Source organism: Heptranchias perlo, chromosome 9 (assembly GCF_035084215.1).
Source record: "Heptranchias perlo isolate sHepPer1 chromosome 9, sHepPer1.hap1, whole genome shotgun sequence".
NCBI classification, from domain to species: domain Eukaryota; kingdom Metazoa; phylum Chordata; class Chondrichthyes; order Hexanchiformes; family Hexanchidae; genus Heptranchias; species Heptranchias perlo.
Genome location: NC_090333.1, coordinates 11,031,163 through 11,103,251, shown reverse-complemented (window position 1 = coordinate 11,103,251; position 72,089 = coordinate 11,031,163).

The window sequence follows — 72,089 nt, the reverse complement described above, 5'->3', positions numbered from 1 at the left end:
AATTGAGTCTCAGACCTGTCACAAACATTTTTCAAAGTTGAAGAATTGTAAGAGTTAAAAAAAAAAGCTCAATTCAGAAAACTGCCGCATGTAAAAACCTTAATGGTTTTACCTGGCTGGCCTCACATCTTCCACCCTCCATTAACTTAAACGCATCCAAAACTCAGCTGCCCAAATCCTAACTCGCACCAAGTCCTGTTCACCCATCACCCCTGTGCTTGCCGATCTACGTTGGCTCCCGGTCCAGCAACACATTGATTTTAAAAATCTAATTCTCGTGTTCAACTCCCTCTGTGCCCTCATTCCTCCCTACCTCTGTCGCCCCCTCCAGCCCTACATCGCTCCGAGAATCCGGCGTTCCTTCAACTCTGGCCTCCTGCGCATCACTCACTTCCTTTGCTCCACCAGTGAAACTTCTTGGGACGTTTTACTACGTTAAAGGCGTTATATAAATCCCAAGTTGTTGTACGGTTTAAATGAGAGCAGCTCCTTGAACTGCCCGTAGTAGTCGGCACGTTTAAAAAGGATTAAGCGGCATCTTATTAATTGACGCCTATGGCAATGGCAAATGGTCAGTGATATTAGCCTGATATTCTCATCCTTGTGTTCAAATCCTGCATGCCCCTCGCCCCTCCCTCCCTTTGAAGCTTGTGTGGAGTACCAACACCAACATAGACCAGTTGGGCAAATGGCCTGTTTCTGTGCTGTAGATTCTATGTAATTCATGTCTTAAGTGCTTTGAGATATTTCTCAGAGACACTATATAAACACAAGTCTTTCTTTTCTGTCTTGTATGTCTTGGTATTTGACCCTTTGGCCACAGTTCCACAATGGTTAACAAGCTGGGTATAACAAGTTCTATCTGTTGAACCTAAAAGCATTGCTCCTGCTTGAAGTTTAAATTATTGGTTGCTAATCTGCTGCTCATAATGTCAGATAAAACCCCCAAACTGATATTAATTTGGACAGTCATTAATGTCCTTCCTTAATGTGCCACATGAACCTCTGAGTTTTATACTAAATGCAATGTAATTATTAATTATAATTATTAATTATATGCATTTTCCATCATAGTAATACAGCACATGGTAAATATGAATTTGTTGCTGATTGAAACTACTGCATTTCTAAGCAGCAATGACATTTCTTTGCTGTCAGGTTGATGATTTATTGGAAATCTATGCAAGGAACTTTCAAATCATCTAACTGCTGTGAATCGCTGCTCAAGAACGTTCCATTAAGGCCCAGAGCTGCCAACACTGGGGAAATATTAGGAAAGACATTTCCGATTATGAAGAGTAGCACAGATTATAAAGCCGATCTAACACATGGAGCTGTGGTTGCCCTTCAGAGTGATATATATCAAAATAGGTCCCTTTTTCAAATCAAAATGCACCACCATCATTCCGAATGGGTTTAATTTCCTCTGGTCATTGGTTTTAATGCCCTGGACTAGCATGTTGATGTTAAATTCCTATCTGCGCTATTGTGCCACAAGTGTTAACTTGTTCATTTTAAAATAGCCCACACAGCAATTTAGCACAAATGCATTTATCGATGCACTAAAAATAGACGAAGGAGATAATCTCCGAAAGCTTGTGATTTTAAAATAAATTTGTTGGACTATAACTTGGTGTTGTAAGATTCCTAAAAATAGAAAGCAGAGGAAATCAAAACCATTAAAGGTCTCAGGGATAATTCTGTGATTTGGTGCTCCCAGAGGGGAGTGGCGCCCAGAGAGAGAGCGCATCTCGAGAAACCATGGGCTCGATTTTAGCGTCGGGTTTCCTGCGGGTTTCCAGCGGGGGGGCCCCGAAAATCCCGATATCCAGTCACGTGACTGGATCGCGCCGAGATCCCGGCCACTTCCGGGTGCCGCGCTGACGTGCGGGGCTGCGTGCGCAGGCCCCTGCTGATGGGAATCCCGCAGGCAATTAAAGCCAGCGGGGTTCCACTCGAGTGTACTTACCTTGCTTGTTGAGGTCATTAAATGAGCTGAAGCAGCTGTCAAAACAGGAAGTGTGGGATTTTAGGTTCAATGCAGTGAGTTTCACGCACTGGGGGAAACAGTCTCCCTCCAACTGGTCGTGTTCCAGCCAGCAGCCTGTGGCAGCTGCCAAGGTGCACTCCACAGCGGGTGGGAGAGCCCTCACCCACGCAGGAGGCCACCGCGTCACGTAGGGCAACCCCTGCCCTCCACCACCCCCCGCCAAGCCAGAGGACAGACCGACGTGAAACCGCAGCCCCAGTGCGAGGAACCACCTACCTACCCTGCACAACCCCTCAGACCAACACCTGCCAGATGGGTGGTGCGTTGACATCCTCGGAGGACGAACAGCATGACCAGCCCCAGCAGCCTCGCAGTCCACGCCGTCCACCTCTGACACGTGGAGCTCCACAACAGAGTGCTGTGACACATCCACCTGTACAGCAGGAGGGAGGGCTACCGCAGAGAGAGACGCGTCGCAGAGGGCACTACCCTCGCCACAGGGTCCACAGACCGAGGCTCAGCTCCCCAGACCTCTCCGAGCAGCAGTGCACACGGAGGCGCAGATTCACTCGACATGTAGTCGTGGAGATCTGCAGGCTCTTTCATGCCGAGCTGCTCCTGGCTGGCCCCAGCACCATCTGCTTACCTGTCGCTGCCAAAGTCACCACTGCCCTCCACAACTTCTCCTCCGCATCCTTCCAGGGTGCAGCCGGGTACACCGCCGATGTCTCTCAGTCGTCTGCGCGGACGAGCCCTGCAAATACACCTGCACCTACTCTGCAGTGACACAATGGGTGGCATCAGTGGTGGGTCCTCATAGTGATACCCAGGAGCGGGCATTATTGGACACAACAGACAGGATTCGCGGAGACATGGCAGTGGTGGTGCCAATATAATGTGTGATGTTTGTTGCTCTGAAATTCAATATAGGTAACACCCATGGCAAACCCTCAGACACCCTTGTGCATCCCCTTCATGCTCCCGACACGTTTGCCTTACGCTGCCTACTGCACATATGCAATGCATGCCCTGTGGCTGCAGCACAGGTGGTGGCAGGTTGAGTGAGGCTGGCCGTGAGAGAGATGCACGAGAGGGTGAGTATGGGATAGAGCCATGAGATTGTATGAGGATTGGGTTGCGTGTTAGTGGCGGGTGAGTACTGGCGAGGTGAGTAGGTGCAGGTAAGATGAGGATGGGGTTTGAGTGGGTATGAGGGGTGATGTGACAGAGTAGTGTTGGCGGTGCCGAAGGAGATGTGGGGTGGGGGCGGTGATGTGGCAGACGCAGTGTAGCGGAAAGAGTAAGTGTTCTCACTGTGGCTGACCTACTGCTGTCATTGGAGCGCCTCCTGCACTGTATGCAGGTGGGCGATATGTTGGTGGTACAGGTGACCCCCTCTGCCACCTCGAGCCAGGCCTTCTTGGTGGCAGAGGCAGGCCGCTTCCTCCCGCCCGCCGGGTGGAAGATCTCTGTCCTCCCCCTCCTCCTCACCCCATCTGATGATACCTGGGGTGAGGCATCATTAAACTGGGAGCAGCCTTCCCCCTGGGCTGCTCCATGCTGTAATTTGTTCCATTGGTTGCAGCATCTGTCAGTGGAGGACTGCCCCTTTAAGTAGAGAGCCTCCAGCTGACAGATCGTACTGCGCATGCGCAGCCCACCCGACGCGCAGACCAGCAGCGCGGAGCCCGGAGGAGCAGGTAAGTGATTCCAATTATTGGATTGCCTGCTACGATCGCGCGGGCAACCCACTAATTTCACCGGGTGCGGAGGCCACGCACCCGAAACCCGCAGGCCTGCTAAAATCAGGCCCCATGAGTGCGCACCTTGTGATTTTCCATCCGTTATGCGTGCCCATGATTCCGTTAGGATGTACTCCCTGCGAGAGCCACTCTCTGCTGGGATGGAAAGAGATGGAGATTTTACCACCTAGTTTATTACTTCAGTGCAGCGAGAGCTGCCTGTCTCTGTGGACCTGCTGTTGAGCAACATGGTCCATGTTCGGGGGACCTCAACCTTGAAGGATGAGCACAAAATTGATGGCGTCTTTGAGGAGTGGACATTCTCACATTGGCTAGATATCGAGTTCCACGTTCCATTATCCAAGACCGTCAGCGCTCTTGGAGAGAGAATACAGGTAAACCAGGAGTGAGACATTCACAGGCTATGTTAAAAACACATCAATCTATGCTCGCACAAGCGAGTGGGCAAATCGGAGACTTGAGCACCATCAGCAGCATCGTACATAAAACAAGATATTTAGTGTAGTGGTTATAGTGCTAAGCTAGTAAGCTGTATATGAATAATTTGAGACATACATAGAATTGCATAGAATTTACAGCACAGAAACAGGCCATTCGGCCTAACGGGTCCACACGAACCTCCTCCCACCAATCTAACCCTATCAGCATAACCTTCTATTCCTTTCTCCCTCATGTGCTTATCTGATGCCCAGCAATAAAAGATATGTGTCAGCCGTGACATGACATGTGGTAAGTTTAGAATGCTTAGAAGGAACGGATTTGTTGGATCTATGGTTCCCAAAGCTCTAGTGGCGGTTTTCCTCACGCCATGCCTGAGTCTGTTGTAGACTAACTGATAGAGATTGTTCGCTCTGATTATTCAACAACTCCATTATAGCATCTGCCTTCCATCTCTCTATCTCCATAGAACTTTCTGGATTTTTCTTAATATACCCAACTTCCCCCTCCTAGCCACCAAGGGTGGGAGTGGGCACCACCTTCTCACAACCTAGTCCATCAGGATCTTTACATTGCTTGGTTCCCTACTCTAACTTTCCCGGGGCCTCTAAACTGTGGAACTCCAGACCTCCATCAGTCTTACCTCCTACAATCTACAAGTCTTCAAAGCAGGCTTGCACCGCTCCACGACTATTTCTTCTCCCCTTCTCTTTCCAGCTTTAGTGGTGACCCGTGCTATAGGCCTCGCCCCTTCACTTCAGTTTCTCAAAGAAAAAGAGATCAAACCAGCAATACAATCTGATCTTTCTGATGACTGCCTATAACACGCTTTGTTCTCATGTTTCATGTTGTCTGAACCCCTTGTGGTGCATCCTTGTGACTTATTCACATCTAATATTCTCTTTATATTCATTTCAATAAAGGGTTGTTTGCAGGTAAAGGTTACTGAAGGGTTTTAATTATTCCATCAGTATGTATTTCGGTGACTATTTGCCTGAATTCTTTTTCAGAGTGTTTTTCGTGGCATTTCTATTTCCTTAAAATTTTCTTCTTGCCATCTCTAGCTGCGGTTCCATACAGCAACTGTTAGAAGGCAGTGACGATCATTATATAATATTAATAAGGGATCTATTACACTGAGCACAATTACTGGGGCCAATACCATCACATAGATAGCTTCAAAATTTGACAATGATGGTATAGGTCAATGAGATGGTCCATGAGGGAATCAAAGTTTAGCACGGAGACCAGGGTGTCAAACCACGCCAGTCCCAATTTTCCAGTCGCTACATGAAATTTAGATTTTAATGAAGTTTCAAGTGGCTATGAAGTATGAAAGAAAAAAAGAGAAAGAACTCGCATTTATATTGCACCTTTCATGGCCTCAGGACGTCCCTATGGATTACTTCTGAATTGGAAATACTCTTGTTATGTAGGCCAATGCATCAGCCCATGTGTGCACAGCAAGATTCCACAAACAGCAAATGAATGAATGACCAATTAATTTGTTTTTGGTGGTGTTGATGTTGTCCGGGTCACTGGGAGAACTCCCTGTTCTTCTTTAAGTCGTGACAAGGGATCTTTTGTATCCCTCTGAGTACACATCTCATCTCACCTCCAACAATGCAGCACTCCCTCATTATTGCACTCAATGGTCAACCTAGATTATGGGCTCACGTGGTGGGGCTTGGACTCGCAACCTTATGACTCAGAGAGTGCTACCAAGTAGACAAGCTACAAAGTAACCTTCAGAATTGTCTTTTATTGTGAATAAAGTGACTCTATACCATAAATTCCCGGGCTTGGGAGGGGGTTTTCTGTAGGGTAAGTCACAGAGTGACCAATTGCCATTGAGAAAGCAGCAACCATTGGACGGATAGTTTTTCTGAGGCCTTTGAGCCTTAAAGGCTTCCACATTTAATATTCTCTCTGCCGTAGGTAGTGCAAAAATTTTGTCCGCTGCTCTGAAATGGAGCTTCCTTTTACTCCTGACATATCTACCTTGCACCTTTTAAGGTCCCTGGTCCAGCAATGCCTCAATTTTAAAATTCTCATCCTTGTTTTCAAATCCCTCCATGACCTCATCCCTCCCTATCTCTGTAGTTCTTCCAGCCCTACAACCTTTCCTCCAATTCTGGCCTCTTGCGCATCCCCAATTTCCTTCGCTCCACAATTAGTGGCCGTGCCTTCAGCTGCCAAGGCCCTAAGCCTTAAGCTCTGGAATTCCCTCCATAGACCTCTCTGCCTCTCCACCTCTCTCTCCTCCTTTAAGATGCTCCTTAAAACCAATCTCTTTGACCAAGCTTTTGACCACCTGTTCTAATACCCCCTTATGTGGCCCACTGTCAATTTTTGTCTGGTTACCCCCCTGTGAAGCGCCTTGGGACGTTTTTACTACGTTAAAGGTGATAAATAAATGCAAATTGTTGTTATTATTGCAGGCCCTTCTAATTGGGTAGTCCCAGCCCCCCATTCCCAGCCTTCAGAGCAGCAAGCTTCCTATTGGGAGTGGGTTTCACACTAGCAACTCGATTAAACTGGACCCGACTATGAAAGTGACGCAGGCCGCTCGCTGCCTTCTTCAGTCGGACCCACTGCCTGCCCATGTGCTCTCCACAGGAAAATTGCGCCCATCGTCTCGATGCACATGGATATGGAAAAGACGGCATGAATGTCATTTTATTTCTGAACTAACACCGGTGCGATTCATAAAACATAATAGAAGAGCAGAAAACTGCTTGTATTGAAGCATTTTTATTTCCACTGTACTCAGGTGCTGTACAGTATTTATAACTAGAATGCATTAATATTAAATGTTGCATCGCAATAAATGGACAAATAGGCCTGAATTTCCTGCTACCACACTCCTGGTGCAAGCTGGGTGCACATATAACAAAATTCCACAATCCCCCAGCCCTTGACTTTCCAACCATTTTGTTTTAATGGTCGGAATAGTAAATCAGGGGTGTGAATTTTCCTGATTTCCACTTCCAGCCTGTGCCAGGAACGCTGAGTTGGAAATCCCCATGCATGTGCCCATTTATTGCGGTGCAATATTTAACATTAATGCATTCTAGTTAAAAAAAACACTGGAGCTTGTATTCCCGTCTCTCATGGAAGGGCCCCTTCGACGCATAATGAATATTAACAGATAATGGACGGCAGTCTTACACTTGGTCTGATATGGTGCCCGTGAAATTACACTGTGGGTTACCAAATATGTGAATGCTTAACATATGTGACATTTCATCCTTTATCTACTATCGCCTCTGTTTAAATAGTGACAAACAAATTTCTGCTGAATGCATTAAATAATCACACATGATAGAATCATAGAATCATAGAATAGTTGCAGCACAGAAGAAGGCCATTTGGCCCATCTTACCCATGCCCGCTCTTTGTAAGAGCAATTCAGTTAGTCCCATTCGGCCGCTCTTTCCCTGTAGCCCTTCGAAATTTTTTCCCTTCAAGTATTTATCCAATTCCTTTTTGAAAGCCGCAATTGAATCTGCTTCCACCACCCTTTCAGGCAGCGCATTCCAGATCATAACTACTCGCTGCGTAAACATTTTTTGCCTCATGTCGCCTTTGGTTCTTTTGCCAATCACCTTAAACCTCTGTCATTTCGTTCTTGACCCTTCCGCCAATGGGAACAGTTTCTCTTTATTTACTTTATCTAAACTGTTCACGATTTTGAACACCTCTATTAAATCTCCTCTTAACCTTCCCTGTTCTAAGGAGAACAACCCCAGCTTCTCCAGTCTATCCATGTAACTGAAGTCCCTCATCCCTGGAACCATTTTAGTAAATCTTTTCTGCACCCTCTCTAAGGCCTTCACATCCTTCTTAAAGTGCGGTGCCCAGAATTGGACACAATAATCCAGTCGTGACCGAACCAGTGTTTTATAAATGTTCGACATAACTTCCTTGCCTTTGTACTCTATGCCTCTATTTATAAAGCCCAGGATCCTGTATGCTTTTTTAACTGCTTTCTCAACCTGTCCTGCCACCTTCAAATATTTGTGCACATATACCCCAAGGTCTCTCTGTTCCTGCACTCCCGTCATTATCCCACCATGTGATTTCAAGACTAGGGAGAATTTAGTTTCTGTTTCTTCTACTCAGATGACCTTTTTATCAATTCATTCTCGGGACGTGGGCATTGCTGGTAATGCCAACATTTATTGTTCATGTCTAGTTGCCCTGGGAAGCTGGCAAAGGGAAGGTGGTACCTTCATGAACCACTGCATTCCATTCTTCATAGCAGTTTGATACAACTGAGTGGCTTGCTAGGCCACTTCCAAGAGCAGTTAAGAGCCAACCACGTTGGTGTGTGACTAAAGTCATGTATAGGCCAGACCGGGCATGGAGGGCAGGCTTCCTTCCCTGAAGTACATTAGTGAACCAATTGGGTTTTTAAAATAATCTGATAGTTTCATGGTCACTTTTACTGATACCTGCTTTTTATTTGCATATTTTTAAACTGAAATTCAAATTCTCAAACTACCATGGTGGAGATTTGAACTCGCATTCTACTGGGATATTATTAGTCCAGGCTTCTAGATTACTAGTATGAGTAACATAACCACTACACTACCTCATCAAATTCCTACACCGCTACTAAATCCCTCTGTGCACTTTCTTAATAATGCAGGCAAAAGGACTGCAGAATTTCAAGCAAAAAGCCCAGCAGCACCTTCTCAGGGCAACTGGGGATGGGCAATAAATGCTGGCCTTGCCAGCATCATCGAGAACAAATTTTAAAAAGTGCATGGAGTGATTTAGTATTGTCACGTTTTAGAATCTCTTGACCATTTTTCCACAGAAAGGATTTGGAAAAAGAGTTACTTTTAGTGTTGTTTTTTTAAAGCATAAAATATTCATGCAAGTTAAAAAGAGAGGTCTGAGATGATAGTTGGCTGAGATGCTAATGAGCTAGCATTGACATTTCTGTCAATAAAAGGCAATTTGTTAGTTTGTCTTGGTGATTGATAAACACCTCACATCCATTGGCCCCGAAATTCTGGCCTGGATCCAAATCGCAGAGGGAGGGATCAACCATTGACTCCAAAATTTAGGGCAGAACCTGGTTCCAACTGGAATTCTGTTCCATTTTTTTCGCTGCTTCATTTTTCCAGTGTGGGGGGCGGTGAGCGGATCTTCGGCCTGCCCCCTCCCCCCCAATCCCATGATGTAAAGTGGGTGTATCAGGGGGAGTTCCAAGGCTACCCTCAGGAATTCTGCACTTTGTCACCTTACGAGACCTCAGAGGAATTCATGCCAACAAAGAGCTATTTGATACCTTCTGAAAGGCTGCAATCAACCAAAAGGCAATCACGTACCTTGTCCGGAAGCAGAATGGCTCCTTTTCGAGCCAAAGCCTCCAAAACGATAAATTGTGCACTTGGTCTTGATGGGCCTCGCGGGATCTCAGGTCGATTGACCGTGAGCCACTCGTCCTTATAATGATGGATCAGGATGAGTGCCACTGATGTGCCCCTGAAGGGCTAGGCATGTTGGGGGTTCCGTTCTGTCACAGTTGTTCAGGTGCAATGGGATGGGCCATTGGGGAGTTGCTGGTCTCAGGCCTTCTTTTTGTTGGCTTTGAGCAGCAAACTCACAGACAAAAAAACAGACGCAGGAATTTTTGAAGCAAGTTACTGTGCAGATAGACAAATCTTTGAAACAGAAAGCTAGTTGACACTCAGACCCAGCAGAGAATGCATTAAGGTTAGAATGAAGGGGAGATATTTTGTTTAGGTCAAACAGAATGATACACCAATTTGGGGAAGTGTGGCGTATTCTTTATTTTGTATTATTACACAAATATAAATTGGACTAATTGAATTAAGTGAGTCCGATCAGAAATGTCTTTTTGCATGTTAACCTTACTGTGAAATAAAAAAGCTTATCGATCCACATAAGGCCTCCTCTCACTGCATGGTTGTTAGGTCGATCTGCAGAGAGATTGAAGAGGTACACATGCAAAAGGCACAAATGTCCAGTCCAGATCACAGTGGGGAACTATGTTATGTCCCTGGGTCACGCTATCATATAAGTAGATATATGACGGTGTGACTCAAGATGTATTTTTCCACAGAAAGGATTTGGAAAAAGAGTTACTTTTAGTGTTGTTTTTTTAAAGCATAATATATTCATGCAAGTGACATCTGTAAGATGTCACTTGCATGAATATATTAGATAAGTGACATCTTATAGATGTCACTTATCTTGAGAGAGTATCTACAACAGACCCAAATTTGTCACAGTTGTTCAGGTGCAATGGGATGGGCCATTGGGGAGTTGCTGGTCTCAGGCCTTCATTTAACGTTCATATGAGATTTGTGCTGATCAGAAAATATTCCCCCCCCCAATATTATTGAAAATTTCCTGCTATGTCCTGACCCCAAAGCCCTGAAGCTAAATATTGGCCGTAAAGCACTTTGCAATGTCCTAAGGCCGTGAAAGGTGCTATATGAATGCAAGTCTTTCTTTTCTTTCTATTAGAACTGCGGCATGGATGCTAAATTCTATCAAGTACTGGACATTTGGAGTACAATTACTTATCCTGCGAGATCAAGAGCCCATGGTCTGTGGACAATCAATTAAAAACATTCACTTGCATTTTCAGCTATGTTGTGCAAAGATTCTTGCGGATAATGAGAGTTCGGATAATTACGGTTCTGTTATATTTCCTTTTCTGTCGAAGATGTATTTGTGAGGTTGCTTTCAAGCTGAGTGAATCAAGAGAAAAAAATGTAACTTCAAACTATCTTTGAAGCTGTGAAGAAATTAAATGGGCATTAATATGGCAAGATTCAATGGTGAGTCATGACACATTGAGCCCAAGATAATGAAGTGTCACACATGCAGCAGATGCAAGCACAAAGTACCAGTCTGCAAATTAACATTCTCACCCTATCTTCTTCTGAACCAAATTTGTCTCCCATAAACACCTATCCGAACTCAGAGCAGCGATGGATGAACAATAACTCCACTGTGTAGATGCGACCGAGAGCCCCCCCCAACCCCCGAAATCAGTCGGGTAGATTTTATGAGTTAGCGTTCCCCTAATGCTGAGCTTTGTGAAGTGCGAGCACATACCGGGGGGGACTGCGACCTAGCGTTCTGGACTGTCTGGGAGATGCAGCAGGAAGGCCCGGCCGACTTTAACGGCAGGGCCTCATTAGCAGGCCGACCGCAATGGCCAGGAAGCGGCTGTCCGGTCATTGAAATCGGGCGGCTCGGAGAAAGCAGCCTCCTGCTCCTCCTAGTCCGCAAGGAAATTTCAAATCAATTCGAAAACTTTACCTTACAAGGCCTCTTAGGCCATGCTTAGGCCTCAAGTAAAAATGGCAGTCAGGCCTCGATGACATCATCAGTGCCCGATATGCAAATTTAAAGAAGGACCCTGCTGGCAGGTGTCCTTGCCGCCGGTCTCCCGCCCTTACCACAGCAGGAGATCGGTGGATACCCGAAACAGAATTAATGGTACCGGTTCTCCGGGGGTTTCCATCAATCTTTGGCCAAAGTTACGGCAGGGGATCGGGTAACCCCCTGAAAGAAAGAAAGATTTGCATCTAAACAGTGCCTTTCACGACCTGAAGCCACCCCAAATTGGTTTACAGCCAATTAAATAACAGCTAATATTTATAAAGGGGGATAGAGCAAGTCCAGGGAACTATAGACCAGTCAGCTTAATGTCAGTGGCAGGAAAGACAATAGAATCTTTACTCAATGATGTAACAGAAAAACATCTAGAGAATGAAAATACAACAAAGAATAGTCAGCACAGATTTCAGAAGGGAAAATCATGCTTGACCAACCTCACTGAATTCGTTGAAGAAGAAAGAGTAGACAAGGGTAATGTAGTAAATGTAATATATTTGGATTTTCAAAAGGCCTTCCTTAACGTACCACACTACCACTACCATGGCTAAGATCAGAGCATGTGGAGTCAGGAGACAAGCAGCAGAATGGATAGCAAGTTGGCTACGCAACAGAAAACAGAGTTAGGGTTAAGGGTAGCTACTCAGACTGGCAAAAGATGGGAAGTGTTGCACCACAAGAATAGGTGCTGGGACCACTGTTGTTCACCATTTACATTAACGATTTGGATTTGGGAATTGGAAGTACAATCTCAAAATTTACAGGTGATACCAAATTGGGGGTTGTAGTTAATACGTAGGAATAATGCAAAAGGAATAATTCAATTAATTAAATAAAATCTGGAATTAAAATAATAGTATCAGTAATGGTGGCCATGAAACTACCATCTGATTCACTAATGTCCTTGAGGGAAGGAAACCTGCCGTCCTTACCCGGTCTCGCCGATATGTGACTCCAGACCCACAGCAATGTGGTTGATTCTTAATAGCCCCATGAAATGGCCTAGCAAGCCACTCAGTTGTAAAATCTCGCTCAAAAAAGTCACAATAAGAATAAAACCGGACGGATCACCGGCATCGGACCACTAGGCACCGGACACGACAAAGGCAAACCAAGCCCAGTCGACCCTGCAAAGTCCTCCTCACTAACATCTGGGGACTTGTGCCAAAATTGGGAGAGCTGTCCCACAGACGAGTCAAGCAACAGCCTGACATAGCCATACTCACAGAATCATGCCTTTCAACCAATGTCCCAGACTCTTCCATCACCATCCCTGGGTATGTCCTGTCCCACCGGCAGGACAGACCGACCAGAGGTGGCGGTACAGTGATATACAGTCAGGAGGGAGTGGCCCTGGGAGTCCTCAACATTGACTCTGGACCCCATGAAATCTCATGGCATCAGGTCAAACTTGGGCAAGGAAACCTCCTGCTGGTTATCAAATATCGGCCTCCCTCAGCTGATGAATCAGTCCTCCTCCATGTTGAACACCACTTGGAGGAAGCACTGAGGGTAGCAAGGGCACAGAATGTACTCCGGGTGGGGGACTTCAATGTCCATCACCAAGAGTGGCTCAGTAGCACCACTACTGACCGAGCTGGTCACGTCCTAAAGGACATAGCTGCTAGAATGGGCCTGCGGCAGGTGGTGAGCGGATCAACACGAGGGAAAAACTTCATTGACCTCGTCCTCACCAATCTACATATCGCAAATGCATCAGCCCATGACAGTATTGGTAGGAATGACCACCGCAAAGTCCTTGTGGAGATGAAGTCCCGTCTTCGCACTGAGGACGCCATCCAACGTGTTGTGTGGCACTACCACCGTGTTAAATGGGACAGATTCAGAACAGATCTCGCAGCTCAAAACTGGGCATCCATGAGGCGCTGTGGGCCATCAGCAGCAGCAGAATTGTATTCCAGCACAATCTGTAACCTCATGGCCCAGCATATTCCTCACTCTACCATTACCAACAAGCCAGGGGATCAACCCTGGTTCAATGAGGAGTGTAGAAGAGCATGCCAGGAGCAGCACCAGGCGTACCTAAAAATGAGGTGCCAACTTGGTGAAGCTACAACTCAGGACTACATGCATGCTAAACAGCAGAAGCAACATGCTATAGACAGGGCTAAACGATTCCACAACCAACGGATCAGATCAAAGCTCTGCAGTCCTGCCACATCCAGTCGTGAATGGTGGTGGACAATTAAACAACTTACGGCAGGAGGAGGCTCTGTAAACATCCCCATCCTCAATGATGGCAGAGTCCAGCACATGAGTGCAAAAGACAAGGCTGAAGCGTTTGCAACCATCTTCAGCCAGAAGTGCCGAGTGGATGATCCATCTCGGCCTCCTCCCGATATCCCCAACATCACAGAAGCCAGTCTTCAGCCAATTCAATTCACTCCACGTGATATCAAGAAACGGCTGAGGCTATGGGCCCCGACAACATCCCGGCTGTTGTGCTGAAGTCTTGTGCTCCAGAACTAGCTGCGCCTCTAGCCAAGCTGTTCCAGTACAGCTACAACACTGGCGTCTACCCGACAATGTGGAAAATTGCCCAGGTATGTCCTGTCCACAAAAAGCAGAACAAATCCAATCCGGCCAATTACCGCTCCATCAGTCTACTCTCAATCATCAGCAAAGCGATGGAAGGTGTTGTCGACAGTGCTATCAAGCGGCACTTACTCACCAATAACCTGCTCACCAATGCTCAGTTTGGGTTCCGTCAGGACCACTCGGCTCCAGACCTCATTACAGACTTGGTCCAAACATGGACAAAAGAGCTGAATTCCAGAGGTGTGATGAGAGTGACTGCCCTTGACATCAAGGCAGCATTTGACCGAGTGTGGCACCAAGGAGTCCTAGTAAAATTGAAATCAATGGGAATCAGGGGGAAAACTGTCCAGTGGCTGGAGTCATACCTAGCACAAACGAAGATGGTAGTGGTTGTTGGAGGCCAATCATCTCAGCCCCAGGACATTGCTGCAGGAGTTCCTCAAGGCAGTGTCCTCAGCCCAACCATCTTCAGCTGCTTCATCAATGACTTTCCCTCCATCATAAGGTCAGAAATGGGGATGTTCGCTGATGATTGCACAGTGCTCAGTTCCATTCGCAACTCCTCAAATAATGAAGCAGTCCGAGCCCGCGTGCAGCAAGACCTGGACAACATCCAGGCATGGGCTGATAAGTGGCAAGTAACATTCGCGCCAGACAAGTGCCAGGCAATAACCATCTCCAACAAGAGAGAGTCTAACCACCTCCCATTGACATTCAACGGCATTACTGTCGCTGAATCCCCCACCATCAACATTCTGGGGGTCACCATTGACCAGAAACTTAACTGGACCAGCCATATAAATACTGTGGCTACAAGAGCAGGTCAGAGGCTGGGTATTCTGTGGTGAGTGACTCACCTCCTGACTCCCCAAAGCCTTTCCACCATCTACAAGGCACAAGTCAGGAGTGTGATGGAATACTCTCCACTTGCCTGGATGAGTGCAGCTCCAACAACACTCAAGAAGCTCAACACCATCCAGGACAAAGCAGCCCGCTTGATTGGCACCCCATCCACCAGCCTAAACATTCACTCTCTTCATCACCGGCGCACAGTGGCTGCAGTGTGTACCATCCACAGGATACACTGCAGCAACTCGCCAAGGCTTCTTCGACAGCACCTCCCAAACCCGCGACTTCTACCACCTAGAAGGACAAGAGCAGCAGACACATGGGAACAACACCACCTGCACGTTCCCCTCCAAGTCACACACCATCCCGACTTGGAAATATATCGTCATTCCTTCATCGTCGCTGAGTCAAAATCCTGGAACTCCCTTCCTAACAGCACTGTGGGAGAACCTTCACCACACGGACTGCAGCGGTTCAAGAAGGCGGCTCACCACCACCTTCTCAAGGGCAATGGAGCGGTAATTGGCCGGATTGGATTTGTTCTGCTTTTTGTGGACAGGACATACCTGGGCAATTTTCCACATTGTCGGGTAGACGCCAGTGTTGTAGCTGTACTGGAACAGCTTGGCTAGAGGTGCAGCTAGTTCTGGAGCACAAGACTTCAGCACAACAGCCGGGATGTTGTCGGGGCCCATAGCCTCAGCCGTTTCTTGATATCTTGATGGGCAATAAATGCCGGCCTCGCCAGCGACGCCCACATCCCATGAACGAATTTAAAAAATGCGTCAAAATGCAAGAAGACATTAATAAACTTGCAGAATTGGCGTGTAATTGGCAAATTAATTTCTATGGAGATAAATGTGAGGTGGTGCATTTTAGTAGGAAGAATAAGAAGGCCACATAGTGCTTGGATACTAAGAGTCTAAATGGTGTAAAGGAGCAAAGGGAGCTGGGGGTACAAATACACAAATCACTAAAAGTAGCGACACTGGTTAATAAGGCCATTAAAAAAGGCAAATCATGCACTAGGGTTCATTTCTGGAGGGATAGAATTGAAAAGCAAAGAAGTTACGTTAAATTTGTATGGAACCTTGGTTACACCACACTTGGAGTATTGTGCACTGTTCTGGTCTCCATATTATAGAAAGGATATCGAGGCATTGGAGAGGGTGCAAAAAGATTCACAGGAATGATACCAGAACTGAGAGGGTATCCTTATCAGAAACGACTAGGACTCTTTTCTCTAGAAAAGAGAAGTCTGAGGGGTGACCTGATAGAGGTCTTTAAGATAATGAAAGGGTTTGATAGGGTAGATGTAGAGAAAATGTTTCCACTTGTGGGGGAGGCCAAAACTAGAGGTCATAAATATAAAATAGTCACTAATAAATCCAATAGGGAATTCAGGAGAAACTACTTTACCCAAAGAGTGGTAAGAATGTGGAACGTGCTACCATAAGGAGTGGTTGAGGCAAATAACACAGATGCATTTAAGGGGAAGCTAGATAAGCACATGAAGGAAAAAGGAATATAAGGGCACCTGATAGAGTTAGATGAAGTAGGGAGTGAGGAAGCTCATATGGAGCATAAATGCCGGCATAGGCCTGTTGGGCCGAATGGCCTGTTTCTATACTGTACTTTCCATGTAACTCGATGTAAATGCTTTCGCAGTGTCATCACTGTTGTAATGTTGGAAACATAGCAACCAATTTACACACAGCAAGGTCCCACAAACAGCAAGATAATTTTTATTTGTGATGTTGGTTGAAGGATAAATGTTGGCCAGAACACTTTTGCTCTTCTTCAAATTAATGCCATGTGATCTTTCACATACACCTGACAAGGCCTCGGTTAAATATCCGATCTGAAGGACAGCACCTCCGTCAACCGAGCACTCCCTCAGTACTGCACTGAAGTGTCAGCCTAGATTTTGTGTTGAAGTCTCTAGAATGGGGCTTGAGCCCACAGCCTTCTGACTCAAAGGCAAGAGTGTTTACCAACTCTTGAGCCACGGCTAACCCTGCTGAAATTAATGGCAATGGTATCCATGGGAATTCCTAATCAGTTATTCCTGCAGCAAACCTTTCAAAAACGCTACTGATAAACGGCAGGGGTAATTATCAAACCCTGATGTTAAGTGAGGTGCAGTGTGTGGCGTTGATGAAAAGCATAATGTTCTAGAATGCTTAAAGTCTAATTGATCGTGAAATACATCTTTCGGGATTTAGAATCATTATTCAGTAGGAGCGGCAGGTCAGTTTAAAAGAAATCGAAGGCTTGTTCTTAATCAAAAGAAAAAATTCATCCGAATTGACTTTTTTAAAGCACGTTACAGTACAAATGTTAGGTGTTTATCTTGTGCTTTACAGTTAATTGCTACGTTGCAGGTACGGAATTCAGCACTAATCATGCATTCAGCACTAATCCACGGTTCCAAATGGAAAATGCCCCATGAGGCAGGCACACTTGAGTGCTTTCCGCCACATGTGTTTGTACAGACACAAAGAAAGGTCGTTATTAAATCAAGTAGCGAGGTGGCACGAAATCGCACAGGCGAATCTCAAGTGTTTGCAGATTGGCATTAAGTGCTGTCAGTAAAAGTAGACACTATTATTCTAAACGGCGGGACTAATAAATGCTTCTTGTAAACACATCAGTCCCATTGTGCGGCTTGTTTACTTTTAATGAGGTGTTGTTTTAAGTCCTACACCTAAAACATGACAATATTAATGAGAGTGAAGAGGACTTTGCTTCATCATTCGTTACGATTTTTTTCGACTGTTGGGTAACGGTTACAGTCTTGGTTAAACCAATTTAGTATAAATATTTCCTCTCATTTTCCTGCTTTATCTGTGATTATTTTAATATGCATGGGTATAAGATTGAACCCACAGCTGTTATGGTTTCAGAAAATAGGCTAGTCATGAATAATGAAATGACTGATGGGACACAGAATGAAAGGGGTGAGAAACAGGCAGAAAAATCAATTGGGTTCGTTCAACTTAGGGGTGCCAGTCAAAGTACAAACAAAACACACAGCACAGGTTTGTAAGATACGGAACTAGGAGTGAGAACAATCTCCGGTCGCTGAGGGAAACGACATCGTAAAACGTGTCCTGTGACGATTTATTCTTTCTGGTGTCTCTTGGGAAAGGAAAGGCCTGGGATTTCCTGAAAACCTACACCCACTTGCATTTATGTAGCACCTTTAACATCATAAAATGTTCCAAGGCACTTCACAGGAGCGTTACCAGACTAAAACTAACACCGAGCCACAAAAGGAGATATTAGGACAGGTGGCCAAAAGCTTGGTCAAAGAGGTAGGTTTTAAGGAGCGTCTTAAAGGAAGAGAGAGAGGTAGAGAGGCGGAGAGGTTTAGGGAGGGAATTGCAGAGCTTCGGGCCCAGGCCGCTGAAAGCATGGCCTACCAATGGTGGGGCGAAGGAAGTGGGGGATGCGCAAGAGATGGAGGAAAGGAGAGATCTCGGAGGGCTGGAGGAGATTATAGAGATAGGGAGGAGCAAGGCCATGAAGGGATTTGAACACAAGAATGAGAATTTTAAAAATCGAGGCATTGCTGGACTGGGAGCTAATGTCGGTCAGCGAGCACAGGGGTGATGGGTGGGCAGAACTTGGTGCAAATCAGGATATGGGCAGTAGAGTTTTGGGTGAACTCAGGTAGTAATGACGCATCCGTGGCGAACGCCGATACTACAGCACGGATTTTCCTGGAGATTATAGTGTGCTTGACTCAAGCTGTTGCTGGTGCAGTTTCCTGGGACCCTTTGGGCCACTCCGTCATGACCCTTGCTGGAATCAGTGAGAGTTTCATTATCCTAGCTCTGCTACACTAGAAATTGCTGTAAGTGCGCTCTCGTGCGCAGAATCGACACCGTGCTCAGATCGCACACGCCCGATCACGGAGTCCAAACAAGGCCCCAAATTCGTGCCCCTCGTTCATTTAAATAAAATGTGGCGGGCTGCCAGCACTACTCGCACTCTTCATTGGCAGCTCGCCTAATCGGGGGCGTCAATTTTACGCATTGCTGACGCCATTTAAAGGGAGCCTGCACCTCTTAAAGGGGAGGTGTATTTTGGCTGCAGGCAACTGTCAGTGAAGATTCTGTACAAAGGCAGGTAAAGGCCGTCCCCCCACACCCCCCGGTTTTCGGATGTTGTTTTGGAGGTTTTGGTGGAGGAAGTCGTCAGGAGGAGGGAGATGTTCTACTCACCAGCCAGTAGGACAGTATCCAGGAAAGCTACGCTGCATGGGTGGGCAGAGGTAGCAGAGCGTGTGAGTGACAGAAGCGTCGCCCCCCCAGGACAAGGCTGCAATGCTGAAAAAAGTTTAATGACCTGACCAGGGTTGATAAGGTAAGCCTCCTAACTCACATAGAATTGTCAAACCATAGAACCATAAAGCACAGAAGGGGGCCATTTGGCCCATCGTGCCTGTGCCGGCTCTTTGAAAGAGCTATCCAACTAGTCCCATTCCCCCTGCTCTTTCCCCATCGTCCAGCAAGTATTTACCCAATTCCCTTTTGAAAGTTACCATTGAATCTGCTTCCACCACCCTTTCAGGCAATACATTCCAGGTCATAACAAAAAAAATTCTCCTCATCTCTCCTCTGGTTCTTTTGCCTGATCTCTCTTTACTGTCTGGTTAATCTTGCACTACTTGTTTCCCCTGCACTCACAACCCTTCCCAGCCCTGATTACCAGCACTCTCCTCCAATCACTGAAGCACACTTCACTCTACCTCCTTCTTGTCCTGCTGCAATACTCTGTACCTGCTAATCTCCTCACTGTCACTTCCTTCACCTCCTCATCTCACCTACCACCATTCATACAACGCTAATCTACCTTCACATGCACGCATGCACGCCCTCAATATTACTCACTGTCAGACTTCCTCCTTTCCTGCAGGCCGAACTTGTGGGCAATAACGGGGAGCAGGCAGCCACAGGAGGAGGGCCACGATTCACACAAGTGCCGCCCCCCCCCCCCACACTGGAAGAGCGGGCGATGGACGTCACGGGTAGGGGGCGCATCAGCACCGTGGCGTCTGGCGAGGCCAGTGGGGGGTGGGGGGTGGGGGGGGGATCTCCCGCAGGGTTCGAAACCATCTCTCCCTCCTTCCTTTCTCACTTAAATGTCAGCCTTACGCACGGTGCATGACAAATTGCTGCTGCTTTCAGATGCCAACCATCTGTCTCTGCTTACCCACGCCACCAAATGCTAACTCTTGTCCCCTTTTTTTTCCATTTCAGTTCGAGAAACTTCACTCAGTCCTCAGGATGAAAAAGAGGAAGAAGCCACTGCAGAGGGCAGCACTGCACAACAGGAGCTGTCGCTCGACCTTACACTTGCAGACTCCAACTCAGAGACTGGCCCCGCGCGTAATTCTCAGGGTAGGCTGGGGGAGGGGGGAGGAGCATGTGGTGGCTCACCCAGCACGCGTGCACAGGAGCGAGGGCAGAGGGATGGGACTGCCCAGGAAGCAGCTCGCCGGAGGGAGAGCTCTCCTCCTAGCCTTGATGCGCAGGCTACAGCGAGGTGGAAGTTATGTTACGGATGTACAGAGCTCTAGATTGGAAAATTGCACATGTCACTCCGCTTTTTAAGAAAGGAGAGAGAGGGAAACCGAGGAATTATAGACCAGTTAGCCTAACATCTGTTGTGGGGAAATTGCTGGAGTCTATAATTAAGGATAGGGTGACTGAACACCTCGAGAATTTTCAGTTAATCAGGGAGAGCCAGCATGGATTTGTGAAAGGTAGATCGTGCCTGACAAACCTGACTGAATTTTTTGAAGAGGTGACTAAAGTAGTGGACAGGGGAATGTCAATGGATGTTATTTATATGAACTTCCAGAAGGCATTTGATAAGGTCCCACATAAGAGACTGTTAGCTAAGATAGAAGCCCATGGAATCGAGGGAAAAGTACGGACTTGGTTAGGAAGTTGGCTGAGCGAAAGGCGACAGACAGTAGGGATAATGGGTAAGTATTCACATTGGCAGGATATGGCAAGTGGAGTCCCGCAGGGATCTGTCTTGGGGCCTCAATTATTCACAATATTTATTAACGACTTAGATGAAGGCATAGAAAGTCTCATATCTAAGTTTGCCGATGACACAAAGATTGGTGGCATTGTAAGCAGTGTAGATGAAAACATAAAATTACAAAGTGATATTGATAGATTAGGTGAATGGGCAAAATTGTGGCAAATGGAATTCAATGTAGACAAATGTGAGGTCATCCACTTTGTATCAAAAAAGGATAGAACAGAGTATTTTCTAAATGGTAAAAAGTTAAAAACTGTGGATGTCCAAAGGGACTTAGGGGTTCATTGAGAAACTATTTCCTCTGATGGGAGAATCCAGAACAACGGGATAACCTTAAAATTAGAGCTAGGCCGTTCAGGGGTGATGTCAGGAAGCACTTCTTCATTGAAGTGTCATGAACAGGTGCAGAAAATAATCAAGAAGGCTAATGGAATGCTGGCCTTTATATCTAGAGGACTAGAGTACAAGGGGGCAGAGGTTATGCTGCAGCTATACAAAACCCTGGTTAGACCGCACTTGCAGTACTGTGAGCAGTTCTGGGCACCGCACTTTCGGAAGGACATATTGGCCTTGGAGGGAGTGCAGCGTAGATTTACTAAAATGATACTTGGACTTCAAGGGTTAAGTTACGAGGAGAGATTACACAAATTGGGGTTGTATTCTCTAGAGTTTAGAAGGTTATGGGGTGATCTGATCGAAGTTTATAAGATATTAAGGGGAACGGATAGGGTGGATAGAGAGAAACTATTTCCACTGGTTGGAGATTCTAGGAGTAGGGGGCACAGTCTAAAAATTAGAGCCAGACCTTTCAGGAGCGAGATTAGAAAACATTTCTACACACAAAGGGTGGTAGAAGTTTGGAACTCTCTTCCGCAAACGGCAATTGATACTAGCTCAAATGCTAAATTTAAATGTGAGATAGATAGCATTTTGGCAATCAAAGGTATTAAGGGATATGGGCCAAAGGCAGGTCTATGGAGCTAGATCACAGATCAGCCATGATCTTAACAAATGGCGCAGCAAGCACGAGGGGCTGAATGGCCTACTCCTGTTCCTATGTTCCTATGGTTAGATCCCATCTGGAGTATGGCATTCAGTTCTGGACATTGCACCCCAGGAAGGATATATTGGCCTTGGAGGGGGTGCAGTGCAGATTCACCAGAATGATACTGGGGCTAAAAGAGTTCAATTATGGAGACAGGTTACAGAAACTAGACTTGTATTCCCTTGAGTATAGAAGGTTAAGGGTTGTTGCAATTGAGGTATTTAAGATGATTAAAGGATTTGATAGGATAGATAGAGAGAAACTATTTCCTCTGATGGGAGAATCCAGAACAACGGGATAACCTTAAAATTAGAGCTAGGCCGTTCAGGGGTGATGTCAGGAAGCAATTCTTCATCCAAAGGGTAGTGGAAATCTGGAACTCTCTCCCTCAAAAAGCTGTTGAGGCTGGGGGTCAATTGAAAGTTTCAAAACTGAGATTGATAGATTTTTTAAAAAAATTGGGTGAGGGTATTAATGGATATGGAACCAAATGGAGTTAAGATACAGATCAACCATGATCTAATTGAATGGTGGAACAGGCTCAAAGGGCTGAATGGCCTACTCTTGTTCTTATGTTCCTAACTCACTCCAAGAGAATTCCAGAACCACAGAGGCAGTGAAAATGCTGTTGCTAAACGGTAACAAGTTACATGTTGTAACAAATCATCGATTTCTGGATTCCTGGACTCTTCTCCTCGGGGATAAACTTCAGATTCCCAAAGGATTCATACCCCCACTTCTGGGATGTAGTATCCATTTTAACGTACAAAGAACGGTAAGGGCTGCAAATCAGGTACATTAATATCCAAACCCGAGTTCCTGAAATGCACTGCCTGTTACTTTTTTGGAGGGATTTGACTTCAGTTATTTCTCTTGGGTTTAGCATCTCAGACCATCCCTGAAGATGAGCCCTCGTTTCCTATGTCTGGAGTGTGCCCAATATCAAGGTTATTGGCAGCAAGCCTCAGGGATCAAACAGACAACTCCAATTAACTGTATTTTGGCCGCAGTTTATACCATGTGATCTTCCACCATTTTAAAAGGCCGTACAGTAAACAGTTCACTGGGATATGGGTCAGGTTAGAAACTGCCAAATGGATTAATTAACCAGTAAATGGACAAGTGAACAGAAGCAATGACAGACTGCAGATATACAATGGTTGCAAGCTTAACTATCTCATTCACTTTAAATTCAACAGAAAAGTGACAAACACTTGCATGTGAGGCACTAAACTTCAATGTAAATCAGACCGAATTCAAGGTCCCTGAATATTAACCATATGTGATGGTTTGTTGCTGGCCATCCATCACCTGTCTTTACTTTCCGATCTCTTTCAGATGGTTTCAGACGGCCTATTCAATCTTTGCAAGACAGGCTGAAAAGTACTTTTCAAAAGAAATGAACAAGGCAAAGGAAAATTAAATATGTGTCTCCGAAGCTCAAAAAAACAGACTTGCCAATCAAACATATATAAGTAACAAAACTCGCCATATTGTATCTGGACGTGGACTGGTTTGGCCCTTCCCTCAGACACTTGACCGGACAAAACAGCTGCATTTTCCAGCATCTCTATCAAATCAATGTAGGCCACTTTCTAGTGAGCGTACATGATTTTTAACCCTCTACGCACTGTGACGGAAAAAAGAAAGAAGCCAATATCCTGGTACATCACAGACGAAAATGCTTCATTTTCTGTCATGTCCGTTGCGGCAAAGAGGTCTAAATTGTAAAACTTACCCCACAGTCACATCTCCAATTGTGCTGACAGCTTTGTACCTTGGGGAAGTATCTCATTGAATGCAGAGGGGATGAAACATAGCCAGGAAGGAAAGGGTTTCATTCTCACTACTGCACGGATCCCCTGGAGAACAACAAGGTTTCCAACCCATTCTAGACCTCAGAAACCTGAACAAATTACTAAAATAAGAAAAGTTAATGATGGATTGCCTGCCACAGTTATTCGAGCAGTATGCTCGGAGGGTTAGTTAGCAACAGTGAGTCTTTTCATAAACCCATCTGGGAAGTCAGACAAAGTTTTCATAAGAACATAAGCCTTGGTTAAGCCTTCTGCTTTTTCAGTACTGGTGAGATAGGATAATAAGAAAGAAAGATCTTGCATTTATATAGCGCCTTTCACGACCTCAGGAATTCCCAAAGCTCAATACAGCCAATGAAGTTCTTTTGAAGTTCAGTCACTGTTGTAATGTAGGAAACACGGCAGCCAATTTGCGCACAGCAAGGTCCCACAAACAGCAATGTGATAATGATCAGATAATCTGTTTTTTAGTGATGTTGGTTGAGGGATAAATATTGACCAGGACACCGGGGAGAACTCCTCTGCTCTTCTTTGAAATAGTGCCAAGGGATCTTTTATATCCATCTGAGAGAGCAGACGGGACCTCGATTTAACGTGTCACCCAAAAGACAGCACCTCTGACAGTGAAGCACTGGAGTGTAAGCCTAGATTTTGTGCTCACGTCTCTGGAGTGGAGCGATGAACCCATAACCTTCTGACTCTGAGACAAGAGCACTGCCAACTGAGCCACAGCTGCCACCTGGGATATTGTTTTTATTGGAAATAATATCTTATTTGAAATAAGAATGTCAAAGAAGAGGAACAGGCCATTAGGGCCAACTTGCACCACATTTTATACACAATGCATAACAAAATCAAGAACCCATTCATGCGGAACAGGTTTACTATTTTGTTACACATACAAGGGATCTAGAGGATTGGCAAACGGAGAGGAAAATTGGACAGGGTGTGTAATGGGTGGCAATTCCCCTACCATCTGTTTTTCTGATGTGGAGATGCCGGTGATGGACTGGGGTGGACAAATGTAAGGAATCTTACAACACCAGGTTATAGTCCAACAGTTTTATTTGAAAATCACAAGCTTTCGGAGCTTACCTCCTTCGTCAGGTGTGTGTGGGATTCCTTGAAATTTATCGCATATATAGACAGAGAACAATGCCTGGTGATTACAGATAATCTTTCCAACTGCCCGTTATCAAGGCAATCAAAGGAATTGAATAGTGTTCAGACAGAGAGACATTAGATACAAGACTACTGAATATACAAACGGCCAGAACCAAAGACAGAGAGAGGGAGAGAGAGAGAAATATCCGAAAGGAAGAGAAAGAGAGAGAATGCAGAAGTCGTCGAGCAGAAAGTGATAGCCAAGTTCCGCACCCATGAGGACGGCCTCAACCGGGATCTTGGGTTCATGTCACGCTACACGTAACCCCACCAGCAAAAAAAAGTTATCTGTTTTAATACAACTGGTCATTCTCTCTCTTTCTCTTCCTTTCGGATATTTCTCTCTCTCTCCCTCTCTCTGACTTTGGTTCTGGCCGTTTGTATATTCAGTAGTCTTGTATCTAATGTCTCTCTGTCTGAACACTATTCAATTCCTTTGATTGCCTTGATAAGAACATAAGAAATAGGAGCAGGAGTAGGCCAATCGGCCCCTCGAGCCTGCTCCGCCATTCAATAAGATCATGGCTGATCTGATCCCAACCACAAATCTAAAGAACACAAGAAGTAGGAGCAGGACCCGGCCACTCAGCCCCTGGGCCCGCTCCGCCACCCACAGGGCATTGACCGATCCGAACTCAGCTTCATGTCCAATTTCCTGCCCGCTCCCCATAACCCCTAATTCCCTTTACTTCTAGAAAACTGTCTATTTCTGTTTTAAATTTATTTAATGATGTAGCTTCCACAGCTTCCTGGGGCAGCAAATTCCACAGACCTACTACCCTCTGAGTGAAGAAGTTTCTCCTCATCTCAGTTTTGAAAGAGCAGCCCCTTATTCTAAGATTATGCCCCCTAGTTCTAGTTTCACCCATCCTTGGGAACATCCTTACCGCATCCACCCGATCAAGCCCCTTCACAATCTTATATGTTTCAATAAGATCGCCTCTCATTCTTCTGAACTCCAATGAGTAGAGTCCCAATCTACTCAACCTCTGCTCATATGTCCACCCCCTCATCCCCGGGATTAACCGAGTGAACCTTCTTTGTACTGCCTCGAGAGCAAGTATGTCTTTTCTTAAGTGTGGACACCAAAACTGTATGCAGTATTCCAGGTGCGGTCTCACCAATACCTTATATAACTGCAGCAATACCTCCCTGTTTTTATATTCTATCCCCCTAGCAATAAAAGCCAACATTCCGTTGGTTTTCTTGATCACCTGCTGCACCTGCATACCAACTTTGTGATTTTCTTGCACTAGGACCCCCAGATCCCTTTGTACTGCAGTACTTTCCAGTCTCTCGCCATTAAGAAAATAACTTGCTCTCTGATTTTTCCTGCCAAAATGCATAACCTCACATTTTCCTATATTATATTGCATCTGCCAAATCTCCGCCCACTCACCCAGCCTGTCTATATCCCCTTGCAGGTTTTTTATGTCCTCCTCACTCTCTACTTTCCCTCCCATCTTTGTATCATCTGCAAATTTTGATACGTTACACTCGGTCCCCTCCTCCAAATCGTTAATATAGATTGTAAAGAGTTGGGGACCCAGCACCGACCCCTGTGGAACACCACTGGTTACTGGTTGCCAGTCCGAGAATGAACCATTTATCCCAACTCTCTGCATCCTGTTCGATAACCAATCCTCCACCCATGCCAGAATATTACCCCCAATCCCGTGATTTTTTTATCTTAAGTAATAATCTTTTATGTGGCACCTTGTCGAATGCCTTCTGGAAGTCGAAATACACTACATCCACTGGTTCCCCTTTATCCACTCTGTACGTTATATCCTCAAAGAACTCAAGCAAATTTGTCAGACATGACTTCCCCTTCATAAAGCCATGCTGACTTTGTCCTATTAAATTATGCTTATCTAAATGTTCCGTTACTGTCTCCTTAATAATAGACTCCAAAATTTTACCCACCACAGATGTTAGGCTAACTGGCCTATAATTTCCAGCCTTCTGCCTACTACCCTTTTTAAATAACGGTGTTACATTAGCAGTTTTCCAATCTGCCGGGACCTCTCCTGAGTCCAGGGAATTTTGGAAAACTATCACCAAAGCATCCACAATCCCTACTGCCACTTCCCTCAAGACCCTAGGATGTAAGCCATCAGGTCCAGGGGATTTATCCGCTTTGAGTCCCATTATATTACTGAGTACCATCTCCTGAGTGATTTTAATCGTATTTAGCTCCTCTCCCCGTAGAGCCCCCTGTTTGTCCAGTGTTGGGATATTCTTAGTGTCCTCTACCGTAAAGACTGAAACAAAATATTTGTTCAGCATTTTTGCCATCTCCATGTTTCCCACCATTAATTTCCCGGTCTCATCCTCTAAGGGACCTACGTTTGGAAAGATTATCTGTAATCACCAGGCATTGTCCTCTGTCTATATATGCGATAAATTTCAAGGAACCCCACACATACCTGACGAAGGAGGTAAGCTCCGAAAGCTTGTGATTTTCAAATAAAACTGTTGGACTATAACCTGGTGTTGTAAGGTTCCTTACATCTGTTTTTCTGCCACTGACGAAAGTTAAAGTTAGCTCTATAGGGTAAATTCAGAGACTGCACTTGGCCCAGTGCCAAGTTAACGGAGCACGGGAGAGTTGGCGCTGGCACTTGTTTGATCCCTCTTTTTCACAATCTGTACTTGAGTCTGACATGGCCCTGCATTGGGAGTGCAGCCTTGCTGAATGTACTGTATAGTACACAGAGGAGATCTTTGCTGCACATCCCCCTGATTCGATGTTAAGCTGTGGCTCAGGGGTAGCCTTCTCACCTCTGAATCAGAAGGTTGTGGGTTCAAACCCCACCCCACGAGACTTAAAACACAGTACTGAGGGAATGCTGCACTCAGAGGTGCTGTCTTATGGATGTGATGTTAAACTGAGGCCCCATCTACCTTCTCAGGTGGGTTTAAAAGATCCTATGTCACTCATTGAAAGAAGAGCAGGGGAGTTCTCCCTGGTGTCCTGGCCAATATTTATCCCTCAACCAACACTTAAAACAGATGATCTGGCCATTTATTTCATTGCTGTTTTTGGGACCTTGCTGTGTGCAAATTGGCTGCTGCGTTTCCTACATCACAACAGTGACTACACTTCAAAAGTACTTCATTGGCTGTAAAGTGTTTTGGGACATACTGAAGTCGTGAAAGGCGCTTTTTAAATACAAGTCTTTCTTTTCTATCCTTTTTTGATCAATTCTCTCTCTGGAAACATATACAATTGTCCCAAAATGGACAGAAAATTGTAGGAAGTGCATCCACGATTTAATGATGTGCAGCCCAAGTGAATATGGATCGGTGCGGGAACTGTACAATCGGTAACTTAATTGACCTCGTCCTCACCAGACTACCTGTCGCAGATGCATCTTTCCATGACAGTATTGGTAGGAGTGACCACCGCACAGTCCTTCTGGAGACGAAGTCCCGTCTTCACACTGAAGACACCATCCAACGTGTTGTGTGGCACTACCGCCGTGCTAAATGGGATAGATTCAGAACAGATCTAGCAGCTCAAAACTGGGCATCCATGAGGCATTGTGGGCCATCAGCAGCAGCAGAATTGTATTCCAGCACAATCTGTAACCTCATGGCCCGGCATATTCCTCACTCTACCATTACCAACAAGCCAGGGGATCAACCCTGGCTCAATGAGGAGTTAGAAGATCATGCGAGGAGCATCACCAGGTGTACCGAAAAATGAGGTGCCAACCTGGTGAAGCGACAATTCAGGACTACGTGCATGCTAAACAGCAGAAACAACATGCTGTAGACAGAGCTAAGCGATTCCACAACCAACGGATCAGATCAAAGCTCTGCAGTCCTGCCACATCCAGTCGTGAATGGTGGTGGACAATTAAACAACTAACGCGAGGAGGAGGCTCTTTAAACATCCCCATCCTCAATGATGGCAGAGACTAGCACATGAGTGCAAAAGACAAGGCTGAAGCGTTTGCAACCATCTTCAGCCAGAAGTGCCGAGTGGATGATCCATCTCGGCCTCCTCCCGATATCCCCACCATCACAGAAGCCAGTCTTCAGCCAATTCGATTCACTCCACGTGGTATCAAGAAACGGCTGAGTGCACTGGATACAGCAAAGGCTATGGGCCCCGACAACATCCCGGCTGTAGTGCTGAAGACTTGTGCTCCAGGACTAGCCGCGTCTCTAGCCAAGCTGTTCCAGTACAGCTACAACACTGGCATCTACCCGACAATGTGGAAAATTGCCCAGGTATGTCCTGTCCACAAAAAGCAGGACAAATCCAATCCAGCCAATTACCGCCCCATCAGTCTACTCTCAATCATCAGCAAAGTGATGGAAGGTGTCGTCTCAGTAAGCGGCACTTACTCACCAATAACCTGCTCACCGATGCTCAGTTTGGGTTGCGCCAGGACCACTCGGCTCCAGACCTCATTACAGCCTCGGTCCAAACATGGACAAAAGAGCTGAATTCCAGAGGTGAGGTGAGAGTGACTGTCCTTGACATCAAGGCAGCATTTGACCGAGTGTGGCACCAAGGAGGGTTAGTAAAATTGGAGTCAATGGGAATCAGGGGGAAAACTCTCCAGTGGCTGGAGTCATACCTAGTACAAAGGAAGATGGTAGTGGTTGTTGGAGGCCAATCATCTCAGTCCCAGGACATTGCTGCAGGAGTTCCTCAAGGCAGTGTCCTAGGCCCAACCATCTTCAGCTGCTTCATCAATGACCTTCCCTCCATCATCATAAGGTCAGAAATGTGGATGTTCGCTGATAATCATACAGTGTTAAGTTCCATTCACAACCCCTCAGATAATGAAGCAGTCCGAGCCCGCATGCAGCAAGACCTGGACAACATCCAGGCTTGGGCTGATAAGTGGCAAGTAACATTCGCGCCAGTCAAGTGCCAGGCAATGACCATCTCCAACAAGAGAGAGTCTAACCACCTCCCCTTGACATTTAACGGCATTACCATCGCCGAATCCCCCACCACCAACATCCTGGGGGTCACCATTGACCAGAAACTTAACTGGACTAGCCACATAAATACTATGGCTACAAGAGCAGGTCAGAGGCTGGGTATTCTGTGGCGAGTGACTCACCTCCTGGCTCCCCAAAGCCTTTTCACCATCTACAAGGCACAAGCCAGGAGTGTGATGAAATACTCTCCACTTGCCTGGATGAGTGCAGCTCCAACAACACTCAAGAAGCTCGACACCATCCAGGACAAAGCAGCCCGCTTGATTGGCACTCCATCCACCCCCCCCCCCCCTAAACATTCACTCCCTTCACCACCGGCGCACAGTGGCTGCAGTGTGTCCCATCCACAGGATACACTGCAGCAACTTGCCAAGGCTTCTTTGACAGCACCTCCTAAACCCGCAGCATGCACATGGGAACAATACCACCTGCACGTTCCCCTCCAAGTCACACACCATCCCGACTTGGAAATATATCACTGTTCCTTCATCGTCGCTGGGTCAAAATCCTGGAACTCCCTTCCTAACAGCACTGTGGGAGAACCTTCACCACACGGACTGCAGCGGTTCAAGAAGGCAGCTCACCACCACCTTCTCAAGGGCAATTAGGGATGGGCAATAAATGCTGGCCTTGCCAGCGACGCCCACATTCCATGAACGAATAAAAAAAATATAACTTTACCCTTACATGTGTGACTAATATTCACCAATTGGTTAATGTAAGAATTCTTTCTAAGAGTAGCATACAACCCATCAGTCACATCACACAGCCCTCTACATAACGAGGTGACCTTGACTTCATAGGGATCAGATTTCAGACTTTATCAGTCAAGATTCTCCTATCAGAGAGACATTTTGCTCAGCACTCAATCTCACCAGAAAAGATTCATGTCAGCTAAAAGCATTGCATCGGACAGCAGAAATCATCTGTGTAGTGCTGACTCAATGGCCTCTGATGCTCAAGGTAATTACACAGTGGTTGTCAGTGTGGTCTCTCTTGACCTAGTTAAAAGTTCTGCAGAAACATGATAGTTAGCTCAGGCCAAGGTCCTAGCTGGAGGGCAGCTGAAACTTCTATTGCCTTCCGTTTCCACCCACAGCTGAGGCAGTCTTCACAAGCTGATCAACCCCTTCCAAATATTGACCCAAGACTCTTGAGCCTGGATTTTACGTTCCCGGTTGTCGATTCTACTGGCTTAAATCCAGTCACATGGTGTTGTTTCTGGAGGGATGGGGAACCCACGTAGAGGCACAAGATAGTTTTCGAGGGGGGCGAGCAGCAGTCCGAGTTGGACACACCCACCTCAAGCAGGCAAGAGCTTTATTTAAGAATTCATTTGGAGATGGGCCCATAATGCACATTATTTCTCAATGTTCTGGTGTGCAGGATATCAGATGTAAATCGTGCTCCTGTGAAATGGACATCCAAGGTTGCCAGGTGATGGTAAGTATACAGAAAACCATTGAACGGGCACTGGCATATCAAGGTGTGTATAATTTTAGCCATTTGTTAACCATTTTCCTTCATTTTACTTTTCTTGTTGGCACTTCGGTTCTCCTGAGGCTTTGCGAGAATAATACTTTCTTTCCCCCCTAGTGCTATTACTGGGAACAATGAGATTCCCAATGGGAATTCTCCCCTCCCCCCAATCTGAGGTGTTTGGAAGAAGAGAATAATCAACAATGGGATGTCAGGCTCATCTGATTACACAAAAGGCGCCCTGTGCTCACCTACCAATACCTGCACACCCACTCCTGCAAACAAGCTTGACCGTACCGTTCTTTGTCTGTGGAGGCTCTTCTTCTCAAAAGAAGTTGAGACAGCAGACTTGAAGGCACCACTGAATGCATGACTGACCGTACTTTTGGATGCTTCCTTCAAAGCACCCCAATCGAAGCATGTTGTGCTTTCAATGGTACTGCCTGAAAGAAGGCATGGCAGAGTGATTAACTGCCTGCATATCCTGACTGGCCGCCACCGTGTGTGGGATCTTGCTGTGTGGATCTTGCGCTGTGTGTGTGGGATCTTGCTGTGTGGATCTTGCTGTGTGGATCTTGCTGTGTGTGGATCTTGCTGTGTGGATCTTGCTTTGTGAATCTTGCTGTGTGGATCTTGCTTTGTGAATCTTGCTGTGTGGATCTTGTCGTGTGTGGATCTTGCCGTGTGAATCTTGCTGTGTGGATCTTGCTGTGTGGATCTTGCTGTGTGTGAATCTTGCTGTGTGGATCTTGCTTTGTGAATCTTGCTGTGTGGATCTTGCTTTGTGAATCTTGCTGTGTGGATCTTGCTGTGTGGGATCTTGCTGTGTGGATCTTGCTGTGTGGATCTTGCTGTGTGGATCTTGTCGTGTGGATCTTGTCGTGTGTGGATCTTGCTGTGTGGATCTTGCTGTGTGGGATCTTGCTGTGTGGATCTTGCTTTGTGAATCTTGCTGTGTGGATCTTGCTGTGTGAATCTTGCTGTGTGGATCTTGCTGTGTGAATCTTGCTGTGTGGATCTTGTCGTGTGTGGATCTTGCTGTGTGGATCTTGTCGTGTGGATCTTGTCGTGTGTGGATCTTGCTGTGTGGATCTTGCTGTGTGGATCTTGTCGTGTGTGGATCTTGCTTTGTGAATCTTGCTGTGTGGATCTTGCTGTGTGGATCTTGTCGTGTGTGAATCTTGTCGTGTGTGGATCTTGCTTTGTGAATCTTGCTGTGTGGATCTAGCTGTGTGGATCTTGTCGTGTGTGAATCTTGTCGTGTGTGGATCTTGCTGTGTGGATCTTGCTGTGTGGGATCTTGCTGTGTGGATCTTGCTTTGTGAATCTTGTCGTGTGCGGATCTTGCTGTGTGGATCTTGCTTTGTGGATCAAGCTGTGTGGATCTTGTCGTGTGTGAATCTTGTCGTGTGTGGGATCTTGCTGTGTGGATCTTGCTGTGTGTGGATCTTGCTGTGTGGGATCTTGCTGTGTGTGGATCTTGCTGTGTAGATCTTGCTGTGTGTGGATCTTGCTGTGTAGATCTTGCTGTGTGTGGATCTTGCTGTGTAGATCTTGCTGTGTGTGGATCTTGCTGTGTGGGATCTTGCTGTGTGTGGATCTTGCTGTGTAGATCTTGCTGTGTGTGGATCTTGCTGTGTAGATCTTGCTGTGTGTGGATCTTGCTGTGTAGATCTTGCTGTGTGTGGATCTTGCTGTGTGGGATCTTGCTGTGTGTGGATCTTGCTGTGTAGATCTTGCTGTGTGTGGATCTTGCTGTGTAGATCTTGCTGTGTGTGGATCTTGCTGTGTAGATCTTGCTGTGTGTGGATCTTGCTGTGTGTGGATCTTGCTGTGTAGATCTTGCTGTGTGTGGATCTTGCTGTGTAGATCTTGCTGTGTGTGCATCTTGCTGTATGTGGATCTTGCTGTGTGGGATCTTGCTGTGTGTGGATCTTGCTGTGTAGATCTTGCTGTGTGTGGATCTTGCTGTGTGGGATCTTGCTGTGTGGATCTTGCTGTGTGGATCTTGCTGTGTGGGATCTTGCTGTGTGGATCTTGCTGTGTGGGATCTTGCTGTGTGTGGATCTTGCTGTGTAGATCTTGCTGTGTGTGGATCTTGCTGTGTAGATCTTGCTGTGTGTGGATCTTGCTGTGTGTGAATCTTGCTGTGTGGATCTTGCTGTGTGGGATCTTGCTGTGTGAATCTTGCTGTGTGGATCTTGCTATGTGGGATCTTGCTGTGTGTGGATCTTGCTGTGTAGATCTTGCTGTGTGGATCTTGCTGTGTGAATCTTGTCATGTGTGGATCTTGCTGTGTGAATCTTGCTGTGTGCAATTGGCTGCTGCATTTCCTACATTACAACACTTCAGAAAGTACTACATTGGCTGTAAAGTGCTATGGGACGTCCCATGGTCGTGCAAGGTGCTATATAAATTCAAGTTCTTTCTTTAACTGAAGGCAGACAGCTGCAGATACCATTTAGGAAGAGAGTTTTTAAATCTAGGTGCAATCCAACTATGAACTATTGTTGCCAAAACTTTCTATGTGAAAATTAGAAGCTTTGTAGTCTGCTATTGGTATGCTGCTTATGTAACATACATAAAGGACTTTTCGAGGTGCTTTTACGATCCAAGGGAGTTACTTGGAAAGAGCAACAGTAATTTAAACCTGGGACAGACACCTGGGATTTCAGAATATGCCAATTATCTTCGAAAATGATTTTGACAATTTTTGCAATCTAGTCTTTGGCCCAAGTTAAACTTGCTTTGTTGGCAGAGTGCCTCACTGATTTATTTTTGACGTTGGGGGCTGTAGAAAGAAAGAACAAACGAAAGACTTGCATTTATAAAGAGCCTTTCACGACCTCAGGACATCCCAAAGTGCTTTCCAGCCAATGAAGTACTTTTGAAGCACAGTCACTATTGTAATGTAGGGAAATGAGGCACAGCAAGATCCCACAAACAGCAATGTGATAATGACCAGATAATCTTTTCTAGTGAAGTTGGTTGAGGGATAAATATCGGCCAGGACACTGGGGAGAACTCTCCTGCTGTTCTTCAAAATAACGTCTTGTGATCTTTTACACCCACCTGCGATGGTAGACGGGGTCTTGGTTTAACATCTTGTCCAAAAGATGTCCCTCAGTACTTGTCCCTCAGTACTGCACTGAAGTGTCAGCTGAGATTATGTGCTCAGGTCTCTGTAATGGGACTTGAACCCACAACTTTCTAACTCTGTCAATCTTACCCTTGAAAATTTCAATTGAACCAGCATCCATAGCCTTTTGGGGAAAGAGAGTTCCATATTTCCACTACTCTGTGAAAAAGTGCTTCCTGATTTCACTCCTTAATAACCTGGCTCTAATTTTAAGATTATGCCCCCTAATTCCAGATTCCCCCACCAGAGGAAATAGTTTCTCTGTATCTACCCAATCGAATCTATTTAGCATTTTAAAGACCTCAATTAGATCATCCCTTGACCTTCCAAACTCAAGGGAACACATTCCAAGTTTATACAATCTATCCTCATAATTTAACCCTTTAAGACCTGGTATCATTCTGGTGAATCGGCGCTGTAACCCTTCCAAGGATAATATATTTTTCCTGAGATGCACTGCCCAGAAATGAATACAATGCACCAGATGGGGTCCGACCAAAGCTTTATATGACTGAAGCATAAACCTCCTCCCCTTTGTATTCCAGCTCCCTTGAGACAAAGACCAAGGGCAGCATTTTAGCACCCGCTATCGGGTGCGTTCCTGGCAGGGGGGCCCCGAAAATCGTGAAATCCCGGAGCGGGAACGGAGCCCGCATCGAACCCGCGCACTTCCGGGTTCCCCGCTGACGCGTCGGCGTGCGCGCGCAGCCCCCGCTGGTGGGAATCCCGCAGGCAATTAAAGCCAGCGGGATGCCAATTGAAAGTATTTATTTAGGAATTTCAGGTCATTAACTGACCTGATTAAGGGATTATGTGAGGAGGGGTGGGATTTTAGAGCAAACTGGGACTGTTTCCCACACTGGGGGAAACACTCCCAGTTCAAATGGACGTGTTGCAGCTGTCAGCCTGTGGCAGCTGCAAAGTTCCATTTGACAGGTGGGGGGGTAGACCCTCACTCATTGCAGGAGGGCACTCTGTCACTTGGGACAAAGTTTGGCCTCCACCACCCTCCTCCTGACAATCAAAGTCACCAACTTGCACACTTACCCCGGTGTCCAGACACATGTACCTACCTTGTGGACCCCCTCAGATGTACATCTTCCGGATGGGGGCCGCCGTAGCTGCAGTCATGACCTCCTCAGAGGGCGAACAGCATCACCAGCCTCGCCATCCACAGCATCCACCTCTGACACGTGGAGCTCCACAACACAGTGCTGTGACACATCCACCTGCACAGCAGGAGGGAGGGCAACCGCAGAGAGAGATGCGTCGCAGAGGGCACTACCCTCACCACAGGGGCCACAGACCGAGGCTCAGCTTCCTGGACCTCTCTGAGCAGCAGTGCACACGGAGGCTCAGAGTCACTCGACATGTAGTCGTGGACATCTGCAGCCTCCTTAATGCCAAGCTGCTCCCGGCTGGCCCGAGCACCATCTTCTTACCTGTCGCTGTCAAAGTCACCACTGCCCTCAACAACCTCTCCTCCGCATCCTTCCAGGGTGCAACCGGGGACATCGCCGATGTCTCTCAGCCGTCTGCACAAAAGAGCCCTGCAAATACACCTACACCCACTCTGCAATGACACAATGGGTGGCATCAGGTGTGGGTCTTCATAGTGATGCTCAGGAAAGGGCATTATTGCACAGACCAGACAAGATTCGCGAAGACATGGCAGTAGTGGTGCCAATATAATATGTGATGTGAGTTGCTCGGAAATTCAATATAAGTAACAACCATGACAAACCCTCAAGCACCCTTGTGCATCCCCTTCATGCTCACGACACGTTTGCCTTACGCTGCCAACTGCACATATGTGATGCATGCCCTGTGGCTGCAGCACAGGTAGTGGCAGGTTGAGTGAGGCTGACCGAGAAAGAGATGCATGAGAGGGTGAGTACGAGATAGAGCCATGAGATTGTATGAGGATTGGGTTGAGTGGTAGTGGCGGGATGAGTACTGGCGAGGTGAGTAAGTGCAGGTAAGATGAGGATGAGCTTTGAGTGGGTATGAGGGGTGATGTGACAGAGTAGTGTTCGCAGTGCAGAAGGAGATGTGGGTTGGGGGCGGTGATGTAGCAGACGGAGTGTAGGGGACAGAGTAAGTATGCTCACTTTGGCTGACCTACTGAGGTCATTGCAGCGCCTCCTGCATTGTATGCAGGTGGGCGATATGTTGGTGGTGCTGGTGACCTCCTCTGCCACCTCGAGCCAGGCCTTCTTGGTGGCAGAGGCAGGCCGCTTCCTCCCGCCCGCCTGGGAGGAAGATCTCTGTCCTCCCCATCCTCCTCACCCCATGTATTGGTACCTGGAGTGAGGCAACATTAAACTGGGAGCAGCCTTCCCCCTGGGCTGCTCCATGCTGTAATTTTTTCTGTTTGTTGCAGCATCTGTCAGTGGAGGACTGCCCCTTTAAATAGAGCTCCTCCAGCTGACAGATCTTACTGCGCATGCTCAGTCCGCCTGACGCGCAGATCAGCAGTGGGGAACCCAGAGGACCAGGTGAGTGGATCCAATTAGTGGATTGTTTGCTACAATCGCGCGGGGAGCTGACTAATTTCACCGGGCGCGTGGTCCCTCCCGCCGAGAACCCGCAGCCCTGCTAACATCGGGCCCCAAAATTCCATTAGCCTCTTTGATCACTTTTAGTACCTGTGCACATCTCTCAGCTTTGCCCCCCGTGCCTCCTCGGGGACTTACCTGCGGGCCAGGCTTGGCGTTGGAGTGGGCCGGATTTTGTTAGGCTCCGACCGGCCTCCATTTTTTTTTTATTCGTTCATGGAAAGTGGGCGTCGCTGGCAAGGCCAGCATTTATTGCCCATCCCTAATTGCCCTTGAGAAGGTGGTGGTGAGTTGCCTTCTTGAACCACTGCAGTCCGTGTGGTGAAGGTTCTCCCACAGTGCTGTTAGGAAGGGAGTTCCAGGATTTTGACCCAGCGACGATGAAGGAACGGCGATATATTTCCAAGTCAGGATGGTGTGTGACTTGGAGGGGAACGTGCAGGTGGTGTTGTTCCCATGTGCCTGCTGCTCTTGTCCTTCCAGGTGGTAGAGGTCGCGGGTTTAGGAGGTGCTGTCGAAGAAGCCTTGGCAAGTTGCTGCAGTGCATCCTGTGGATGGTAACACACTGCAGCCACTGTGCGCCGGTGGTGAAGGGAGTGAATGTTTAGGGTGGTGGATGGGGTGCCAATCAAGCGGGCTGCTTTGTCCTGAATGTTGTCAAGCTTCTTGAGTGTTGTTGGAGCTGCACTCATCCAGGCAAGTGGAGAGTATTCCATCACACTCCTGACTTGTGCCTTGTAGATGGTGGAAACGCTTTGGGGAGTCTGGAGCTGAGTCACTCACTGCAGAATACCCAGCCTCTGACCTGCTTTTGAAGCCACAGTATTTATATGGCTGGTCCAGTTAAGTTTCTGGTCAATGGTGACCTCCAGGATGTTGATGGTGGGGGATTCGGCGATGGTAATGCCGTTGAATATCAAAGGGAAATTAGACTCTCTCTTGTTGGAGATGGTCATTGCCTGGCACTTGTCTGGCGCGAATGTTACTTGCCACTTATGAGCCATAGCCTGGATGTTGTCCAGGTCTTGCTGCATGCGGGCACGGACTGCTTTATTATCTGAGGGGTTGCGAATGGAACTGAACACAGTGCAATCATCAGCGAACATCCCCATTTCTGACCTTATGATGGAGGGAAGGTCATTTGATACCTGCAGCTTCCATCTGACCAAATCAGGCCCAATGTCAAGTCAAGCTGGCACGGAACAGCAATCGGGGCAATCACTCTGCCCACTTGCCACCCGTTTTGGGCGCAATTCGAATTTCTCTCCCCCCTCCCACACCAGGTTACCTTGTCAAAGGGACAGCCATTATGATCCACACACCCATGAAGAAATGCATGGGGATTCTTTGCAAATTATTTCTATTAGCTGATCCCTGCCAAATCCACCAGCTCTGTGAACACAAACATGCACAGGGATCCTGGGCAATTTTTCCTCAGCATCACACTCACAATTGGCCCTTGTATTGTATTGTGACTTGTTTTCATTCCTGTGCCAAGGGTATTGTGGTCCCATATTTGCAGAAACAAAGGACTATTTTTCGTTAGAAGGTTGTGAGTTCAGGACTTGAGCACATAATCCAGGCTGACACTCAGTGCGGTACTGAGGGAGTGCTGCAGTGTCGGAGGTGCCATCCTTCGGATGAGATGTTAAACTTATCAGGTGGATGCAAAAGATCCCATGGCACTATTTTGAAGAAGAGCAGCGGAGTTCTCCCGTGTCCTGGCCAATATTTATATCTCAATCAACATATGAAAACTGATGATCCAGTCATTATCATATTGCTGTTTTGTGGGACCTTAATGTGTACAAATTGGCTGCCATGTTTCCTACATTGCAACAGTGACTACACTTCAAAAGTACTTCATTGGCTGTGAAACACCTCAGGACATCCTGAGGTCATGAAAGGCACTATATAAATGCAAATCTTTCTTGATTATCCACCAGTTCCCATTATTCATCGAAAAGGCCCTTGCCTTATGGTGGATATTGGTTGCTTTGCTGTACAGTCATATCTCTGCACTGAGGATTATTCCACTTTCTATCCTGAACCCTGAGCAATACATCAAATATCCATGAAATTGTGCAGATAAAATTACAAACTAAGCCTCTATGGATTTCTTCACGGATCTTTAGGCTAAGATGACTCCTCTGGTCAAAAGATATGAATAAAACTCAGCAAGGAAAGTGATCTTCCAACACAGAAAATATCATGTGGCTGACGCCTGAAAAACTTAAAAGAGCAGGAACCCTTCTGACTTCCTTCAGTTCCAATGGCATTTGGAATCTAACATTTGACCAAGAAATGATCGTGGTAAAGCATGCAAATTATTTCACATTGTCAACTGCTCATTGATTAATGACATTACCTTTCATGCTTGCATGATCGTTGTTGATTAATAATCCAATTTGAAACATTCATCAGAGGGGAAAACTTGTCACTGCTACACTTAAAATGGCCGGTCCTTTAATCAAAATGGCCGTCAAATTGCTGTGAAGCATTCCCACCAGACCAATCATATTTTCCGGGTGTACTTGATGACACTCTCGTGCTTACCAGTGAAAACTTTATCTATAGCCAGCCAAGTCAATTCAGGCTAAGCCGAGTGCAAAAAGCACTCACTGGCCCAGGTTTCAGGCCTGGGGGATTTTAACTCTACGAAACATGGGAACAGGAGAAGGCCATTCAGCCTCTCGAGCCTGTTCCACTGCCATTCAATTAGATCATGGCTGATCTGTAACTTAACTCCATCTACCTGCCTTGGTTCCATATCCATTAATACCCTCACCCAATTAAAAAAAAAATCTATCAATCTCAGTTTTGAAATTTTCAATTGACCCCCAGCCTCAACAGCTTTTTGGGGAGAGAGTTACAGATTTCCATGACCCTTTGTGTGAAGAAGTGTTTCCTGACATCACCCCTGAATGGCCTAGCTCTAATTTTAAGGTTCTCCCCTCTTTTTCTGGACTCCCAACAGAAGAAATAGTTTCTCTCCATCCACCCTTTCAACTCCTTTAATCATCTTAAACATCTCAATTGGATCACCACTTAATCCTCGATACTCAAGGGAATACAACCTGTTCGATGCAACCTGGCCTCATAATTTAACCCTTTTAGTCCTGGTATCATTCTGGTGAATCTGCACTGCACCCCCTCCAAGGCCAATATATCCTTCCTGAGGTGCAGTGCATAAAACTGAATGCAACACTCCAAATGCGGGCGCCTCAGACATCTAAATGCAGTGAGCAGTTAAAATGGTGGCAAGTGATTTTTTTTTTTGTTCATTCATGGGATGTAGGTGTCGCTGGCGAGGCCGGAATTTATTGCCCATCCCTAATTGCCCTTGAGAAGGTGGTGGTCAGCTGCCGTCTGGAACTGCTGCAGTCCTTGTGGTGACAGTTCTCCCACAGTGCTGTTAGGAAGAGAGTTCAAGGATTTTGACCCAGCGACGTTGAAGGAACGGCGATATATTTCAAAGTCGGGATGGTGTGTGACTTGGAAGGGAACGTGCAGGGGTTGGTGTTCCCATGTGCCTGCAGCTCTTGTCCTTCTCGGTGGTAGAGGTCACGGGTTTGGGAGGTGCTGTCGAAGAAGCCTTGGCGAGTTGCTGCAGTGCATCCTGTGGATGGTACACACAGCAGCCACTGTGCGCCAGTGGTGAAGGGAGTGAATGTTTAAGGTGGTGGATGGGGTGCCAATCAAGCAGGCTGCTCTGTCCTGGATGGTGTCGAGCTTCTTGACTGTTGTTGGAGCTGCACTCGTCCGGGCAAGTGGAGAGTATTCCATCACACTCCTGACTTGTGCCTTGTAGATGGTGGAAAGGCTTTGGGGAGTCAGGAGGTGAGTCACTTGCCGCACAATACCCAGCCTCTGAACTGCTCTTGTAGCCATAGTATTTATATGGCTGGTCCAGTTAAGTTTCTGGTCAATGGTGATCCCCAGAAGGTTGATGGTGGGGGATTCGGTGATGGTAATGCCGTTGAATGTCAAGGGGAGGTGATTAGACTCTCTCTTGTTGGAGATGGTCATTGCCTGGCACTTGTCTGGTGCGAATGTTACTTGCCACTTGTGAGCCCAAGCCTGGATGTTGTCCAGGTCTTTCTGCATGCGGGCTCGGACTGCTTCATTATTTGAGGAGTTGCGAATGGAACTGAACACTGTGCAATCATCAGCGAACATCCCCATTTCTGACCTTATGATGGAGGGAAAGTCATTGATGAAGCAGCTGAAGATGGTTGGGCTTAGGACACTGCCCTGAGCAACTCCCGCAGCAATGCCCTGGGTCTGAGATGATTGGCCTCCAACAACCACTACCATCTTCCTTTGTGCAAGGTATGACTCCAGCCACTGGAGAGTTTTCCCCGATTCCCACTGACTTCAATTTTACTAAGGCTCCTTGGTGCCACACTCGGTCAAATGCTGCCTTGATGTCAAGGGCAGTCACTCTCACCTCACCTCTGGAATTCAGCTCTTTTGTCCATGTTTGGACCAAGGCTGTAATGAGGTCTGGAGCCGAGTGGTCCTGGCAGAACCCAAACTGAGCATCGGTGAGCAGGTTATTGGTGAGTAAGTGCCGCTCATCAGCACTGTCGACGACACCTTCCATCACTTTGCTGATGATTGAGAGTAGACTGATGGGGTGGTAATTGGCCGGATTGGATTTGTCCTGCTTTTTGTGGACAGGACATACCTGGGCAATTTTCCACATTGTCGGGTAGATGCCAATGTTGTAGCTGTACTGGAACAGTTTGGCTAGAGGCGCAGCTAGTTCTGGAGCACAAGTCTTCAGCACGACAGCTGGGATGTCTCGGGGCCCATAGCCTTTGCTGTATCCAGTGCACTCAGCCGTTTCTTGATATCACGTGGAGTGAATCGAATTGGCTGAAGACTGGCTTCTGTGATGGTGGGGATATCAGGAGGAGGACGAGATGGATCATCCACTCGGCACTTCTGGCTGAAGATGGTTGCAAACGCTTCAGCCTTGTCTATTGCACTCACGTGCTGGACTCCACCATCATTGAGGATTAGAACGGGAACGAGGCAGTAAGTCGAAACATTGCATTATAAACCCCCCCCCCCAGCCCCCTTTTAGTTGGGTGGGTAGGTTTAAAATTGACCCCATGGTCTTTAATCATTAGAATAATGCAGATTATGTTGTGGTAGAAGCGTTTAAAACAATGAAAGAGTGGGACAGGGTAGATAGAAGCAGACTATTCATAATAGTTGAAGGGTCAATAATGAGGGGCCATAAATACAAGATTAAATGTAAGAGATTTAGAACAGAGGTAAGAGAAATGCAGAGAATTGTGAGGCTGTGGAATTCACTTCTTGGGTTAGCGATTGAGGCAGAAACAATGGGCTCGACTTTAGCACCCGCGATCGGGTGCGTTCGTGGCCGGGGGGCTACGAAAATCGGGGATTCCCGGGGCGGGTCGGGAGCCCGGCTCCAACCCGCCCCATTTCCGGGTTCCCCACTGACTCGCTGACATGCGCGTGCATTCCCCGCATGTGGGACTCCCGCCGGCAATTAAAGCCCACGGGGTGCCACTTAACCTATTTATTTTGGTATTTCAGGTCATTTACAGACCTGTTTAACGTGATATTTTAGGAGGGTTGGGATTTTGCAAACAACTGGGACTGTTTCCCGTACTGGGGAAAACACTCCCAGTTCAAATGAACGTGTTGCAGCCATCAGCCTGTGGCAGCTGCAAAGGTCCATTTGACAGGAGGGTGGGGGAGACCCTCACTCATTGCAGGAGTCCTCTCTGTCACTTGGGACAAAATTTGGCCTCCACCACCCTCCTCCTAACAACAAAATTCACCAACTTGCACACTTACCCCGGTGTCCAGACACATGTTCCTACCTTGCGGACCCCCTCAGATGTACATCTTCCGGATGGGGGCCGCCATAGCTGCAGTCATTACCTCCTCGGAGGGCGAACAGCCTCACCAGCCTCGCCGGCCATGCCGTCTACCTCTGACACGTGGAGCTCCACAACACAGTGCTGTGACACATCCACCTGCGCAGCAGGAGAGAGGGCAACCGCAGAGAGAGATGCGTCGCAGAGGGCACTACCCTCGCCATAGGGTCCACAGACCGAGGCTCAGCTTCCTGGACCTCTCTGAGCAGCAGTGCACACAGAGGCTCAGAGTCACTCGACATGTAGTCGTGGACATCTGCAGCCTCCTTAATGCCAAGCTGCTCCCGGCTGGCCCGAGCACCATCTTCTTACCTGTCGCTGTCAAAGTCACCACTGCCCTCAACAACTTCTCCTCCACATCCTTCCAGGGTGCCACTGTCTCTCAGTCGTCTGCACAAAAGAGCCCTGCAAATGGGTGGCATCAGTTGTGGGTCATCATTGTGATCCTCAGGAAAGGGCATTATTGCACAAACCAGACAAGATTCGCAAAGACGTGGCAGTAGTGGTGCCAATATAATATGTAATGTGAGTTGGTCAGAAATTAAATATAAGTAACAACCATGACAAACCCTCAAACACCCTTGTGCATCCCCTTCATGCTCACGACACGTTTGCCTTATGCTGCCTACTGCACATATGTGATGCATGCCCTGTGGCTGCAGCACAGGTAGTGGCAGGTTGAGTGAGGCTGACCGTGAAAGAGATGCACGAGAGGGTGAGTATGAGATAGAGCCATGAGATTGTATGAGGATTGGGTTGAGTGGTAGTGGCGGGATGAGTACTGGCGAGGTGAGTAGGTGCAGGTAAGATGAGGATGAGGTTTGAGTGGATGTGAGGGGTGATGTGACAGAGTAGTGTTCGCAGCGCAGAAGGAGATGTGGGGTGGGGGCGGTGATGTGGCAGACGGAGTGTAGGAGAATGAGTAAGTGTACTCACTTTGGCTGACCTACTTAGGTCATTGCAGCACCTCCAGCACTGTATGCAGGTGGGCGATATGTTGGTGGTGCAGGTGACCTCCTCTGCCACCTCGAGCCAGGCCTTCTTGGTGGCAGAGTCAGGCCGCTTCCTCCCACCCGCCGGGGGGGAGGTCTCTGTCCTCCTCCTCCTCCTCCTCACCCCATCCAATGATACCTGGAGTGAGGCATCATTAAACCTGGGAGCAGCCTTCCCCCTGGGCTGCTCCATGCTGTAATTTATCCTATTTCTTGCAGCATCAGTCAGTGGAGGACTGCCCCTTTAAATAGAGCTCCTCCAGCTGACAGACCTTACTGCGCATGCGCAGTCTGCCCGCCATGCAGCTCAGCAGCAGGGAACCCGGAACAAGAGGTAAGTGGATCCAATCAGCCTGCGATTGCGCGCGGAGCAGACTGATTTCACCGGGCGCGTTACCCACGCGCCCAATCAACCCCCCACCACGAACCCGCTACCATGGTAATATCAGGCCCAATGCCTACATTCAAGATTAGATTGGATAGGTCGATGAAGGAAAAAGGGGTTGACAGAATATGGGAATATTGCGGGTAAATGTGGTTAGAGCTAGTTGCTCATGTGGCAGATAAGCACCAACATGGACTGGTTGGGCCAAATGGCCTGTTTCCGTGTTGTAACTTCTATGTGTTTTTGTGCTGCAGCAATGACCTCGGCACTGAAATGAAGACAAATCACAGAACAAGTAACAAATTGAGTGCAAAGGCTAATTCCGCCATTCCAGGAAAAATGTCCGTGGCATCACTGTGCACGAGGAGAGCTGGCAGATTTGGAAGAGTCAGCTACAACAACAAGTAGTAAAACATCCAAAAGTCACTTCACAGATGTGATTATCAGACAAAATGTGACGCTGAGCCACATAAGGAGATATTAGGACTGGTGATCAAAGTCCTGGTCATAGAGGTAGGTTTTTAATTCAAATACTTAAAATGTTCCGAAGCAAAAAGTCTTCAGATATTTCCAACATTTTCTGTCAGTTGCTGACAGACTTGCTTTTAACAGGGGATAAGAGGAACGTTTGAAGATAAAAAAAATATTAAAACTGCACTGGGGGAAAGGCAAGAAAATGGGATTGGAGTGGAGAGCTCCAAATGTGGAGTTGGAAGCAGGAATGATGGCCCAAATGGTTTCTTTGGGGCCTGTTTGAAATGACTGCACCCTGCGTGACGGGGCGGTCGCGGCCTGAAAATTGCGTTGACTCACACTCTCCGCCCGTTCACGCTGGCGTTCCGGCCACTGCCATCTTGGAGGGGGGGGTCCCGGGATGGACGGCCAGAATGCCCAACTGTTGCGGGAGGGAGGGCCTCGCCAACCCACACTTCGCGTGCCCACCTCCCCCAGGCTCCGACAGGCTGTGTAGGAGACAGCTGATTTCCCTCCCCCCCCACTAACCAGTGAGCACTGGTTTGGGGGGGGTGGGGACACTGAGCTCGCCAGCTGCCTGCAAATGAGGCCCGAGCCTTAAAATGGTTCAGGGTCTCACAGCGGTTAGAACACAAAGCTCAGCCTGCCTACCGCCCATTGTGCACCTGAACTTAAAAGCAGTCCTCATCTATGGTGAAATTCCTCTGGTTTCCAGCAGCTTCTGTTCTTTAATACAGGATGCCCTGTTTGATGAGGGTTTAAGAAATATGCCTTGAATTGATGTTGCACCCCTAATGTAACAATTGAATGCAGCAATTTTCTAATACAAATACATTCATTAATAAAGTAAGCAAAAGAGATTTAATTTAGTGATTTTGTTTTCCTTGGCACTAAATGGAAAACTAAACTCATGCTGTACAATTTATTTGTTCCATTTTAATAAACATCATTGGGAAATGTTTCCTGCCCGTGTTTTCTTAGCAAAGCGTCTCCGATTCTTATTTGTGTCCCGTGCCCTTTACCCTTCCAGCAGCAGCTCGTTAGATGTTTAGGGGACATTTTCCTTTTTCTGCACACAGAGCAGCGAGCGTTTATCGGAGGATAGCCATAGCTGCCGACTTTCCGTTTAAATAGATCGGGCAGTCTGCGTAACGAACATACGATCCTTCACGTCTGATATCTCAAGCACAAAGTCAGAAAATTTACCCCCGTTATTTTTAAAATTAGAATTGCACCACCCTTTGAAATAATATCACTTTCAGCGTTTCTATTTAAAATCAATATAAAAAGGGCTGCATATAGTGACACCACAGTCCCGGGCAGGATAGAGATGATTGGGTGATTCACCCATCAATCACGCCTGGAGCCCACACTGCTGTAAGTAACAGGGATTGATTTTGCTCACATAATTTGTTGCAGTAAGTGAAGGATTGTTACATCCATTTTTCTGGAGAAATAATCCTGCTTTTATTGGGAGACTTTGCTGTAGTTTCGGTCAAGTGTCCGGTGTGCTGTCATTTGTAGCAACTATGTTTAAATTGACTCTGATTGGGGTCATGCACTTTTTAAATTGATTTTGTTTGCTGTAAAAAAAATGATTGCTGTAAGTTCCTGCCGTAAGCCCAGCCCCTCTTCCAACTCATTGGTTGACAGTGGTGTCAATATTCACTTCATGGAAAGAAAGACTTGCATTTATACATCATTGGGCTGATTTTCAGATGGCCGAGTGGGTGCATTGGAGGCGGGGGGCTCCTAAAATGGCGGAATCCCAGAGCGGGACTCCCACCGGCAATTAAAGCTGGCGGTGTGCTACTTCACATCGCTATTTAGATAACTGACAGATCTCATTGAATGGAGATTTGGGCAGGGGTGCAATTTTGAAGGATCCTCAGTGTGTTTCCCGTGCTGTGGGAAACACTCCCTGTTGGAGCAGACGTGTTTCAGCCAGCAGCCAGTGGGAGATGCAAAGGATATTTGCCAGATGGGGGGAAAACCTCATTTATTGCAGCAGGGCACTCTGTCACTTCAGACAAAGTTTTAGCTGCAACACCTTTGTCTTTACACTCAAAATTATTAATTTATACCCTAAACTCTGCTGTGCAAACACATTAACCTACTTTGCGGACCCTCTCAAACTCACACCGTCAGGATGGAGGGCCGCCATAGCTGCATTCATCACTTCATCCAAGGACGAGCAACATCACCAGCCTCACCAGGCATGCCGTCCACCTCCGCCACGTGGAGCTCCACAACACAGTGCTGCACTACAGGCACCTGCACAGAATAGTCTTGCAACTACACATACACCCACTGTATGGTGACCCAATGGATGGCATCAGGTGTGGGTGTTCATGGTGAACCTCATAAAGGGACTTATTACACAAGCCAGTCAAGAATGGTCAAGATGTGGCGGTAGTGGTGACAATAATAGCATTTAATGTGCCATTAACAAAAATCAGATATAAATTAAAAAAACATGACAGACCATCAAACACCCTTGTGCATCCCCTTTGTGCTCACAAAACCTTTGCCTTAGGCTTACGAGTACTCCTACATGGTGCTTCCCCTATGGCTGCAGCAGAGGTAGTGGCAGGTTGCTCTTGTTCATGCCCTGACCGATTAGATGCTTTGGGCCTATGCCCTCTGGGTTTTGGTGCCTGTGAAGGCCCCTCCAAAGACTGCTCCACCTGCACCTGTGCTGGGGTAGACTCAGACACCTGGAGAGGAGGCAGCATTGCGGGTACTAGTTGAGAGGGGGGCAACAGGTGAGATGTGGGAGCACTTTGAGTGACGTCCCCACTTCCATGTCCCCTTTTGCCATCATCCCTCTCCTGGACCAGGCCCACACCACTCCTACCACCCTGCTGGTCGACAGTTTGGAGCTCATGTGTGAAGCGTTTTAAGGCCAGTGCCAGAGTATCTGCCTGTCTGTTAAAGGTGGCAGAAAGTTACTCACCCTGAATCCGAATGGCCGTTGTCAGGGCCTCAATGGACTCATTGGTGAGCCGTGCTTGAAGCTCGATGGAGGCTAGCCTTCCCACCATCACAGACATTCCCGCACTCACCCGCGACACTATCTCAGAGATGCATTCACATCCCTGTGACAGTATCTCAGAGATTCCCTCCTGTACCTGTGCTATCATTCCACTCGTGCAGGAGTTGGATTCCTCCATCCTCTGCGCGATTGTGGAGAGTGCGCGTGGCACCTGTTCCAGCACCTCGTAAATGTGCTGCTGCCCCTCGATCATTCTTCTTTTAAAGGATGGCCCCCAGGGTTCAGTATCCGTGTCCAGCCGAGCAGATCCTGGAGAAGAGTGCTCCGACACAGACACAGACTCTCTACAGCTGCGCCTGCAACCAGTGCCTGCTCGTGCTCACGTGTGTGGCAACCCCAACTAACTGAGGACGGGGACCCACCGAGATGCGTGTATCTGCGCTGGTGGGTGGCTCGCTCAGTTGTGTTGGTGCCCCCTCAGAGGCCGGCAGGTCCTCTGAGGATTCGCTGAAGGCCCTGTAAGAGAACAGAAGGCAATATTAAGCAAGATGACAGATGTTGAGGTACTGAAGGTGGCAAGGCATGTTAACATCATTTGCTATTGTGAGTGCTGAATGTTAAAGTTCTGTCACCAGCGCTTGTCGGGTGGCAGTCTTGGCATCCCTGACAGACAGGCACTCGAGGGTGCGGCTTAGTTCAAGAGCCTCCTGCTCCGCGTCCGTGAGGACGACCTGATGTTGCGGCCCCCCTCCGGTCTTCGCCCTCTCCCATGTATTCTGGGCTCTCTTCTCCTATAAGGGGAGAATGTAGAGAGGCATAAGTGAGGGATGGTGACGTGGCCAACCACTGAATGCATTGGTTTGGGTGAGGCTGACCGTGAAGGAGATGCTTCAGAGGGTGAGTATGAGCCATGACATTGTATGAGGATTGGGTTGAGTGGTAGTGGTGGGATGAGTACTTGGGAGGTGAGTAAGTGCAGGTAAGTTGAGGATGAGGTTTGAGTGGGTGTGAGGAGTGATGTGATAGAGTAGTGTTGGCAGTGCAGAAGGAGTTGTGGGGTGGGGGCGGTGATGTGGAAGACGGAGTGTAGGAGAATGAGTAAGTGTACTCACTTTAGCTGACCTAGTTAGGTCATTGAAGCGCTTCCTGCACTGGATCCATGTACGGGAGACGTTGCTGCTGCTGGTGACCTCCTCTGCCACCTCGAGCCAGGCCTTCTTGATGGCAGAGATCGGCCACTTCCTCCCATCTGCTGAGTAGAAAATATCCCTCCTCCTCCTCACCCCATCCAGTAGGACCTGGAGAGGGGCGACGCCCACATCCCATGAACGAATAATAAAAAAAAAATCTGGGAGCAGCCTTTCCCCGGTCTGCTCCATTCTGTACTTTTGGTTGTTTGCTGCAGGAGCAGCATTGGAGGACTGCCCCTTTAAATAGGGACCCTTCAGCTGACATCCTGTAATGAGGGTGTGCAGTCCGCCCGCTGCGCAGGTTGACGACGGGAAACCCGGAAGCCACGGTAAGTGCCTTCAATTTACCCCCGATCGCTTGGGGAACGGACGGATTTTACTGGGCGGGTTACCTGGGTGCCCAGTCGCCCCCTCGCTGCCTCTCTGGTGATATCTGGGCCCGTGTCTCTCAGAAACAGGTCTCAAAACACTTCATGCCCAACTAATTACTTTTGGAGTACAATGACTGTCGTTACATGGATCGAGCTCTTTGAGGAGCAGCTGACAGATCTGGTGGACGAGGAACATGCAGTGGATGTGATGTACATAGACTTTCAGAAAGCCTTTGACAAGGTACCACACAGGAGCCTATTGGAGAAGAGCAAGATGTATGGAATTAGGGGGAAGGATATCAAATTGGATTAAAAACTGGTTACAAGGGAGGAAATAGATTCGGAGTTACAGGGAGTTTCTCAGAATGATTGGAAGTGGGTAGCGATACCCCACAAAGTTCTGCTGTGGCACCCCTTGTGTTCACTGTGGACAACAATGATTTGGATATAAGGCTGGAGAGAGTGATATCCAAATTTGCACATGACACCAAAATAGGAGGCTTAGTTAATAATTGAGGAACAAAGCAAACTGCAAGGGGATATTGATAAGTTGGTGGAATGGCCAATAAAATGGCAGATGGAGTTCAATGTCAGTAAATGTGAGGTGGTTCATTTTGGTATGAAAATAATTATACTTTGAATAGGGGAAATCTGGGTGATGTGGAAGAGCAGAGGGTATTTGGAGTTTTAGGTTCACAAAACATTAAAAAGCAGCACCTCAAGTTTTGGGATACTATGTATGAGCAATTTGAGACATGACATGTTTTAAGTGTAGCACGCTTGGGAGGAAAAGGATGACTTTGGACCAATGGTTCCCAAAGCTCTGCACCATTCGGGGTTTCTTCATGTCTGGGTCTGTTGTACACTAATTGATAGAGATTGATTGCTATGACTAGTCAACAACTCCAGTATCATTGTATCATGTTGGTAGGTTGCCTTCTACCAGGTTGGTCGAAGGTGAACTAGATGGACCTTGGTCTTTTTTTTTCCCTCTAGCAATTCCTATGTTCCGAAGTGGATCAGGCCATAACAAAAGTTAATAGAATTGGGGTTTTATGGCAAGAGGTACAGAATATAAAAAGGCAAGATTGTCATGGTTAATCTATATAAAACCTTAGTAAGACCAGTTTTGAGCTCCAAAAAGATGTTGAGGCAATAGAGGGTACAGCACATATTCACTGGATATCCTGTCTGGTATGAGGGAATGAAAAGACAGATATGAAAAATTGGGACTGTTTTTGTTAGAGGTTATGAGGTGTTTTTTTTAACATTATAAAAGGGATGGGACAGGTAGAAAGGAACTGCTTCCAGTGGTTGAGGCATCTAGAACAGGGAAACAGATACAAGATTCAATGTGGAAGATTTAGGACAGAGAGCAGGAGAAACACAGACCATTGTGAAGCTGTGGAATGCAGTATCAAAAGTTACTGATTGAAGCAGAGACCATGTTAACATTTAAGAATGGGTTCGATAGATGATTAGAGGGACAGGGGATAAAAGGATATGGGAACAGGCAGAGCATATAGGATTCGGACTGGAACTCATGTGGAGGATAAACACCAAAGATAGGCTGGCTGAACAGTTTTTCCATACTGTAATGTCAGTGTGATTCAGCCATTTTGCACAGCGAGATCTCACAAACAGCAACGACACGAATGATCAGTTAATCTTTTCTTCATGTTATTGGTTAACGGAGGAACAAGCCAGCAGGAGAAGTCCCTGTGCTCCTTTAAAGAACATGGGGGGGGGGGCGGGTGGGGGGGCGAGGAGGGGTTGGAGGTCCTTTAACATTCATTCAAGCTCGTAAATGTTTGAAGTTTCACCCGAACAACGGCACCTCCAACAATGCAGCACTTCCTCATTACAACACGATAGCATCAGGTTAGATTATGTGCTCAAGCCTTGGAACTCTGAGGTGAGAATGCTACTGACTGAGCCAAGCTGACATTTAAAAAAAACTTCACCTCATTTCTTTTGTGCACTATACACAGCAGCACTGGAAATCTGTACCCCTTAGTTAACTGACTTTACATTATGGACACTAATTTTGCTGAAATGTCTCTTGATTGACAGAGCTGTCATTGGTATAATGAAGATCTTGAATTTGATTAAAATAAAGCAAAAATTGGGTTATTTAAACAAGGGTAGAAATCACCCTCATTTAAATAAAAATCAATCTGGGAATATGGGTGCTGCTAGCAAGTCCGGCATTTATTGCCCATCCCTAATTGCCCCTTGAGGTGGTGGTGGTGGGCCTACTGCCTGAACCTCTGTAGTCCGTCTGCTGAAGGTGCTCCCACAGTGCTTTTAGGTAGGGAGTTCCAGGAGTTTGAACCAGTGCCCATGAAGGAACGGCCGATAAATGTCCAGGTCGGGATGGTGTGTGACTTGGGTGGGGGAAGAACCTGGAGGTGTTGGTGTTCCCACGTACCTGCTTCCCTTGTCCTTCTAGGTGGTGGAGGTCACAGGTTTGGGAGGTGCTGTTGAAGGTGGCATCATATGAACGCTCAATACATTTGTTATCAAATTGCTCTTTTCTGTAAACTTAACAGAGGTGTTAATCTACTTAAAGTAACACCTCCGTTAAAATAGCAGAAAGAGAAATTTGATGCAAGCAAATTAGGTATTTGTATGATAACTACTCCAACAGGAATTTCTAGCCTATGATTCCAAGAGCATGGGCTCGATATTAGCAGGGCGGCGGGTTCTCAGCGGGGGGTCGACTGGGCGCGTCGGTAACGCGCCCGGTGAAATCAGTGTGCTCCGCATGGAATTACAGGATAATTGGAGCCACTTACCTGTGCTTCCGGGTTTCCCGCTGGTAAGCTGCGCTGCGGGCGGACTGCGCATGCGCAGTAAGGTCTGTCAGCTGGAGGAGCCCTATTTAAAGGGGCAGTCCACCAATGCTTCTCCTGCAGCAAACAACCAATGCTGAACCATGGAGCACGCCGGAGGGAAGGCTGTCCCACAATTTTCAGACTCCTCACTCCAGCTGCTGCTGGATGGGGTGAGGAGGAGGAGGGAAATCCTTTTCCCATCCGATGGGAGGAAGTGTCCGTCCTCCACCACGAAGGCGGCCTGGCTGGAGGTGGCCGAGGTGGTCACCAGCAGCGGCAATGTGCCACGAACCTGGGCCCAGTGCAGGAAGAGATTTAATGATCTAACCAGGTCAGCCAAAGTGAGTATACTTACGCATTCTCCCACACTCCGTCTTCCACATCACCTCCACCACCACACAACCCCTTCTGCACTGCCACCACAACACTCTCGCATCACTCCTCACATCCACTCAACCATCATCCTCACCTTGCCTGCACGTACTCACCGCCCCTGTCCCCATTCGAACACTACCACGCAACCCAATCCTCATACAATATCATGGCTATGTTGCACACGCACCCTCCCATGCATCTCCCTCACGCTCACCCCCACCCACACCAATGCATGCAGTGGCTCACCATGCAACCATCACTCAATCACGCCTCTGTATTTTGCCTTGATAGGAGGAGAGATGACAGAACGCCCGGGAGAGGGCACGGACCGGAGGGGGCCCACCACATCAGGTGGTCCTAACGGGCACGGAGCAGCAGGCATTGGAGATCAGCCGCACGCTGGAGTGCCTGTCTGTGGCGGATGCAGAGGCTGGGATTGCACAAGTGGCTGGTGACAGAAAGCTAACACTCAGCACTCATGATAGCGAATGATCTTAGCATCACTTGGCATCTGCAGCACCTCAACATCTGTCCACATGCCTAATATTGCTTTCTGTTCTCTTGCAGGGCCATCTGCGAGCGCTGTGACCGTGGAGGGCGATTCCTCAGAGGACCTGCCGGCCTCTGAGGGTCCATCATCACATCTGAGCCAGGCATCCACCAGCGCAGATACACACACCTCGGTGGGTCCCCGTCCTCACTTAGTTGGGCTTGCACATGGTGAGTCACCACGCACGTGAGCATGAGCAGACCCTGGTGGCAGGAGCAGCTGTGGAGAGTCCGCGTCAGTGGGAGCACTCTTCTCCAGGCTCTGCTCAGCTGGACCCAGATGCTGAACCCTGGGGGCCAACCGTGAAAAGGAGAGTCATCGAGGGGCAGCAGCACATTGCTGAGGTACTGGAACAGGTGCCACGTGCACTCTCCACAATCGCTCAGAGGATGGAGGAGTCCAACTCCTGCATGAGGGGAATGGTGGCACAGGTACAGGATGGTATGTCCGAGACAGTGTCACAGGGACGTGAAGGCATCTCTGAGATAGTGTTGTGCGTAGGTGCGGGAATGTCTGCGATGGAGGAAAGGTGAGCCTCCCTCGAGCGTCAAGCTTGGCTCAACAATGAATCCATTCAGGCCCTGACAACGGCCGTTCGGATTCAGAGTGAGCAACATTATGCCGCCTTGAACAGGCTGACAGATACTTTACAAGTGGCCTTCCAAGCCTCACACAAGTCCTCCAAACTGCCGTCCAGCAGGGTGGAAGGAGTGATGTGGGCCTGGGCCAGGAGAGGGATGATGGTGAAAGGGGACATGGAAGTGGGGACGCCACTCAAAACGCTCCCACGTCTCACCCATTGCCCCCCTCTCAACCAGTACCCGCAATGCTGCCTCCTCTCCAGGTGGCTGAGTCTGCCCCTGCACAGGTGCAGGTGGAGCAGTCTTTGGAGGGGCCCTCACGGGCACCCAAACCCAGAGGGCATCGGCCCAAAGCATCTCATCGGTCAGGGCATGGACAAGAGCAACCTGTCACTACCTCTGCTGAAGCCACAGGGGTAGCACCACGTAGGGGTTCCCGGAAACGCAAGGCGCAGGTTTTGTGAGCACAAAGGGAATGCATAAGGGTGTCTGACGATTTATCATGTTTTTCATTTATATTTGTTTTGTTTCACATGCACAATAAATATTATTATTATCACCACTACTGCCACGTCTTGCCCATTCTTGACTGGTTTGTGGAATAGGTCCCTTTCATGGGGTTCACCATGAACATGCACACTTGATGCCACCCATTGTGTCACTGCAGTGCGGGTGTAGGTGTATTTGCGGGGCTCTTTTGTGCAGACGACTGAGAGACGTCGGCGATGTCCCCGGTGGCACCCTGGAAGGATGCGGAGGAGAAGTTGTTGAGGGCAGTGGTGACTTTGACAGCGACAGGTAAGATGGTGGTGCTCAGGTCAGCCAGGAGCAGCTCGGCATGGAGGAGGCTGCAGATGTCCACGACTACATGTCGAGTGACTCTGAGCCTCCGTGTGCACTGCTCCTCAGAGAGGTCCAGGAAGCTGAGCCTCGGTCTGTAGAGCCTCTCCCTGCGGTTGCCCTCCCTCCTGCTGTGCAGGTGGATGTGTCACAGCACTGTGTTGTGGAGCTCCACGTGTCAGAGGTGGACGGTGTGGCCGGCGAGGCTGGTGATGCTGTTCACCTTCCGAGGTCATGACTGCAGCTACGGCGGCCCCCATCCAGAAGTTTGAGGGGGTCCGCAAGGTAGGTACGTGTGTCTGGACACCGGGGTAAGTGTGCAAGTTTATGCATTTGATTGTTAGGAGGAGGGTGGTGGAGGCCAAACTTTGTCCAAAGTGACAGAGTGGCCTCCTGCAATGAGTGAGGGTCTCCCCCCACCCCACCTGTCAAATGGACCTTTGCAGCTGCCACAGGATGGTGGCTGCAACACGTCCATTTGAACTGGGAGTGTTTCCCCCAGTACGGGAAACAGTCTCAGTTAATAGCAAAATCTGATCCCTCCTAAAATAACAGGTCAATCAGGTCTGTAAACGACCTGAAGTACCTGTTCAAGTACTTTAAGTGGAACCCCACCGGCTTTAATTGCCGGCGGGGGCCCCACATGTGGGGGCTGCTGGCGCATGTGAGAGCGTCACTGGGGAACCCGGAAATGGGGCAGGTTGGAGCCGGGCTCCGGGCCCGCCCTGGGAATCCCCGATTTGCGCAGCCCCCCTGCCACAAACGCACCCCCAATCGCGGGTGCGAAAATAGAGCCCAATGTATCCATGCAATTTGCATACCAGCAAATGTATCAATTTGCATACCAGCTCATTTAGGAGTGAAGTTCATATTTTTTCCTCATGATCTTCACAGTTTCAAAAAAAAACAAGCTGTGAATTTACATTTACTTAGATTAATGCATCTTTATGCAATATTCTGTGTTTGCAGTAAGGCCGTGTGAACAGATGTGTGCTGTTCACTAAATTGCTCATTCTTTTAGTGTTAATGAGCCATCGGATATATATTTGGCAAAAGAAATGCAACAAATGTTTAAGAGGAGGTCGAATTCTTTGGAATAGTTGTCTGGGGCACATGTATATGTTCAGGAAGAAAGCTGGTGATTGTACTACACATTGCTGATATTTTCCCCACTTATTGTTAAAGATCACAGAATTGTTTTCAACAAAACGGTTAAGATTCGGTTTATGTCAGTGTTAAAGTCTGTTCCCACAGTGCTGTTGTGCCATGCACTGGGAATCTTTGTGAAAGTTCCAATTCACTATCCAGAATGGTTGGAGTATAGCCTCACACATTGAGGAACACACAATAAAGGGATAACAACAGCTATGTAATGGATGCTTACATTAAAGGGTTAATAGAAACATAGGCACAGGAGTAGACTATTCAGCCCCTCAAGCCTGTTCCACCATTCATTCAATCAAATCATGACTGATCTGTACTTCAACTCCATTTACCTGTCTTTGTTCCACATCCCTTGATAATCTTCATAAGGAATCCACAGATCTTGAGACACTCCAAGACATTCAATATATTGCCACTTGTGGGGAATCTAAAACTAGTGGTCATAAATATAACCACTAGTAAATCATAAGGAATTCAGGAGAAACCTCTTTACCCAGAGAGTGGAAGTTACTACCACATAGAATAGTTAAGGCAAATAGCTTAGATGCATTTAAGGGGAAGCTAGATCATAGAATCATAGAATGGCCTCCTTCTGTGTTGTAACCATTCTGCCCATCAGCGGCTCTTTGTACGAGCAATCCAGTTAGTCCCATTCCCCCACAGCTTTGTAAAATTTTTTCCCTTCAAGTATTTATCTAATTCCTTTTTGAAAGCCATAATTGAATCTGCTTCCACCACCCTTTCAGGCAGCGCATTCCAGATCATAACAACTCACTATATAAAAAGGTTTTTTTCTCATGTCGCCTTTGGTTCTTTTGCCAATCACCTTAAATCTGTGTCCCTTAGTTCTTGACCCTTCAGCCAATGGGAACAGTTTCTCTTTACTTACTTTATCTAAACCTTTCATGATTTTGAACACTTCTATCAAATCTCCTCTTAGCCTTCTCTGCTCTAAGGAGAGCAACCCCAGCTTTTCCAATCAATCCACGTAACTGAAGTCCCTCACCCCTGGAACCATTCGAGTAAATCTTTTCTGCACCTTCTCTAAGGCCTTCATGTCTTTCCTAAAGTGTGGTACCCAGAATTGGACACAATACTCCAGTTGTGGCCGAACCAGTGTTTTATAAAGGTTCAACATAACTTCCTTGCTTTTGTACTCTGTGTCTCTATTTAAAAAGCCCAGGATCCCATATGCTTTTTAAAACCACTTTCTCAACCTGTCCTGCCATCTTCAAAGATTTGTGCACATATACACCCAGGTCTCTCTGTTCCTGCACCCCCTTTAGAATATGTTACCTCTCCTCATTCTTCCTGCCATAATGTATCACTTCTCTGCATTAAATTTCATCTGCCATGTGTCCACCCATTCCACCAGCCTGTCTATATCCTCTTGAAGTATATTACTATTTACTACACTTCCAAGTTTTGTGTTATCTGCAAATTTTGAAATTGGGCCCTGTACACCCAAGTCATATATACACATATACATACATACATAAATCTAAAAAAAAACAGTAGTCCTAGCACTGACCCCTGGGGATCATCACTGTATACCTTCCTCCAGTCCGAAAAATAACTGGTCACTACTACTCTGTTTCCTGTCACTTAGCCAATTTTGTATCCATGCTGCCACTGGCCCTTTTATTCCATAGGATTCAGTTTTGTTGACAAGCCTATTATGTGGCACTTTATCAAACACCTTTTGGTAGTCCATATATACACATCAACCATATTGCCCTCATCAACCCTCTCTGTTACCTTATCAAAAAACTCAATCAAGTCAGTTAAACATGATTTGCCTTTAACAAATGTGACTTTGGCAGCTTCTTCCTTGGTAAAGACAGATGCAGAGTACTCCTTTAGTATCTCAGCTATGCGCTCTGTCTCCATGTGCAGATCTCCTTTTTGGTCCCTAATCAGCCCCACCCATCCATTTTACCACCCATTTACATGCCTTTAGAAGACTTTTGGATTCCCTTTGATGTTGGCCACCAGTCTACTCTCATACTCTCTCTTTGCCCCTCATTTCCATTTTCACTTGCCCTCTGTACTTTCCATATTCAGCCTGGTTCTCACTTGTATTATCAACCTGACATCTGTCATGTGCCCCCTTTTTCTGCTTCATCTTACTCTATCTCTTTCATCATCCAGAAAGCTCTGGCTTTAGTTGCCCTACCGTTCCCCTCATGGGAATGTTCCTTGACTGTACCCGAACCATCTCCTCTTTAAAGACCGCCCACTATTCAATTACAGTTTTGCCTGTCAATCTTTGATTCCAATTGACCTGGCCCAGATCCGCTCTCAACCCACTGAAATTGGCCCTCCTCCAATTAAGTATTTTTTACTCTAGATTGCTCCTTGTCCTTTCTCATAACTAATCTAAACCTATAATTCTAAGATCATTGCTCCCTAAATGTTCCCCTACTGACACTTGCTCCACTTCATTTCCTAGAACTAGATCCAGCAATGTCTCCTTCCTCGTTGGGCCAGAAACATACTGATCAAGAAAGTTCTCCTGAGCACACACTTCAGAAATTCTTCCCCCTCTTTGCCCTTCACACTATTACTATCCCAGTCTGTATTCTATAATTCTTCCAACTCCCTAATTTCCCTACAAATTTGCTCCACTTGTTGGTGGCCTATAGCATACACCCAGTAGTGTAATGTCCCCTCTATTGTTTCTTAACTCTAACCAAATAGATTCTGTCCTTGACCCCTCAATGACATCCTCTTTCTCCAGGACTGCAATAGTCTCCTTAATCAATACTGCCACCCCCGCCCCCCTCAACACCTTGTTTCCAGGAATATTTAGTACCCAATCCTGCCCTTTTTTGAGCCAGGTCTCCGTTATCACCATTACATCATATCCCCATGTGGCTATTATTGCCTGCAGCTCACCAACCTTATTTGCCACATACATTTACACATATGCACTGTAAATTTATCATAGACCATCTCCTATTCTCAGTCTGATCCCACTTAGTACTGTACTATTTATTACTGTAGTGCTGTCTGTCTCTCCCGATCTTTTGTGCACCTTTCTAATGCTACATCCTCGTGCCCACCCCCCTGCCAAATTAGTTTAAACCCTCCCCCTACAGCACTAATGAACCTCCCCACAAGAGCTTTGGTCCCAGCTCTGTTGAGGTGCAACCTGTCCTTCTTAAACAGGTCCCTCCTGCCCCAGAACTGGTCCCAATACCCCAAGAATATGAAGCCTTACTTCATGCACCATGTCTCTGGCCACACATTAACCTGCCTTATCTCACTAGCACATGGTACTGGGAGTAATTTAGAGATTACTACCTTTGAGATCCTGCTTTTTAACTTCTTCCCTAGCTCCCGAAACTCTGACCATAGGACCTCATCCCTTTTCTATGTCATTGTTACCCACATGGATCACAACTTCTGGCTGTTCCCCTCCCCCCCACAACAGAATGTGCTACATCCTCCCTGATGTCCTTTACCCTGGCACCAAGGAGGCAACACACCATGTGAGACTCACATTGGCAATCACAGAAACACCCATCTGCCCCCTGACTATCAAATCCCCTGTGACAACTGTATTTCTACACTTCACTATTCCTCCCTGTGCTGTCCTTTAGCCCATGGTGCTATGCTCAGGACCACACTCCAATGAGGTGTCGTCACCCTCACTGGTACTCAATGCTGAATACCGGTTTGAGAGTGCTACACACCCAGAAGATTCCTGCACTGCGTGCCTCTTCCTTCCCTTTCAGATGGCCACCCACTTGCTATCCTGAACTCTGTGGCTGCGGGGATGGCCACCTCCCAGAACATACAATCCAGGAAACCTTCAACCTCCCTTATGCTCTGCAGTGACTTCGGCCGTCCCTCAATCTCAGAAACCCTCAACTTGAGCTCGAGCAACTGGGGGCATTTCCTGCACATGGAGCATCCTCAAGTTCCCACATGGTGCAGGAATTGCAGGCAATGGATCTCAGCTGCCCATCCATTACATTTGGAAACTTTTTTCTCCCAAAACTCCATTTAGATACTCAATTGTCATTAATTTACTTACCCCAATTAACCTACCCTTTTATTTTGGGTCTCTCAGAGCTCCTCCTCTCTGCTTGCTGGCCTTACCCCTCCAGACCAAATTCTCAAGTTCCTACACAGTTCATAACCTATTCCATTCGCAGTGCAATTTGTGCTTCAGCAGATACCCTTCTACTTTATACATCTTTTGAGAACACCAGTTACAACTGTTCAATCATCTTCTAGCTCACAGTAATCACCTTCAATTCAGACAACCACTTACAGCTGATTGACTGTTAACTGCGACTGACTTGCAGTTTCTGTTAAAGTTTTAAAGTTCTCAATTAAATTTCAAACTAAATTTTAATTTCAATTCACCCACTACTTTACCACAGAGCCCCACTCTCACCAAGTTCTTAAGTTCCCACTCGGTTCACGATCCACTCTGTTCACAATGCACTCTGTGCTTCAGATAGGTGCATTGGGGAGAAAGGAATAGAAGGATATGCTGATAGGTTTAGGTGAAGTTGGGGGCAGAAGGCTCGTGTGGAGCATAAACATCAGCATAAACCAGTTGGGCCGAATGGTTTGTTTTATAAAATTCTGTATTCTATATTACAGAATATAGAATATTCTGCATTCTGTGCATTCTGCTATGGCCAATTAGCACATTGGTACCATTTTGAATTCGGGACTTGCCAATATTGAAGCGGAAATGCAAATAGGAAGCTTGGCTTAGTGGTTGCATTCTTGCTTCAGACTTGGGAAGGATATGGTTTCAAGCCCCATATAGAGTTAAGCACGTGATTTAGGCTGACACATCAGTATAGTACTAAAGGAGTGCCACATTGTTAGAGGTGCTGTCTTTCAGATGGGATGGTAAACAAGTAACGGGAGGAGGAGGCTCTGTAAACATCCCCATCCTCAATGATGGCGGAGTCCAGCACGTGAGTGCAAAAGACAAGGCTGAAGCATTTGCAACCATCTTCAGCCAGAAGTGCCGAGTGGATGATCCATCTTGGCCTCCTCCCGATATCCCCACCATCACAGAAGCCAGTCTTCAGCCAATTCGATTCACTCCATGTGATATCAAGAAACAGCTGAGTGCACTGGGTACAGCAAAGGCTATGGGCCCCGACAACATCCCGGCTGCAGTGCTGAAGACTTGTGCTCCAGAACTAGCCATGCCTCTTGCCAAACTGCTCCAGTACAGCTACAACACTGGCATCTACCCGACAATGTGGAAAATTGCCCATGTGTGTCCTGTCCACAAAAAGCAGGGCAAATCCAATCCGGCCAATGACCACCCCATCAGTCTACTCTCAATTATCAGCAAAGTGATGGAAGGTGTCGTCGACAGTGCTATCAAGCGGCACTTACTCACCAATAACCTGCTCACCGATGCTCAGTTTGGGTTCCGCCAGGACCACTCGGCTCCAGACCTCATTACAGCCTTGGTCCAAACATGGACCAAAGAGCTGAATTCCAGAGGTGAGGTGAGAGTGACTGCCCTTGACATCAAGGCAACATTTGACCGAGTGTGGCACCAAGGAGCCCTAGTAAAATTGAAGTCAATGGGAATCAGGGGGAAAACTCTCCAATGGCTGGAGTCATACCTAGCACAAAGGAAGATAATAGTGGTTGTTGGAGGCCAATCATCTCAGCCCCAGGACATTGCTGCAGGAGTTCCTCAGGGCAGTGTCCTAGGCCCAACCATCTTCAGCTGCTTCATCAATGACCTTCCCTCCATCATAAGGTCAGAAATGGGGATGTTCGCTGATGATTGCACAGTGTTGAGTTTCATTCGCAACCCCTCAGATAATGAAGCAGTCCGAGCCCGCATGCAGCACGACCTGGACAACATCCAGGCTTGGGCTGATAAGTGGCAAGTAACAGTCGCACCAGACAAGTGCCAACCAATGACCATCTCCAACAAGAGAGAGTCTAACCACCTCCCCTTGACATTCAATGGCATTACCATCGCCGAATTCCCCACTATCAACATCCTGGGGATTACCATTGACCAGAAACCTAACTGGGCCAACCATATAAATGCTATGGCTACAAGAGCAGGTCAGAGGCTGGGTGTTCTGCAGCGAGTGACTCACCTCCTGACTCCCCAAAGCCTTTCCACCATCTACAAGGCACAAGTCAGGAGTGTGATGGAATACTCATACTCTCCACTTGCCTGGATGGGTGCAGCTCCAACAACACTCAAGAAACTCGACACTATCCAGGACAAAGCAGCCCGCTTGATTGGCATCCCATCCACCACCCTAAACATTCACTCCCTTCACCACCGGCGCACAGTGGCTGCAGTGTGCACCATCCACAGGATGCACTGCAGCAACTCCCAAACCCGTGACCTCTACCACCTAGAAGGACAAGGGCAGCAGGCACATGGGAATAACACCACCTGCACATTCCCCTCCAAGTCACACACCATCCCGACTTGGAAATATATCATCGTTCCTTCATCGTCGCTGGGTCAAAATCCTGGAACTCCCTTCCTAACGGCATTGTGGGAGAACCTTCATCACACGGACTGCAGCGGTTCAAGAAGGCGGCTCACCACCACCTCCTCAAGGGCAATTATGGATGGGCAATAAATGCTGGCCTTGCCAGCAACGCCCACATCCCATGAACGAATAAAAAAAAACAAGGCCTTGTCCATCCACTTGTAAAAGGTGTAAAAGATCTCTTGGCACTATTTGAAAAAAATAGCAGGGTGGTTTCCAGGTCTGGCTGTGTCCATTGTCCAAAAAAAAGTCAAATTATTCATTTAAGTTTGGCTGCTGCTCTGTTTGCACAACCTTGACTGCACTTCAAAAGTAATCCATTAGTTGTAAAGCGAGACAGGACATCCTGAAGACATAGTAAGATGCTATATTAATGCAAGTTCTTTCTTTATTTATGGTCCTTTGGCAGATAAGATAATTGGCAAAAGAACCAGAGGTGAGATGAGGAGAATTTTTTCTTACGCAGCGAGTTGTTATGATCTGGAATGCACTGCCTGAAAGGATGGCGGAAGCAGATTCAATAGTAACTTTCAAAAGGGAATTGGATAAATACTTGAAAGGGAAAAATTTGCACAGCTACCGGGAAAAAGCAGGGGAGTGGGACTAATTGGATAGCTCTTTCAAAGAGCTGGTACAGGCACATTGGGCCAAACTGCCTCTTACTGCGCTTTACCATTCTATAACCTTTAATGAGACCTTGAGAGAGAGTTGTCGTCAGAGTGTTATCTCCCATAGTGAGTTAGACACGGAAGAATAAGGAGTGTGTTTCTTGTCAAATTAATTCAAATCTGGCAATTATATCTTTGGATCCATGTCTGTTTAGTTGAATGACAGCTTTCAAAGTGATCTATATAACTGAATTGGTCATCTTGATTGGTCATTATTGGTCTTATCATTTGCAAAGATAACCCCCGGCTTCTCTTCTCCACGACAAACCGTCTTTTTAACCCCCTGTCCCCGGCCTCCTCCACCCTCACCGCCAACGAAAAGTGCGAGGAGCTCATGGACTTCTTTATCACTAAAATTGAGCCCATCTGTTCAGCTGTCTCTGCCGCTTCCCTCCCTTCTCCTAACCCACCATGCCAAACTTCCCCAAAGGTTACCCCCTGCCCTAGCCCTGAATTCGTATCTTCCTCTAGTTTCTCTCTCATCTCCCCTCATGCCCTCTCCGAGCTCATCTTAACCATGAGACCCACTTCCTTTTCCCTTGACCCTATTCTCAATAAACTGCTGACCACCCAACTTCCCTCACTGGCCCCCATGTTAGCTGATATTGTAAACGGTTCCCTCTCCTCAGGTACTGTCCCCTTTCCCTTCAAATCTGCCGTCATCACACCCCTCCTCAAAGAACTCACCCTTGAACCCCCTGTCCTTGCAAAATACCGCCCCATCTCCGACTTTCCTTTCCTCTCCAAAGTCCTTGAACGTGGTGTCACCTCCCAAATCTGTGCCCATCCTTCCCACAACTCCATGTTTGAATTCCTCCAATCAGGTTTCCGCCCCTGCTACAGTACTGAATCGGCCCTTATCAAAGTCACAAATGACATCCAATGTGACTGTAGCGATGGTAAACTATTCCTCCTCATCCTTCTCAACCTGTCTGTAGCCTTTGTCATGGTTGACCACAGCTTCTTCCTCCAACGCCTCTCCTCCATTGTCCAGCTGGGTGGGACTGCGCTCGCCTGGTTCCATTCTTATCTATCCAATCGTAGCCAGAGAATCTCCTGCAATGAGCTTCTCTTCCCGCTCCCACACTGTTACCTCTGGAGTCCCCCATGGATCTACCCTTGGCCCCCTTCTATTTCCCATCGACCTGCTGCCCCTCAGCGACATCATCCAAAAACACAAGGTCAGATTCCACATGGGCGCTGACGACACCCAGCACTACCTCAGAACCACCTCCCCCGACCCCTCTACTGTCTCTCATTTGTCACACTGGATGAGCAAAAATTTCCTCCAACTAAATATTGAGAAGACCAAAGCCTTTGTCTTTTCTGTTCCCTAGCCACTCTGTTCCCTGGCCACTGATTCCATCACTCTCCCTGGCCGCTGTCTGAGGCTGAAACAGACCATTTGCAATCTTGGGGTCCTATTTGACCCTGAGATCAGCTTCCAACCATATTTCCGCTCTATCATCAAGACCCCCTACTTCCACCTCCGTAACATCGTCCGTATCCACCCCTGCCTCAGCTTATCTGCTGCTGAAACCCTCATCCGCGCCTTTGTTACCTCCAGACTGGACTATTCCAATGGTCGCCTGGCCTACTTCCCATCTTCCACCCTCCATAAACTTGAGCTCATCCAAAACTCTGCTGCCTATATCCTAACTCGCATCAAGTCCCATTTTCCCATCACCTCTGTGCTCGCTGACCTACATTGGCTCCCAGTCCAGGAACATCTCGATTTTAAAATTGTCATCCTTGTTTTCAAATCCCTCCATGACCTCGCCCCTCCCTATCTCTGTGACTTCCTCTAGACCTACAACCCTCCGAGATCTCTGCGTTCCTCCAATTCTTGCCTTTTACGCATCCCTGATTTTAATCGCTCCACCATTGGTGGACGTCCCTTCAGTTGCCTAGGCCCTAAGTTCTGGAATTCCCTCCCTCAACCACTCTGCCTCTCGACCTCTCTCTCCTCCTTTAAGACGCTCCTTAAAACCTACCTTTTTGACCAAGCTTTTGGTCATCTGTCCTAATGTGGCTCAGTGTCAAATTTTGTTTAATAATCGCTCCTGTGAAGCGCCTTGGGACGTTTTACTACATTAAAGGCACTATATAAATGTATGTTGTTGTTGAAGTGGGCTTGTCTTTGTGATACTTTAAGATAGTTAAGTCGGACTCTGCTCACCGAAATCAGAAGGTTGAGAAGATGCGGAAGGTTTTAGAAAATCTTTGAAGGAGATGGGAAATCCCCAGACAACTGTTTGGAAGTGTTTAATAGTGAAGTTTACATGGGTTAAGAAAGGTTAAGTGTACAGATCAAAATAGAATTAGAGACTATAAAGTGCATCCGAACAATTAATTTCACAGCATAAATGTCAAAGCATAGAGAGACATACAGTTTCACGGCAAAGAATGACGGTACACTCAAGGTGAGCCAAAGTTAGGAAGAGAAGAAGATGGCAGAAGAAGGAAGACAATAAACCATGGAGGACGATTCACTGCAGGTGTCCCAAGTGGTAAAGGCAGAGCATCCCAGAGAGAAGCAGAACTGCCATTTCCACCGCAGCCTATTACTCAACGACGGAGGTTATATGAATTATGCTGAAATCACAAAGGACAACCTTAACACTGGAGACCTACCAGTGATACATTGAATCGAGACGGTAAACTTAAACTTGCTAAGATCTTACTATAACCTTGGGCATTGGTTTGTTATATTAAACAAAACCCAGTTACGGCTAAGATATTGCGATGCACTTAAGTCATTGTTGAGTTTCTTATGATTTAGATACTGTTGATTGATATTTACTTTCAATGTAATCACCAATACTTAATCTTGTAATGTTATTAATCATAGCATTGCAGAGGTAGTAAGTAAAGCAGAGTTAGTTAATGCATCCCTGGGTCGGACCAAGTCTTTGAAGCCTCTGGCAGGTACGATTCAAGTTACACTTCATCTCAGCATGCACTGTTGTGTACAAACCTGGCTTGGTGCACATATCGCCCGAGGCTGATAAATAACAAACACACCCACAAACTTTCTGCGCTCTTCTGGGTATCAACTTGCTTTAATTGAGAGCTGCAAACATGCAGCTGTGGTTTCTCGGCTTCCCTGAGTGGTGAGAGCGGGGAAAGGAGCTCTATACTTAAGAAAAGACATACTTGCTCTCGAGGCAGTACAAAGAAGGTTCACTCGGTTAATCCCGGGGATGAGGGGGTGGACATCTGAGGAGAGGTTGAGTAGATTGGGACTCTACTCATTGGAGTTCAGAAGAATGAGAGGCGATCTTATTGAAACATATAAGATTGTGAAGGGGCTTGATCGGGTGGATGCGGTAAGGATGTTCCCAAGGATGGGTGAAACTAGAACTAGGGGGCATAATCTTAGAATAAGGGGCTGCTCTTTCAAAACTGAAATGAGGAGAAACTTCTTCACTCAGAGGGTAGTAGGTCTGTGGAATTTGCTGCCCCAGGAAGCTGTGGAAGCTACATCATTGAACAAATTTAAATCAGAAATAGACAGTTTCCTAGAAGTAAAGGGAATTAGGGGTTACGGGGAGCGGGCAGGAAATTGGACATGAAGCTGAGTTTGGATCGGTCAAGGCCCTGTGGGTGGCGGAGAGGGCCCAGGGGCTGAGTGACTGGGTCCTGCTCCTACTTCTTGTGTTCTTTAGATTTGAGGTTAGGATCAGATCAGCCATGATCTTATTGAATGGCAGAGCAGGCTCGAGGGGCCGATTGGCCTACTCCTGCTCCTATTTCTTATGTTCTTATGTTCTTATATCCCCTCCACCAATCAGCTTGAAGCAAACTATCAACCAGGAAGTGCCAGACAAGATCAGTATATGTACAATAAAATGAGATAGAGAAAGCGAAATAAAGAAAGGGTAAGATTAAAAGATTCGGATAAAAGAGACGGAAAGAAAAAGTATAAAACAAAAACATTTTACATTTTTTAATTAAGATTTTTTATTTTCCTTTAAATGTCCAAAATCTATTAAAATCAGGAGTAAGGAGGCTCCACATTTTAAAAAGTTCATTTTCAGTGCCAGAGAGGTTGTTTGGCAGTCATTAACCCTTACTACACTGCTGAAACTTAGTTTAGATCTAAAAACACTCAGTCTACCTGTTTTGTGGTGAGATTGGTTTGTTTCCAGATGGGCAGGAGAGTGAGTTTGCGCTGGTCCATTGATTGCAGCCGGAGAGGTCCCTTTAACACAAAGCTTTCTGCTCACCGGCGAATCGGGAAGAGCAAATTCCGGACTTCCATGTTTGACTGTGTATGTGCGGTCGCTGCAACTTGCTTTTCCATTCGGCCATTAATAACGGTGAGCGCTGTTAGGTTCACCATTATTTTAAAAGCAATTTTCGGCCCAACCTCTTTTCTGACTGGGTTAAGAGGCACAGTCCATGATGAGCTATCGTAGACATCATATGTAAAGCCCTAGACATGAATGGTAAATCTCAATCGAATTTTCTGATGTATAGATGTTGGTGAAGGGGGTTGGGTGCGGGTGGGGAGGGGAGATTTGTCCAAATCCTTTCAAGTGATGCAGGGGTTACATGTTGGAATTTCTGATGTAATATTTCATGCATATTGTGTGGGATTTAGTTTTTGCATTTCCTGCCAGGCCAGTTTGCAAAATTAGCATCCCAAAGCACTTCACAATAGCACAGTGAGTGGTCGTAGAAAAGTTAGGAGAGATGTCCAACAATATGGTCAAAATGATAGACTTGAGGAGGCTTTTATATGTGGGAAGGAGGGCTGAAATTTCTGCCACCATCCGGAGATACGTGAAGCTAGGGTTAGAACATAACAACATAAGAAAGAGAAGCAGGAGTAGGCCATACAGCCCCTCGAGCCTACTCTGCCATTCAATAAGATCGTGGCTGATTCTTTGACCTCAACTCCACTTGCCCGCCCGATCCCCATATCCCTTGATTCCCTTAGTGTCCAAAAACCTGTCGCTCTCAGCCTTGACGATACTCAACGACTGAGCATCCACAGCCCTGTAGGATAGAGAATTCCAAAGATTCACATGAAGAAATTCCTCCTCATCTCAGTCCTAAATGGCTGACCCCTTATCTTGAGACTATGCCGGAGGCCTGGACTAATAATCCGGAGTCATGAGTTCAAATCCCGCCACAGCAGCTGGGGAATTTAAATTAAATTAATTAAATAAAATCTGGAATTAAAAAAAACTAGTATCAGTAATGGTGGCCATGAAACTACTGGATTGTCATAAAAACCCATCTGGTTCACTAATGTCCTTTAAGGAAAGAAACTTGGTGTCCTTACCCGGTCTGGCTTGTACGTGACTCCAGACCCACAGCAACATGGTTGATTCTTAACCGCCCTCTGAATTGGCCGAGCAAGCTATTTAATTGTACAATCCCGCTACAAAAAGTCATAATAAGAATAAAACCGGACAGACCACCCAGCATCGGACCATTATGCACCGGACATGACATCGGCAAACCAAACCCAGTCGACCCTGCAAAGTCCTCCTCACAAACATCTGGGGACTTGTGCCAAAATTGGGAGAGCTGTCCCACAGACTAGTCAAGCAACAGCCTGACATAGCCATACTCACAGAATCATACCTTTCAGCCAATGTCCCAGACTCTTCCATCACCATCCCTGGGTATGTCCTGTCCCACCAGTAGGACAGACCCACCAGCGGTGGCAGTACAGTGAATACAGTCAGGAGGGAGTGACCCTGGGAGTCCTCAACATTGACTCCAGACCCCATGAAATCTCATGGCATCAGGTCAAACATGGGCATGGAAACTTTCTGCTGATTACCACCTACCACCCTCCCTCAGCTGATGAATCAGTCCTCCTCCATGTTGAGCACCAGTTGGAGGAAGCACTGAGGGTAGCAAGGGCACAGAATGTACTCTGGATGGGGGACTTCAATCTCCATCACCAAGAGTGGCTCGGTAGCACCACTACTGACCGAGCTGGCTGAGTCCTGAAGGACATAGCTGCCAGACTGGGCCTGCGGCAGGCGGTGAGCGAACCAACACGAGGGAAAAACCTACTTGACTTCGTCCTCAACAAACTACCTGTCCCAGATGCATCTGTCCATGACAGTATTGGTAGGAGTGACCACCGCACAGTCCTTGTGGAAACGAAGTCCCGTCTTCACACTGAGGACACCATCCAACGTGTTGTGTGGCACTACCACCGTGCTAAATGGGATAGATTCAGAACAGATCTAGCAGCTCAAAACTGGGCATCCATGAGGAGCTGTGGGCCATCAGCAGCAGCAGAATTGTATTCCAGCACAATCTGTAAAATTATGGCTGGCATATTCCTCACTCTACCATTACCAACAAGCCAGGTGATCAACCCTGGTTCAATGAGGAGTGCAGAAGAGCATGACAGGAGCAGCACCAGCGTACCTAAAAATGAGGTGCCAACCTGGTGAAGCTACAACTCAGGACTACATGCATGCTAAACAGTGGAAGCAACATGCTATAGACAGAGCTAAGCGATTCCACAACCAACGGATCAGATCAAAGCTCTGCAGTCCTGCCACATCCAGTTGTGAATGGCGGTGGATAATTAAACAACTAATGGGAGGAGGAGGCTCTGTGGACATCCCCATCCTCAATGATGGTAGAGTCCAGCACGTGAGTGCAAAAGACAAGGCTGAAGCCTGGATATCGCTGGCAAGGCCAGCATTTATTGCCCATCCCTAATTGCCCTTGAGAAGGTGGTGGTGAGCTGCCTTCTTGAACCGCTGCAGTCCGTGTGGTGAAGAATCTCCCACAGTGTTGATAGGTAGGGAGTTCCAGGATTTTGACCCAGTGACGATGAAGGAACGGCGATATATTTCCAAGTTGGGATGGTGTGTGACTTGGAGGGGAACGTGCAGGTGGTGTTGTTCCCATGTGCCTGCTGCCCTTGTCCTTCTAGGTGGTAGAGGTCGCGGGTTTGGGAGGTGCTGCCGAAGAAGCCTTGGCGAGTTGCTGCAGTGCATCCTGTGGATGGTACACACTGCAGCTACGGTGAGACGGTGGTGAAGGGAGTGAATGTTTAGGGTGGTGGATGGGTGTCAATCAAGCAGGCTGCTTTGTGCTGGATGGTGTCGAGCTTCTTGAGTGTTGTTGGAGCTGCACTCATCCAGGCAAGTGGAGAGTATCCCACCACACTCCTGACTTGTGCCTTGTAGATGGTGGAAAGTCTTTGGGGAGTCAGGAGGTGAGTCACTCGCTGCAAAATTCCCAGCTTCTGACCTGCTCTTGTAGCCACAGTATTTATGTGGCTGGTCCAGTTAAGTTTCTGATCAATGGTGACCCCCAGAATGTTGATGGTGGGGGATTCAGCGATGGTAATGTCGTTAAATGTCAAGGGGAGGTGGTTAGACTCTCCCTTGTTAGAGATGGTCATTGCCTGGCTCTTGCATTATACTCAATTGCCACCTTCTAGCCCACCCACTTAATCTGCCTATATCCCTTTGCAGACTCTTTGTGTCCTCCTCTCAGCTTACTTTCCCAACTAGCTTTGTATTGTCAGCAAACTTGGATACATTATACTCCGTCCCTTCATCTAAGTCATTAATAAAGATTGTAAATAGTTGGGGCCCAATCTTGATCCTTGCGGTACCCCACTAGTTACAGCTTGCCAACCTGAAAATGGCTTGTTTAATCCTACTCTCTGTTTTCTGTCCATTAACCAATCCTCAATCCATGCAAATATATTACCCCCAACTCCATAAGCCCTTTTCTTGTGCAACAATCTTATCGAATGCCTTTTGAAAATCCAAATATACTACATCCACCGGTTCCCCTTTATCTGCCCTGCTAGTTACATCCACAAAAAACTCTATTAGATTTGTCAAACCCAATTTCCCTTTCAGAAAACCATGCTGACTCTGCCTAATCACATTATGAATTTCTAAGTGCCCTGTTACCACTTCCTTATTAATGGGTTCCAGCATTTTCCCAATGACTGATGTCAGGCTAACTGGCCTGTAGTTCCTTGTTTTCTCTCTCCCTCCTTTCTTGAGTAATGATGTTACATTTGATTCCTCCCAAACCACTGGGTCCATTCTAGAATCTAGGGAATTTTGGAAGATCACAAACAATTCATCCACTCTTTCGGCAACCACCTCTTTTAGAACCCTAGGATGTAGGCCATCAGGTCCAGGGGATTTGTCGGCTTTTAGTCCCATTAATTTGGAGGATTGAAGAGCGTGCAGGGACACAGGCTGGAGGAGGTTGCAGAGATCAGATCGGTGATGACTGAATAAATATTGACCTCGAACTTAGAGATTCTAAGTATCCTCGGCAAAACTGGAGAAAATTTTTTCTCAATATGATGTCCTTAATGGAACAAATCATCCCAAGGTTCTTTCTAAAGGAGCAGATCAGACAACGAACAGGAATAGAGAGAAGGTTGAGGGGGAGATGACTGAAGGTGGTGGAATAGAAAGGGGAGCACACAGTGATAAAAACTCAATAGAGCAAGGAATCCAAGATGGGACCTGGGCTGGAAAAGGTTGTATAGGTAAAGTGGACTGAGGAGATGATTAAACAGATGAACAATATTCGATACACATTATCCAAGGATGTTCAAGGCACCGTATAAGTTAGGTGGCTGGACCCATGTCTAGTAACTGCAGTACCTGCCCCCAGGTAACAACAGTTTCAGCGCCTAATATAAAAGTGTAGGCTCAAACCTTATATGTGTATGGAAAATGTCCTTTGGATAAGATATTAAACCAAAGTCTGGTGTACCTGTTTTGGTGGTTCAGGAGGATGTTAAAGATCCCATATAGATGCAAATCAGCAGACAATGCTCTCGGTGTCCTGTCCAACATTCCTCCCTCAACCAACACCGCCAAGTACAATTCAGTTGTTGCTCCTGTGCCATCTCTCTCACTCCTGTCTAATAGTCCTTCTGTGTTGTGTTTCCTCACTTGTAATTCCCGCTTCCTTGTGTCAAAGCAGTGCGAGACTCTGTGCTTAAGCAATCTTCAACCATTTGATGATCCAGTAATTC